The 54,834-nt window shown below is 40.5% G+C and overlaps 2 protein-coding genes across 3 annotated transcripts; one reads left to right on the top strand and one right to left on the bottom strand.

Moving 5' to 3' along the window:
- Window positions 1-1,919: 1,919 nt before the first annotated feature.
- Window positions 1,920-4,094, top strand: LOC5564281 (AP-2 complex subunit sigma). Its single transcript, XM_001648577.2, has 3 exons — window positions 1,920-2,156; window positions 2,217-2,829; window positions 3,225-4,094. Exons 1-2 carry the CDS (start codon window positions 2,154-2,156, stop codon window positions 2,640-2,642), a joined length of 429 nt encoding a protein of 142 aa, XP_001648627.1. The 5' UTR covers window positions 1,920-2,153; the 3' UTR covers window positions 2,643-2,829; window positions 3,225-4,094.
- A 50-nt stretch (window positions 4,095-4,144) lies between these two features.
- Window positions 4,145-37,164, bottom strand: LOC5564282. Of its 2 annotated transcripts, none has more exons than XM_021852701.1 (4): window positions 36,735-37,164; window positions 25,405-25,866; window positions 16,569-18,116; window positions 4,145-5,204 (listed from the first exon to the last, which is right to left on the bottom strand). In XM_021852701.1, exons 2-4 carry the CDS (start codon window positions 25,821-25,823, stop codon window positions 4,454-4,456), a joined length of 2,718 nt encoding a protein of 905 aa, XP_021708393.1. In that variant the 5' UTR covers window positions 25,824-25,866; window positions 36,735-37,164; the 3' UTR covers window positions 4,145-4,453. The 2 variants fall into 2 exon arrangements, with proteins under 2 accessions (XP_021708393.1, XP_021708392.1); XM_021852700.1 differs by having other exon boundaries at window positions 36,739-37,164.
- Between the last annotated feature and the right edge of the window lie 17,670 nt (window positions 37,165-54,834).

Raw genomic sequence — 54,834 nt, 5'->3', positions numbered from 1 at the left:
TTCGCGTTACCTTTTAGCGATTTTTCGTGCATAGACACTAGCGCTTGTGCGTTACGGCTGCAGCAAACTGGACTATCGAAATTCATACATTTTGCCTTATGAAAAATGGAACGATTATTGCAATACGATCGCTTTATGTATCGCTTTAGCATCACTCCATATCAAGGAGTCGATCGACGCGTGGTGTGCACTCCGGTTTATCGACCGCTAGGTTGCATGCCCTGATTCGCTACTCGCCACATAGTAATGCACATGCGCTAGTGTCTATGCATGAAGAATCGCTAAAAGGTAACGCAAAAAATGTTTGTATGGTAAAATGCATCTAACGAATTATTTCTCGAAATTGGGTCCTAAAATTTTTAATGAAATCTTGTTTTTATTCAATAACATGAAAGAGCATCTTATCTTACTGCAACTACTTTAGCAATTTTTCCCGCTCAAATAATGGCTATATCATGTTTAAACGTTAATTTAAAAATTGGGTCCATAAATGAACCTTGACACTTAAGATCATGTTTGACGTTCGCTTAGTCGACAAAAACAGTTTTAGTTTTAACACTGGGGTTGTTTCTATCTGACATTACGGAAGGGACACGGAAAACAAAATACACCCAAACTTTGAGTTTAAAGGCTGGTTTGCTACTGACAAGAAAAGGAATCGCCTATCTCGATGCGTGGAAAATTTCTTCCAAGAAGTGGTCAAGAAAATCACATTTTTCTGATCGCAGTACGCAGTCGAGAAGAAATGTCACTTCAAAGGGGGCTCTCTGTAGGAAATTTCTTGACCCATTCAGTCAAGGAATTTCTTTACTTTTCTTGAGCGAAACAGCATACTTAGCTTAAGCCAAAAGGTGTGACAAAATCTAAAAAAATGTTTTTTGGACTCAAACCAACGGAAAACATTACAAAATTGAGTAAACATGTGTTACTGGCCTAAACTTTAGCGTTTGGCACTTAAATTGGGACAGGGCTTTAGGACCCTATTGGGAACTTTTTTCGAAAAAATATTTGGTACCAGTTGCACGTAATGATAATGATTATCATGCCCACCAAATATTTTTTCGATCAATGCTTTCATTTACGAGAAATTTGAAGTTAAATGCTTTCCCCATACAACATAAAACGAAAAAACTTCTGCTGATCAACTGTGAACAATAGTAATCCTTTATAAGAGAGATTCGCGGATGTTGACATTTCTGTCAAAGTGTGAGCCAATCGAGCAGCGAGAACTGTCAAAGTGTGAGCCAAACGAACATGCGTTATGTTTGTTTTGAACTTTTCTTGAGGAGTAATATAATCCGCTTGAAATTATTTCGGTAAAAGTAATTTTGCATAAAGCGAAAAAAAGAAATAATTTTCTTTTTAATTTTTTGTGAATGCGATTTTTAGTCGTTGATTTTTTCGACTGTTTATAAGTTTGGATATGTAGCTCAAAGATCTGTAACGAAACAAAATACACTTTTTAACAATGAGGAAGTCATGTCCGTGTTACAATGTTATTCGCGACGCCGAGCAGAATCAGCACTGCTGTTATGTTGCCAAATCATTCCATTTTACTTCCGCTTATCTCTCTATAAAGGATCACTAGTGAACAAGAGCAAAGCAGGTAATCCATTCCAGGTTGCCGCGAAAACATATATTGTTGTTAAATTGTGAAAGTGAAGGCGCTTTTATGATTATTAACCCGATTTCTTGTGGCGAATTTTCATAAGGGGTTGTTATGTATTTCGATAGTCCTTTTCCCTCAGTGTGGTATAGCAAATCTTTATTTTTTTTGGGTTGAAAGAATAATGTTTATAATATAATTTTGGGTATAATTAACTTAAATTTAGGTTAAAAAGATTCTTCGTGTAAGAAACGCCTACCCTCATTTTTTGTCTTATTTTATTTTCCGCAATGTTGGCAGTGGAAAGTGGGCGTAAAAATTATCGGTTCTGTCACTTTTTATCTTTTCGATCCAATCTCTGAGGTGGAAGCAAAAAGTGAAAAAAAGTCATCCAGTTGCGAAGAAATTTCCCTTTCGGCTGATAATCAATTTTTGAGGTCCTTGAAAAGCTAAAAGTTTAGCGTTAGAATCCGCTTGAAGTGCCCGGGTTGTGCCGTAATCGAGAAGCCTTTGGGAACCGTTCCACCGTTGGCAGAAGACATCGAAAATGGTGAGTTTGTTTTGATCGGGAGGAAATTTGTTGATGTCATCTCGCAATTTTATTTTGCAGATTCGCTTCATCCTGATTCAGAACCGTGCCGGGAAGACTCGGTTGGCCAAGTGGTACATGAACTTCGATGACGACGAGAAGCAGAAACTGATCGAAGAGGTGCACGCCGTCGTGACGGTTCGCGACGCCAAGCACACAAACTTTGTCGAGTTCCGGAACTTCAAGATCGTCTACCGGAGGTACGCCGGGTTGTATTTCTGCATTTGCGTGGACGTGAACGACAATAACCTGTGCTACCTGGAGGCGATACACAACTTTGTCGAGGTGCTGAACGAGTACTTCCACAACGTGTGCGAGCTCGATTTGGTGTTCAACTTCTACAAGGTCTACACGGTGGTGGACGAAATGTTCCTGGCCGGGGAAATCCGGGAGACGTCCCAGACCAAGGTGCTGAAACAGCTGCTGACGCTCAACTCGCTCGAATAGGATGGGTACTCTCTCGGAGAAGCGGTGGACGGATTTTCATTTACTTTTCTGTTGGCTGGAAAGCAGATTAGTGCTTTTTTATATATATTTTATCGAAACTCCTAGTAAGCCTCTATCTATGCAATATTACGTTTCGGGGTCACCCGATTGGAACTGGATATCGGGAGTATCCACCTATTACTAAGAGGTAAGTTGAAGGTGAAGCTGTGATTCATGGGATGGTGCCGTGCTAGACCATTATTGTAAAATGAGAAAGTCCATCAAAGCATAGTAAAGAAGAGTCGTGCAAGGCTGGACAGTCTCTGCCCAAATACTAGATATTTTTCAAAAATCAAGAGTATTTTTAAAACTTTAACAACATAATACAATACCTATTGGTGAGTGCGCTTTGCATAGTCCAAAAAGTGAGTTGCTTCGTTGCGTCGAAGGAGTGAATTCTTTTAAAAATGGGTCCAGAGGTGCAGAATTACCTCAGAAATCGAGCCCTGTATACTTAGTTTTGATGGACAATTTTGTTTTATGATAACGGTCTAGTATAGCACAGTACTTGGGGATTTATTAAAGAGTCAATTCTACTTTCAGAAAACCTTGACATTTGCTCCTAGCAAGTGAATCTCATCACAATCGTGTTTTGCCACATCAGTAGCAGGATTCAAGAGCTTCGAAACTGCCGTTACGTTACAAGCAAAATTCTGACAAAAGTGTAACTCATACTCTTAGATTCGGTGCACTGAGGCCCTCGCGGTGCACTCGGTACGTACACGTAGATCCATGGGTCCAAAGAAGATGGTTAAGTTAATTTTTGTTTTCCTCCCTTATTTTCTGCGCAACTCACTGCATTCCTTGTTACACGAAAGATGGAAAAATAATTATGTATATTCAAGTTCGTTAGTAATTGACTCGACATAGTGCTGATAGTTTTTCCGAATGTTTAATTTGCCATAAGGTCGCGTTCGTTTCAAAAGTTCCAATAATGGAGGGAAGGCAAAGATATTGTTGGTATTATTCATAGAAGTAATCGACTATTAAGACATAAAAAACACACAAAAGGATACACACAAACACGTTGTATAGTCACGGCTACGATGACACGGTAACAGGAAAGCTTTCGCCCGATGTGTGTCATACAAACATAGTAAGTGGTCTATTAGTCCTCAAAGAACTTTACAAATCAGCGTTCTTGAAGAACCAAGTCATTTGAATTAATCAAGTGTACCAAACGTGTCAGAGCATTGAGGACTAATAGCCCCCAAAATAATCTCTAATGTTAATATTGTATTCGAAAAGCAAAATTAGACAGTAAAATGCGATTGTGAAGAACGCGGGAACGACGCAACGCGGAGAACTTAAAAACAAAATCAACATCTTGATCGTAAACGTTATTACAGTACTCGTAATCGTGTATCTTATTACTGTGTAAAGATTTATTAGCGAATAATAAAACATATGCAATAAGAAATTAGGAGTTTTCTTTCCCATTAAAACAGCAACGAAGCATCTACTAGTAGTTTGAAAGCGATTGTATTTCGTTATGCGTTTAGCGTCGGTTTTAAAGTAGAATGACCTGTTCATAATTTAATGTCACATTGTAAAGCTACCGTTTGGCTAACGCTTGTTCGCTACTAAAGGTAAATATTCTACGTTATATTTGGTTGCAAAATAGTTTTGTATATCACTATTAATATAACACTCCTTATCCATTTTCGAACTCGCCTCCTTCTGTTTAAAACATCGGTTGTTGCCATTTCTTGTAGTGGCAAATCTAAACTAAAATTTCGTAAATCTCAATCACACATAAAATTTCTAGACGCCTATCGCCGTCGCCTTTCCTTGCTTTCCTTCGACTGATGGTGATGTTCTCGATCACGATCGTGCCATTTTTTATCCTCGTGCTTGTTCCAGTGATCACCCTTCTTGTGCTTGTGTCGCTTATCGTGCCATTCCTTCTTTTCGTGCTTACGATAATCATCTCCGTTACGGTAATGCTTATCATGATGACGACGCTTATAATGATCATCATCATCATCGTCGTCGTCATCATCATCATCATCGTCTTCGCCACTACGATCGTGATAGGGTTTCTTCTCATCGTACTTCCTATCGTGATGGTATTCTTCTTTGGATGATTTGTATGGCTTCTTGTGCTCATCCTGATGATGCAATTTCGGATGGGAGCCCTCTCCGGAACCACCGCGTTCGTCACTATCGCGGCGTTTTGGGTACCGATCTCCATTCTTTTTGTGGTCCTTCCACTCGTCACTGTCTTTGCGATACTTACTGTGGTCACCGTTTTTGCGATAGTCGTGTTTGTTCTTGTAACGAGGATCGCGATCACCGGAAGATACTTCTCTGCTTTCACCGCTGTCGTGTCCACTACCGTTAGCCTTGTACTGCTGCTTCTGACCCGATCCTTCCCGGGAAGTTGAAGGTGTTTCGAAGTCTGGTTGTCGTTGATCATCGCGACGTTGCTTTTCTTGGAACTCGCGACTCTTGTCGCCATTGCGCCACTCTTTGTCCTTCCATTCCTTGTGGTGCTTATGGTGGTCCTTGTGCTCGTGTGATCTGTTGAAAAGGCAATTATCATTGAAATTTAATTAGTTTAAGTAAGCAGTAATGAGTTTTACTAAATTTAATCGCAGTACCTACTGTTATAAAGCTACGAATAACTTGGGCTAACCCGATCAAGAAAGTCAAGATTTTTGTATCTTATTTGAGTTAATTTTGGCCAAACACCTTCTATCCTCCAGTTTCAGACAGCTTGATTTGTTATATAATATATTTTTTTTTATAATTTATAATTTTTCCACGAGTGTTTCATTTCATTTTCATTTTGCAGCGTTTGGTGGGGCATTAAGAGCGCAAGTCAATCCAAAGCCGATGATAGGAGGGGTAATGGCTGAATAGTCTATGCTGACCACGCAAACGCCATGGGAGAAGGAAAATAGGATTGGCTTGGGTGTTAGGTAAATAGGATAGACTTGACACAATAATGCTAATAATGCTGCAAAATGTAATGAATCCGTAGGTCAAACAATTCTATTGATTATTTTAGAGCCTACGAGCAAATTTGAAAAAAATATATAAAAACTACTGATCAAATCTAATAATTAAACAAAAAATCTTAGAATAGCAACATGAGAGATGCTAAATTAAAAGCATCAACTTATGTAGTGAAAGAAGTAGTAAAGCAATCAATCAATCATTGCGTAACTATTCATCGAAACTAAGTGTATTGAAGATTTGTTGAATGTCTTTGTTGTACTCTGTCATGCCATTTGTATAATAATCCCAAATTATTTTTTGTCAGATTATGTATATCTTAATTATTGTTTGTCGTTACAGGAATTAAATCCTCAATGTCTTCCAAATGCCTAAAAAATCAAACTACCTGTATAACTATTGTTGAACCCCAGAAATGATTTGTGTCTCCCAAGGTCTTTGAAGTCAATTTAAGGTGAAGATAAATCGAGGTCAAATCTCAATCCCACAAGAGCACAAACCTAAAGAACCAGACAACCACTCACGTTGAATCCCTGATTGACTGCTCACCAGCGAGAGACCAACCGACCAAGCCTACAGTCTGAGTGGCTGTTCGACTCTCCAGATCTGTGCCCACAGAACTGAAGCCCGGCCTCGGTTCATCTTGACCTTAATGTCCCCATTGTCAAACGCGAACAATGAATGTAACGCAGAGCCTAACCACTCCCACTCTTGCGTTACGTTTGTTACATGACGGTACTAATGAATATATTCTAAGGAATGGTTTTATAGCATAGCTCAGCCTTCCGGTTAATAAGACCGATGTATAGAAATGATTTGTTTCGAAATTGTCCGCGTGGTTTTGTAATACCCCCGTTAGATAAGAATCAACTATACCAAACGCTCGCCATGACCCTATGCCTATCATTTGTATATGTATGGACTTAGCTGATGTGGCCTATTTAATAAGTAGCTCTTTCACTCATTGATTTTCTTCAAAATCTTGTCAAATTTAGATAATTGATAAATCAGATACACTACAGTGAAAGTGCTATGTGTTTATTAAGCATGATTTTTTCATTATTTTGAAATTGAAATGTTAATATCAAGGCCAGAATTCTCAGAGAGTGAAACACTTTATAGTACTACAACACCATAGGAGATCACATAATATCACCTAATCAAAGAAGGGCATCTTGTCTTATTCTTTGAGTGGATGCTACTGATCGCCCTTTGCTTCTATCCGCAACCCGGTGCACGCGCCCTGTTGGGTCTCGAAACCTCGTAGAAGATTACAAACCGTCAATGGAATTTCCCATATACACACCCACATTGCACATTCAAGGGTCTGATTGTGCTCCTAACCCACCCTCAGTTTGTAATTTTCTCGCCAGCTTGAAATTATATGTTCCTGGAGCAAGGATGGAAATCTAGTGATCATGACAAAATCCATGGTGCCTCGCGTTGTTCTTTATCCTGTGATCATAGCAACAACGATTGACTTTTTGTCGTCAAGTTATCACAACAAATTACGCTCCGCGAATAATGCATCGTGTTGCACGTGCGCAAGCGATTAACTGTTCGCGAGCAAAAGTTTAATGATTTAGAGGATTTTTCCACTTTTACCTAATGATCTACCTCCATATATGCTGTTTGTGATTCTGAAATCATTCGGACATTGGTTGAGCGATCAATAATAGCGCGAATGCGGCATGATTCAAGTTGATCGCTACTTGTAACAATATCCGATAAACCCTTTGTCCCATGATAAACAGTACATCGAATGCTCCATATATCTGCTCTATGCGCGCGTAATGAGGTGTTGAAATCATGCTGCTGCGAGAGTAACGGCCCTCTTAGATTATTCCAATACTGTGTTGTTGATCGCTAGAAACGATTTTTTTTCCATCCTTGTCCTGGAGTATAAATGATTTCAATGAATGATAACCGTATTCTGCAGAAGTTTGAATAGGATCACTAAATCAGACTACAAAAAAATCTGATTATAATAAAAACTTTGCCAATGTTTTTGAGTTCATGCAACCTCTAATCAACACTACAAAATGCAGCAATCAAATATCTAAAATCATCGCTCTCTGAAAAATATAATTCCAACCCAGGGAATTTTTCCACCAGTGTCTTAAAATACATTTTATTTTCATGGATGCCGTCGATCATGGTATCAAACATGCAATAAAAATAAGAAGAATGGACATTCAGAACAACATCGTTAAATGTGTTATTTTTCATCATAAATGTTACTAATTCATTAAATTGACTATGAAACACTTTTCCTGGAGTAAAAAACATCGATGATGTACAAATTTATAAAAATAGCATCATTTATAGATTTTGTCCGGTACTGGGAGCCACCTTTTATGGCCAATTTGATACTAGAACACATAAATCAATTTTTTTTATTATGAATTTGATTGCTCAAGTGTCAGGTACTGGGGGATCTCCCCCTAAATGACCTTTATTCAAGAATCGGACATTCCCTCAATCATGTTTTGTATGGCTCCTTTGAAATATGTGTAGCAATTGCTGTACACAATAATTGTAGTATTTTTCATAACAGAGTATTGACTAAGCGTTTTATACGATTTTTCATAGAACAGTTTTTTGTGTCAACGAAAGTGGGTGATGATATGAAGAAATCGGTTTTGATCAATCATCTGAGCCCGAAAACCTACAAACTTCTGAGGGACCTGTGCACACCGGATCAGCCAAAAGATAAAAGTTATGGCGACTTGTGCGAGATATTGACGACGCATTTTACGCCCCCCGTCGTGGTTCACAAGGAGCGTAGAATGTTTTTCCGAGCAAGGCGACACGAAAATGGACATGAGACAGTTAATCAGTGGATAGTGCGAATTAAGAATCTGGCGACAAATTGTAAGTTCGGGGATGCGCTTGTACATAACCTCGTAAATAAATTTGTGGACGGACTGGACGGCAAGGCGTACGATCGAGTTTGCGAGGAGGACGAGAAGTTGACGTTGGAAAAGGCACAGGAGTTAGCGCTGAAGTATGAATCGGACGATACAGCGGTTCAACTGATGTTCGTCAAAAACAAAACGCAGGGAAACACGAAGGCTAGTGGCGAGAGAGCAGAACGACGGATGGATTCTTTGAGAGGAAAATGTTTGGCGTGCTACAAGACGGGGCATTATCGACGAGACTGCAGATTCAAAGAGTACGTATGTAAGAAGTGCAACAAGAAAGGGCATCTTCAAGCGGCATGTGAGTATCAACGAAACTTCTATCTGGCGGCAGAGCAATCGACGACTTCACAAGATGGTGGTAATCGGCAAGTGGATTTCCAACAAAATTACATAAGTAAGTGCAATACTTTTAGTTTGTACAGATTATCAGATCACGATAGGGCAAAAGATTGGTTCAAAATTGATGTTATGATAGGCGAGGACACTTTCACAATGGAACTTGATTCGGGAGCAGGGCTTTGTGTGGTATCTGAAGAGTTCTACAGGAAGAGGTTGGCTAGGTGGCCTTTGGAGAAGTCGGATTTGCAACTGCAGTTGTATTCGGGGGAGAAAATGGGAGCTGTTGGGATTGTGGTTCTTCCATTAGTGTACAGTGGAAAGAAGAGACAAATTTTGTTCGCCGTAGTGAATGAACGTGGACCACCATTACTTGGCAAGAATTTTATGAAAGCGTTTAATATGCAATTGACCGTCGTGCATAATGTTGCGCTGGGACATGAAGCTGAATTGACGAAAATCCTAAGTGAACACGAAAAATTATTCTCAAATGGGTTGGGCCATTATGCTTATGGAAAAATTAGTTTGGAACTAACGCCGGATGCTACACCAACGTTCAAAAAGCCGAGGCAGGTACCCTTCAAATTTCGAGAGCAAGTAGCGATCGAGCTTGACAAAATGGAAAAAGACGGAATAATTAGTAAGTGTGACAGTAGTGACTGGGGTACACCGTTGGTACCGGTAGTAAAACCGGATTCGAGTATCAGGTTGTGTGGGGACTATAAAGTGACATTGAACAGTTATTTGAAGGACGTTAAGCATCCGTTACCCACGGCTGAAGATATTTTCGTAAGGTTGAACGGTGGCCGCAAATTTTCTAAGTTAGACTTGTCTAAAGCGTACAACCAGTTCGAGTTAGATGATCGCTCTAAAGAAATGTGTGCAATTTCTACCACCCAAGGTGTGTATCGTATGAATCGGTTACCATTTGGTGTGAAGCCAGCATCGGGAATTGTGCAGCGCGAAATAGAGAAACTGTTATGTGGGGTAGAGGGGGTGTCTAATTTTTTAGACGACGTACTTATTACGGGAGCAACATACGAAGAACATTTGAAACGTCTGGAGCAAGTATTCAACATTCTTGAGAAAGCGGGGCTGAAATTAAACAAGGAAAAGTGTCAGTTTTTCAAGGATAAGGTGACGTTCGTTGGATACGTGATCACGGAAGACGGTTTGCAAAAAACAGACGAGAGGATTTCAGCAATACGTGATGCACCCGAGCCACAAAATGTGACGGAAGTAAGAGCTTTTGCTGGGCTCGTAAATTATTATGCGAAGTTCATAAATGGTCTGGCGGATATTATGAGCCCGCTGTATAGTCTGCTACGCAAAGGAGCGAAATTTGAATGGACAGAGGAATGCAAACAAGCTTTTCATAAAATTAAGCATGAAATCTGTAAAGACGTCACTTTAGCACATTTCAATCCAGCAGCGGACCTTTTTTTAACGTGTGACTCTTCTAACAAAGGAATTTCTGCAGTATTGAGCCAGATGGAAGGAAATGTGGAGAGACCGGTAGCATTTGCTTCTCGGATCTTACACTCGTCAGAAGTAAATTATAGCGTTATTGATCGAGAGGCTCTGGCAATAGTGTATGGCGTAAATAAATTTTATCAGTATCTGGCCGGTAATCATTTTTGCATACGAACGGATCATAAACCGTTATTGAGCATTTTCAGTCCGAAGAAAGGAATCCCAGCGATAGCTGCCAGTAGAATGCAAAGATGGGCCCACTTTCTGTCAGGATTTAGCTACGACATTGGGCATGTCAGATCTCAGTCAAATATCGCTGATTTTCCATCGCGGTTCCCGGTCGAATCTTGGAAAATCTGGAAAGAAGAGGATTCTTATTTGAATTTTATCAACACCGATCAATGTGGATTAGTTGATGTTTCGATTTTGGCCGAGGAATCCATTAAAGATGAGCAACTGAGTCCAGTGATACAATTGTTGAGAGGAACGAACAGTGATCAGTCGTTACAAGGAAGTCCTTATATGAAATTCATCAATGAACTCTCGTTGGAAAAGGGTGTTGTTATGCGCGGATGCAGGGTCGTAGTGCCAGTCAAGTTGAGGAACCAAGTCTTGATGAAGATTCACCAATCGCATCTTGGAATAGTGAAAACTAAAAGCGTGGCACGTTCCTGCGTATGGTGGCCGGGGATTGACAACGATATTGAAAAATTTTCCCAAAATTGTTCGGCATGTCTTATGCAAAGTCCTTCACCGCCAAAATCAGAGTTGATTCCATGGCGACCTCCTGACAAAGTCTGGAGTAGGGTTCATGTTGATTTTGCAGGTCCTGTTAAGGGTTTATATTATTTGATTGTCATTGATGCTCTTTCAAAATGGGTAGAGGTTTATGTTACAAAATCTTGTACAGCCCAGTTCGTCCTCGAAAAGCTGACAGAGTGCATATCAAGGTTTGGTATTTTCGATGAGTTGGTTAGCGACAATGGTTCTCAGTTTGTTTCGGGAGATGTGCAAAAGTTTCTGGCTGCTAACGGAATTCAACATAAGTTGACAAGTCCAGGACATCCTGCAACTAATGGAGAAGCTGAAAATATGGTAAAAACTTTAAAATCGTCTCTCATGAAATGCTTATATGATCAAAACAAAAGCGTTCATAGCATTATAGCAAATTTACTGTTGGGATATAGGAAGGCTATACATTGCTCTACGGGATTATCGCCGGCGCACATGATGTTGGGAAGAGATATTCGAAGTTCCTTGGACATTATGAATCCATGTAAGAAACCAGAAACACAAGAAGAAAAATCTGCGAAAGAGAATCTGTTTCAAAAGCAAAAAATGCAGATGAAGCATCATCATGGTACGAGGAAACTCACCTTTAAAGTTGGAGACAAAGTTGTGGTGAAGGATTACACTAATCCTAATAAGGAAGCGTGGACACCAGCAGTTGTTGATGAGATACTCGGAGACCGCAGCTACCGTGTACGTTTAAAAATCTCTGGAAGAATGATCAAGCGACACTTGGACCAAATTCGAAAGGACTCACGCGAAAATGATGTTGAAAATGACATAGCACGGTTGGTTCCCAGCCTACCACGATGTGATAGCAGATTGATACCAGTGAAGAGAACTTTTAATAAGGACATGGTTGAAGAAACACAACAAGAGGAGAATGTGGGAGATACTTCTGTCGAAATTTTTTCACCAACATCTTATTCTTCTCCCGTAAAAGCAGCAGAAGCTGATAAGGTGAGGCAAGTTGAGGGAAAAAGTGGGGAAGTAAGTTCAAGTAGTGGTTCAGAAAGTCAGTCGGCCGGAGAAACTGATTTGTTTGTTAGTGTGTCTGAAACGATGGTTAATGCCAACAATACTACCACGGGGGAAGAAAATATCCGCAAAGCCCTGGACGAATCAGTCATTCAGTCGGAAGATATTATTTCGGACGATAGTATGGAGGGTTTGGAGGTGGCAGGATTCGAGAGAGGAAACTGGAGATTGAGGGATGAAGCGGGAAAAATTTTTAAAAAGTAATAACATACATCTATTTGAATGATTTCAGATGCAATTTACTAGATTCATTATCTAACAAGAAGCTTAGTGTGAGGGTGTGATATTTGTATCAGTGTAAGAACAGGGCTGCCAACGAGCAGCGTACAAGTACCTTGAAATGAAGAAGAAGAGAGGAGAGAAAAATAGCGCGTCATTGTTATAACGTCCGCGTTCTTGGCTAGTTGTGCAATCAGAGAATAAACTTGTAATCATCAGAATTTGTGCGTTAAATATATGTTTATTTCGTGAAACATCACAATATGGTTCTGAAATTCATAGGTAAATGATTTGAAAATAGTATAGAATAGTGGTGCTCATCATACGACTTGCGGAATGAAGTCCTCATGATCCATAAATGCGACCCGTGATTTCGTAGAATAGATAAATAAGCTTCTTATCATTTTAATTTTGAATGAGTTTTATATGTGTTTTGAAAGATGAGCTATGTGTCATAAACCTATTATATGAAATCAATCGAAATTGACAGGATTTCGCTATGGAATCCGAAGAGCTCGATATGAATCTTCAGGTGCTCGTAAGAAATCCACAGGATCCTAGGACTCTGAAGCATCTCGCTAGGAATCCACAGGATCCCGCCTACAATTATTAGAAACTTGCTTAGGATTCCGATAGGAATTGACATATGCCCAAGAGCTCACTTGGAATTCTAAGGCTGTCGCTTAGATGCTTAAGGTGAAACAGTTTGGAATCTAACTTCTAAGATTGCGCTAAAACTTCGAAGGCACTAATCTCGCGAAGGAAGCATCTAACAACAGTGCACTTTTTATTTTGGCTTTGTGCACTAGCAGAAAGCTTAAAATAAGAAGATCATGAACGTATGCCTACTATTTTTCCAGTTTAGTGCCATTGAAAACGCGAGTAGGGTCACAAGCCGGCCATCTTTGGATTCCGAGATGTTTAACCATAAGATTTCTCTCCGATAGAAATTTTTAGATGTCTTCTATTTCCAGGCTTGCAATCTCCAAATTCCGCAAGAAACCTATTCAAAATCCTTAAGATTTTGCCAGAAATACTCGACATATAACTAGAAATACACAGTATCCCACTAGGAATTAAAAGAACGCCTTATAAACCTCAGGTTTAACTTGGTATCACTAGGTTTCACGCAGTATCCCCAATAACCAATTATACATTCTAAGGATCCCGCAAGAAACCCATGAAGTCCGCTAAGAATCCCCAGATTCCACTTATTATCCTTAAGAATCCGCTGAAAAGTCCCAGAAGCCCACTTGAAAAGCCCATGATTTCAAAAGGCTTCTCCAGGAAGCAGTTAGGAAACTTCTAGATCCAGCTAAGGATCCCCAGGATCTCGTGAGAAAGATTTTGATTGTTTTGTGTAGATCGAATCCTTGAATTAAATTCTTGATAACGTACGCAGTGTACTCCTGCCAGAGCACCACAAGTATAGAATGTTAGGAAATCCAACGTGATACAGAATTTTGAACAAAAATTAAACGTTGATCTGAATAATCTAAGCCGATAGATCAATATAACAATCATAACAAAGACAAGCAGTTAATCTCAGTGAGGTAACGGATACATTTTAATTTAATGGCTTCTGTTTTGGCCCATCGCATTATTACGCTTATTTCAAAATATTCATTGATTTTGTACATGTTTTTGAAGAATTTGAAGTGAAAAAATAAGCGACATAACATGTAGGTCCAGAAAAGAAACCAGTGGGTCTTCATTTTTTTTTAGGTTCTTTCAAAGTTATAGATTAAATGTTGATACTTCTGAAATTTGGTGGATGAAGAAACTTCTAAAATAATGTTGAAGGCTCGATTTTACAAAACTGAAAACCGATCAAAATGTCCTTAAACCTCTTTGCTTGTGGACGCTTAAAAACATCTGGAAGCAGAAGTGTCAACCTCTATCACATAGAAGAGGAAATATTAATTTACAGTCAACTTTCCATAACTCGATATTAAAGGGACCGTCGTGTTACAGAACACAAAACCAGCGGAATTCTAGGGACCATCGAGTTAGCTATGGAAACTAGCTGGTTCTCTATCTTGACATCAAAATAGGCCTTTTCATGTGACAGGTCCGTTTATGCATTTGTTTACATCGGTGGAGGACCGGTGCTAACACGAGGCTATCATTTCCATTCAAGAACTGTCAAAGAGCTTCCCGATCAGCTGATTGGAAACGTCTTGTGAATAGGCCTATACGGAATATCGAGTAAAGGCCCAAACGCAATGATAGCGGAACGGCAACGGAATGCGGAACCGGTTCGCCAGTATGAATCACACCATCTCGACTGAGCTGACAACGGATGAAATTGAACCAACACTGAATCGACAAGCTTGTTGTAGTTCACGCTGGCGAACCGGTTCCGCATTCCGTTGCCGTTCCGCTACCATTGCGTTTGGGCCTTAAGGGAGAGTTGACTGAATTATTATTCCACATTTTATTATTCCAAATTTTATGGTTCTTTTAGGTAGACTGAGCGAGCAACTATAAAAAAGCTATCGCTATCGAAAATCACTTACTGGTTGACTGTGTAAGTTCAAGCTCAAACACATCCAATTTCAATTGCAAGCAAAAACACTCATCATAAAAAAACTTGTTTTTTCATCAACCGGTGAAAAAAAAACTAAGGTGTTCTCAATACCGTGACATGCTCTATTACCGTGAGGTTAAAAAAAACTCAAGTTTCAATCGATCAGATAAAAATAACGTATGATTATTTTCAAGTCGTTCATGCTTTATATAGTAGACCGTTTTATATACTTTGCATAAAAAATTTAATTTGAACCATTTTCAAAATTCAACCATAGTTACAGTTGATGTTGTTAAACATATCAATGTTCCAAATACCGTGCATTTGACCCCGAATGCCAGGTCACACTTTGAAACATCTCTCAATTGAATGAACGAAGTGCATCAAAAATAAAACTTTCGTACTAAACAACGTATTGAGGTTTGCATGATTGATTCGGGAAATAAAAATATATATATATTTCACTTCGCCATTTTGAAATTATAACTAAAACACGGTAGTTGGAACACATAAGCAACCGTGCCTTAATACCGTGTGTTGGCACCAGGCGATTACATTCTAACATCATTTTTGTTTGTTTGTGTGTGCAACTTTAGTTCAAGTTTGTCTTGGCTTTCTAAATACTACTTAATGTGCTAACGTTTGTGACAATCATTTAGAAAAATAAATACAGCTTATGCTCGATAACTGGGCTGAGAGAACCTTCCAGTTAGCGAGCAGTGCTCGATAACTGGACTGCCATTCCAACGCACATACACATTCAAATAAAAATCGAGGGGGACTTAGATGCAAAGTTTTGGTTGGCGTCATTCGGTTTTGGAATCGCGTCGTGTTCGTGTCATTCCGTCATTGAATTCGCGTTTTAATCGTACCGTCTTGTAAATTTTGAGGTGAATTAAACAGTTTTCGTTCCTGAAATGGACATCCCACCGGGCACCAACCGCAAACGGAAACAAAAAACCCTTACGTTGGTGGAAAAAGTTAAAATTATCGACGATTTCGAGAGAGGAGGTGGATCGCACGAGTCGCTCGCCAGAAAATATGGCGTAGGATCTTCCTCGGTGACTCGCTTCCTAAAACACCGAAAAGAATTACGACAAAAACTGTATCAAAAAAATAATGCCGAAACCTTATTTTGCATTTGCACGCCCCTCGTCAGTTACGGAATAGGCCTTTTCATGTGACAGATCCGTCTATGCATTTGTTTACATCGGTGGAGGACCGGTGCTAACACGGGCCTGTCATTTTCATAGAAGAACTGTCAAAGTGCTTCCCGATCAGCTGATTTGAGACGTCATGTGAATAGGCCTATGGTGGAAGTTTTTGACGTTTAACTGTTTTTTAACTGGGCTACAGCCCAGTTAGCGAGCACCCAGTTAAAAAGCAGCCCAGTTAAATAGCACCCAGTTATCGAGCATTAGCTGTAATATAATATGCTAAAAATCCACATAATTCCCAAATACACGGAATTAGAGCAGGTCACGGTAACACAGTTCAAGAAAATGTTTTATATAGGGCGTGGACTTTTTCGTAGCTCCTACCACCTTCTAAATTATACACATGGCACCACATGGTATATGCAAGGCCCCTGATTTCCATTAATGACTAGGTACTCACCGATCATCACCGTTCCGCGGACGATACTCCTTCCGTTCATCGTATTTCCCTTCTTTAGCCCTCCGTTCGTCATATTTGTCGTACTGCTTGTACGACTGCTGCTGCTCGCCTCCCCTCTCGTCCGACTGACGACGACCGCCACGCTCCTTTTCGTACTGCTCCCTCCGCTGTCGCAGTTCATCCTCGGTTTTCCGATCTACCTCCTCCAGCGTACTCAATCCAACCTCGTCCAAGAACTGATTCTTCTTCCGTTCCCATTCCCACAGCAGTGGAGCTTTGTTCTGCAGCTTCCGGTACATTTCCGGTTGGTTTTCGTACTTTTCTCGAACCCACGGCGGATAGTCGCCCCAGTTGATCGGAGCGGAACTGGTGGAAGGTTGTTCGATGCTTTGCGATGGCGCGCTTCCAACGCTGCTGGCACTGGTGCTGCTGCTAGCTTCATCGTCCGCAAGGTATCCCGCGCTTGGGACGGGTGGTAGCAATTCTGGTTCCGGGTCAAGATCGAGGATGGCTGTCAGGCTTTGAAGGATAACTGATCCTTCCTCTTTTATCGTTTCGAATGCGCTAAGGTAGTCGAAGTCGAATGGGGACAGAGATGGGACTTTCGGTGGAGGAGCTGTGGCCTGCTTTTGATGTTCAGCAACTTCTTCTGGGGTTGGGTGGATGTACTGTTTGTAATCTCTGGGATGCTTGTGCTTGTTATGCTTGCCGGCATAGTACTCGGCTTTCTTAAGTTTTGCATCAATCTTACGCTGTTTGCTGTCGCAATACTTGGAGCTGTATTCGGAAAACAGTTCGTCTTGAACAGCGTTTTTATTGTAGCAGAATTCGGGTAGCACATAGTCTTTGTCGGCTATCAGCATAGGCTGCCCGTCGTCTCCTGACCACACAACTCTGTGCCTAACGTTGTCGTCCTGGGGAGGAACTCTTCGCATTTGTGGTTGCTCCGGTTCCGGTTGAGCGGATGTCGATGGTTCCGGCTCCGGTTGGGGCTCCGGTTCCGTTGAAGAATGATCATGCATCTCCTGGTCCATCGCTTGCATCCATTCAAATTCAGCCTGCTGAACTTGCTCATCCAGTTCCGATCGAGTGTACAAATGCTTCAACTTGTTCATCTCATTCTTCAAGATGGTATTCTCCAGTTCCAGTTCAGAGAGACGTTTCTCATGATCGAAAGTGTTAATAGTGACGCGGTTCTCGTACATCCTCGAGTTACCAACCAAGATAGCGGCTATCCCCGTAAGGACAATGCTAAATATAACGAACGAAGTTCGATTGACATGCCTCCATGGAACGATCGCGTCGTCTGGAACCAGTGCATTGTCAACGTCGTCCTGACTTTTCTTACGCTTGAGTTGCCTATTTCGTTTAGATCGTCCTTCTGTGCGATCATCATCCGTTTCCGGCGAAAGAGGGGGCGTGAGCTGTACGCTGGATTGTTGCAGCTGATCGAGTTTGAATTGTTTGTTGAAATGTAGTCGCGCGTGATCGCTGCCGTCGCTTTCGCTTATCACGCTAATACCGTCCGAAGAGCATTCGTCATGAGAGCTGTGCGGAGAAAGACAAAATCAAATAAGCGTGTTTAGTGGTTACACAGATTCATTCATAAGTCGGTGAGATAAGGAAACCGCAGCAAGAATAAACTCAACACGTTGTGTAAGAACCGTTGTACCCTTCGTGCGACAGATTGTCTAGGTCAACAATTTGGAATACGGAACACGCGTGGATGTCGGGTGACCGCTGATAAGCATTTAATTTATTGTCTTTGATGAGATTTGGTGGAGTTATATAAAGAATAAGATGATGGATTCTTTTAAATGCAAAGTCCGAAACGAGTAATAGAAGCCTGGTAGCTACTGAGTGTTTTAAAGATACGAACTTTAGAGACCATGCCTTAAAAAAGAGACCAAACAGAGAACCAAACAGGAATCAGAAGATAGGAGGTGTATGTATTTTTTTCATGATTGATCCAGCAAATTCATTAGAGATGAATTCAGGTGCAGCAGTTACTCCATCGATTCTATCAAGATTTGTTTTTAGGAATTCCTCCAAAACTTCTTTCAAGAATTTCTTAAGAAAGTCCTAAGCTTTCTAGGAATTCATTCCGTGATTTTTCCATCGGTTTCCCTAATATTTCGACAAAGATTTCCGTGCAGGACGTTTTTAAAATTCATCGAGTAATTTCTCAGAGATGTTTTCACTGATTTCTTCCAAAAATGTTTGCTATAGAGATTCTTTTCAGAATTCATCCACACATTTTTTGATAAATTTTACAAGGAAGTCCTCAAAGAATTCTTCCAGAGAAATTTCAAAGAAATTGTCAGAATAGTTTTTCTGAAAAGGATGGAGTAATTTCTGAAAAAAAAACTAGGGTACTTCTAAAACAAATTCTGAAGTAATCTGATGAAACTTTCATCCAAATATTTCCAATTCCAAATAAACTGATGCAAGGATCTCTGGAAGAACTTCTTGACTCTCGAAGTAGTTTTGAAGGATTTCGAAGATAAATTTTAGGATTATTATTTAAAAAATATTTAATCGAGTATCTACATAATATTGTGCAGGATTTTCTGAAACAATTCCATGAGAAAAATTGGACGAAATTCATAAAAGAATGTGTGGGAATGGCTGGAATAATAGCTAAATGTAGGGTAAAACTTTAAATGGAATTTTGAACATTTATGGAGATTTTATTTAAAAAGTTATCCCTGGATGAAAAGCTGGATAAGTTCTTAGAGTAATTTATGGAGAAAATTCATGAGGAATACCTGGTCGAATTTAATTCCAAAAAAGAGTTCCTGAATCCTAATAGATTTTCTGGAATATTCCCTGTAGGATTTTTTAAGAAACTCCTTGCAGAAACCATGGATGGCCTCATGAAAAAAAAAAAAAAACTATGGAGGAGAATATGGGGTCGTGACGGACTTTGGTTTCAGGTTGGCCGATTGCGCTGCAGAATCGTTACCCGTTCTGTGACGTAGTTGGTTAATACGTATAGAGAGTTATGGGATCGAAGCCCACCAGAACGATTCCATTATTTTCACAATTTTATTTCTCCAAATTGCCTTTTGTGTCTACGAACTTCAGGTTTTTTTTTCACAACGCCATCGGCTGGTTTGTGCCGTAATAGACATGACAACCCTAGTTGCGTAAAACATTGTAGATTTTCTTGAAAGAACTCCTGCAGATATTTATGGATGATATCCTAAAGTAACAACTGGATTAATCGATGAATGAACTAATAGAACAACATCTGGAGGAAATACTTGAATAATCTCTGGGAAAATCCCCGTGAGAATTTCTGAAAGTAGTAGAATTAGTATGTATTATGCATACACACATATTTTTCGTTGAATTTAGTTAAATTTTGCTATATTTTTTACTGAATAGATTTATTCAACAATTCAAACAGCGGAGTATTAATAGAAAGCTGCTGATCATTGAATACCAGCAATTCGGTTTACTGATTAGCAAACTTCTCTGAGCATCCCATGAAATCGCTGGAGAGATTTCTGTATGAATTACTTGAAGAACAAGAGGAATGTCCAGATAATTTTTAAGAGATTTCTGGAGCAGTCCCTGAAACTATTCAAGTAGACATTTCTGGATAGATCAATAGAGAAGAACTTCCAAAGCTTTATCTCGAAAAATCAGAGAAGAAATTTTTGTAGATCCTGTTTGATAGTTGTGTAAGACTTTTTGAAGGTTTCTCTGAATCCTTTACAATTTTTCACTAGAATTGACTGTGAAAAAAGTCAGAGACTTGCAAATAAAATAGTGACCATGTATCTAAAAAAAGACCTGCTACCAACCCTGCACAACTAGAAAGAGATCCAAAAAGGCCAAACAGGAGTACCCCATAGGATTAGAAACTCAGAAAACAATTAGAATTCATATAGAAACGAGATTTTTAGCCCTGGACTAGTTTATCTCGGGACCATCGGCTTCCCTTCCGAAGGAAGTCATCACCTTTTTGTCACAAGTGACTATCTTGGGGATGGGATTCGATCCCAGGTCCTCGGCGTAAGTTCTAACTACTACACCAGGCCCGATCCCTAGAAATAAGAATATTCGTAAGGATTTTTTATATGATTCGCATGTCATTTCTTTGAGAATATTTCTAGAATTTCATTTTGGGGCAAGTATTACTGTTGGTTTCAATGTAGCATTTTATCATGATTTATTTCATTGATTTCATCTGAAAATAATTCATATATTTGACTGAAGTTCCCATAACAAGGGGTCTACTAATTTACATAAATAAAATTCCCTGATATTTCCAGTTTTTTTTCCAGGATTTAAAAAACTTAATTCCAGGTTGAAGAAATTCTTCAAAATACATAAATGGAAGAATAATTAATTTTAGATGACTTAAAATTTATTTTCAAATATAAAAAATAATATTTGTTTTGTTTTAAACGTGTGTAGTTTACACAAGAAAAAATATCCAAAAAATATATGATTTTTTTATAAACTTCCACGAAAAACAAAAATGTTCTGAAATGATCTGGCAGTGCCTTTAACCGTCAAAATCAGATATGAAAAAAACAGTCTATTCGATCTTAAGGAAAAAATGGCCTTTCCCTGAAAATGGAATTCAGATTTATGAACATCAGTGATGCATACATAACATTTCAATAGAGAGCGTTCTGTATTTTTTCCTACATGATATCTTGGAAAAATCAGGGCTGAAAGCGACTGATCGTCTTGAAAATAAGAACTTTAGAAACCTCTTGCTTGAAAAAAAAAAACAAACAAACATGAACCAAAACGAAATGAATATCAGAAAACCTAACAGGAACCGCGACATGAGAGTTCGATTCCGAAGTTGAACAGACATTTTTTCTAGAAGTATTTCTAAGACCTTTTTTGAATTTCTCGCGACATTCCTGCTCCTTTTACTGTAGATTTCTTTCACATGAAATTGTATACGAACTTTCTAAGTAATCCATGTTTTAAATGCCTTAAAAGAATTTTCCCAGTGATTCATCCAGGGATGTCTGCGAAATGTCAAGGAAATTTTTCAGATTGTTTTGGAGAAAAATTTTAAAATCCGCGAGGTATTTTGTAAGAAAATAGTAACCTTCGATGAAAGTTGTGTGAGTTCTAGGTATGCCTTGATGAATTTCTACAAGGATCTTCGAAAGAACTTCTATATGTTTGATGAAATTCTTGAAAACTTGAAATAAGATAACGAAAAAAACAACATTAGAATCTTTGAATAATGTCTTACGAGACGTTTTAAAAGAAATTCGAACAGAATCCCTAAAAAAGATATCTATGAATGATCGGAGCAATAAGTATAATTGTAATAAATAGTATTTACTGATGGTGAACCTTGAATAGAGTTTTCAAAAAAAAATATTAGAGAAATGCTTGAACCGCAGCTACAATATTTCGATGAAATGCCGTGAGAAATGTATGGAGGAACTCTCCCAGGTCAAAGCAATCGAGGAATTCTTGGAAAAGTTTATAACAGATTTCATCGAACAATGGTTGAAGGATTTTGGAACAATTCTTGAGAGTAATCGTGGATCAATAAATGAAAAAATCGGCGTAGACATTATAGTAGGCTTTCTTGTAAAAATGTCGAAACGTTTTTATTTTCATAAGAAGGAATCAGTGGAAAATTGGAAAAGGAAATCAGTGGAAAGGATTTGTTTTCAGAGTACATAATCTCTGTGTAAATCCCCGCAGTTTTTTTTTCAAAAACTGGAATAAATTTTTAGAAGCGTTGGTTAATGGACAAAATTCTGAAGAAAATCTTCTAAGCATCCCTTGAATTGATGGTAGTATTGCTAGAGGTAAGATGAAGAACTTGTATCACGTCCGTCGCGTAGTAGTCTCTGAAGGTTTCTCTAGAGTCTCTAGAATTTTGCTCCAAGATTCATGACAAGCAGATTGAAAAGTGACTTTAGCGACCATTTTGATTAAAATAGCGACTTTAAAGACCTTAATAAAAAAGGGACCTGCATTGAAATAGTGACCAAGAATTTAAAAATATCTGCTCAACTTAGAAACGTACTAATTTTTGTACCTATCGTAAACTATGCTCTTTTCCTACAAAGTTTATTATTTTTGTCAAACAGGCGGAAAAAAAAATTGCATAAAAATTGGAATGTTTTCAACTATGTTGCAAATGCTTATGAACGAACCCAACTGGAACTGTATTTGCCTTTACCTACTTGGCAATCTTAAGTTCTACTTCCTTGTCTAAACTAGCGTTGGGCAAATTTGTCCAGAACATCGATGTTACTGAATCGATTCACATTTGAACTGCCGAATCGATTCACCGATTTAATCGAATCCTTTGAATCGATGTTTTCGAATCGATTCGAATCGGATGAAAATTAAAATTTATAAAGCTTGAAATGAAACCAAATGCATCTAATTCGATTTCAACATCTTTCAATCAAATAAGTTTCGAAAATCAATCGAACAGACTTACTACTTCAAGATAAATTCAAAATATGGTTTCTTTTCCACAAACTCATAAATAAATATTTCACGAATTCAACAAAATGAATCGAATCAAAGAATCGAATGAAGAGAATCGATTCATCTGATTTTGAATGCTCCAAACATCGATTCAAAAAATCGATTAATCGGAAAGCAAACATCGATTTTCGGAACATCGATTCAAAATCGCCCAACGCTAGTCTAAACATGTTTTATGCTGAATAAATAAAAATCATTAAAAACTATTAAATCATCATTATCAACTAACAGTTTGATAGAAATTTTTAGTTAGAAAAGATTTTGAGTCACGAACACGACATATTGTACCATATTCTACCATGTATTACTGTTTCAAAACAACTTCCTTGAGTGTAGCCTAAATTCCCTGGGAGTTCCAGTTTTTTTTTCTCCAGGTTGAATAATATTCCCTGATTATTCCAGGTTTTCCATTTGTTCAGGTAGTAGGGTGTCTACTTATTTATTAAGGCATTATTTCGGAAATTTCAAGAGAATTTCATTTGGTGATCCTTTTAAAAAATTCCTTTTTGATTCCTCCAAGAATTTAGCTTAGCTATTTCTCCAAAAAATCAATCTGAAGTATTTCTAAGGATAACCCTAGAATTTACTTCAAAGATTCCACAGTAAATATATTCAGGAATCCCTCCGGATTTCTTCGAAAACTGTGTAAAAACTCCTTTCAGAGTCTTTGCAAGATCCGCTAGAGTAAATATTGGAGAAATCGGTTAAAAAAAGTGTAAAAAATCTCTGGAGGTAGTATTTAGGAAAATTTTCAGAGTTGTCCTAGTGGAAATTACTGGAGGTAGTTGCGTCCCTAAAAACAATATCTGTGGAGGAACTTCTTAACAATTTTCAGAGAATAAATGGAGAAAATCTAGAGGAATGCCAGGAGAAGTCCCCATAAGTATTGCAAAAGAAATCTTGGAATTAGAACAATTCAAGATTTTCTTCGTGGAATCTGGGAAGGAGTTCCTGATCCTTCCTGAAGCAATCATATACCATCAGCTTGGCCTGTGTCTCTTCTTATTGCTCTATATCGAGAAATGAGATAGCTGACTCGCTCGCCAAGGTATAGCGCCTACATTTATGACAGACAAATCGGCTTCGACGATTATTTTTTACAATTGCTCGTCAGCACGCTTTGATCAGCTGGCAACAAAAATGGGATGCGAGAGACATGGGCAGGTGGTTACATTCCATTCTCCCGCTGATATCGAAGAAACCGTGGTTTAGGGGTTTGGACACAAGTCGAGAATTTATCAAGGTAATGTGTCGCCTTATGTCCAATCACTAGTCTCTAGGCTCACATTTTTAACGAATAGGACTCACAGAGAGCAATCGCTGCAGCTGTAGTGCAGGCTATCAAGACGCCAACCATGTGGTATGGGATTGCCCCGAACACGGTTTTGCCAGATCCGATTGATGTGAATCTCTCAGGGTCCAAGCGAAACTAGACAAGGAAGACATTAGAGATGTTCTGGGTATGCATAATCTTGGTTCGTTTTTGATTTTTTGAAGCAAGCTGGAATATCTGTTATACTCCATCATTCTTTGATTTGTTTATCATTTTTACTTTTCTTTTGTACATCTCGTCCGCATCAAAAATGTTTTTGTATTGTTGAAGCAACAGTAATATTTGTTATTTACATTGTCCATTAGTCCTCCCTACTTGTTCGAGTATCCACCTCGTTTCCCCCCTGAAAACTAGTTTCGTTGTATCGTTACAGTTGATCATCATGTCCACCATTAGTTGCTGAGCAGCTAGAACTACATCAGCACAATGCTGCTGAATGTCTAAACGCCAACGTAAAATACCTCAAATCCAGTCCCATCCACTGTTTTTTTTATGTAACACTTAACGTCGGCCAAACCGCGAGTACTTCGGTTCCCCAAACTAACATAGACTACTAAGTTAAAAAGATAATATTGTGAACAATCATGAAATGAATTCGGCTCCGTAATGCCTAATGGCACATGAGCCTGTAAGTGTATCTAAATATGTCTTTGGAACTTTTAAAACTTTGCACCAGGGTTCACTGCTAGCGGAAAGGTTAAAAAAGTGACTTGAGAAATAATTTTGGATATAAAAGGTCGCGTAAAATTATTTCGTTTAGAGCCTTGTATAAAATAGTGACCAAACCTCTAAAAACAGTCCTGTTACCAGCCCTGGAAAAGGTGCTGCGAATGCACCTTCAATATTCGCAATCTAATGTCGCAAATTGCCTCATAACTCTTGACTTTGCTCTTTGTTCCAATTTTCCAAAAATAACTCGCGCACAAAGAGCACGGAAATGGCAGTATGGCTTAGCGCAAGCGAATGATCCAAGCCAGGGACTGCGATAGGTGGGAATGTACTTACTGTAGACTAATGTTGCTGCCGGCATGTTTCTTCTTGCTGTTAACCCCAGCGTCATCGCGGACTTCATCACGTGCTTCGGTAACATCACCCAATTCGCGTTTAGTTTGTTTGGGTTTATTTTTCACTGGTTCCACGCCACTTGGTTTGCCACTCTTGTCCTCTTCGTCGTCGTCATCCTCTTCGACTTCCCCTTCCGATGAACCACTTTCCTCATCTTCCTCGTCACTTGCCTCTTCATCTTCTTCGTCTTCCACTTCCTCCTTGTCGATGGGATCCTTTTCCGGTTCTCCGGGTTTCATTTTCAGATGACCGGCCTTTGGCGAACGGTCTACAAGCGTCCAACTCTCAAACTCTTCTGCACTCAGAGACGCGGCGGAAGAACTTTCTTCGCCGGCGTTGTCACCTTGTTTTGTGTCCATCGCATTGGACAGTTCGAACACGCCAGAAACGGCTCAATTTGAGCTGAAACGAGAGAGTGAAGAACGGAATAACCAAAATTAGGAGGCATTAATTTTGGGTGTGAGAGATACGACGACATTCGTGATGAAATTCAAAAGAAGATTTTTCGCGAAATATGGGTAGGCTGTCAATAATTGACTTGAAAGAATATCATGAAATACAAATTGGTCCAGGAATTCATGAAAGTAAATCTTCAGGTATTCTTTCCTGGACGAATATCTGGGAAAAACACTGGAGTTCTTGATGGAAATCCCATATGATTTTTTTTTTGCAAAAAAACATGTACCTAGAAGCTAGAAGAACTCATACAGAGGTTCGTCATATTCCATATTTCATATGGAATTTCAACAAGTATGTCTCGAGATATTACTCAAAACTTCCTTCTAGGAATTTCTACAGAGTGCTAGTGTAACTTCAAGGATCACGTCAAGAATTCATTAAAGTCAGTAAGATTTTCACAAAAAAAATTACTATGAAGAATTCATCAAAAATCCTAAGTGAATTCATAAGGACTTTGTCACAGATCAAGGATTAGTCAAGCTAATAATTACCTGTCCAACATAGAACACTTCACTGTAAGTTTTTCATCAAAACACATCCTCAACAACATATAAATCATTTTTCAACCTTTTCATATGGGTTAGCTCTTACAGAAGACCACAGTAAGAGAATTAAAAAAAAATCGTGCTCAAAATTCTCTCTCTATGAAAAAAACTCTGAGCAAGACTTTTAAAAATAAACGCAATGCAAAAAACTCACTTTGTTGGTGGCGTCGTTCTCGTCTAGCGGTCGGCGTCACCGGCCTTATCCTAAACAGATCCTCGATATCTCGCAGATCACGCACGATATGCACTACTCGATCGCAACAAGGGATGCGTTCAACTCGAAGACGCAAGCTATACTAGTGTGCCGCGTGCTTTCACATTGCAGTGATCTGTTTCTAACGTTATTTGCATTTCTCTGTTCGGGTTTTCCTGAACGATTGGTTGAATGGACCCTTCCGAAGCAAGTCAACGGACAGATTCCAGACTGGACGGTTTCTTTGTTCACCAGCTGTCTCCTGGTGCAGCTTGGGGGTGTGTAACCGGTGAAATAGAGGCGTAGCTGTGGGCAATCGAAATGCTTTCGACCGTTGTTTTACTACCTCCGCTGATGGACTAACATGCTTAGCTGATGTAATATGGAGCGAGTCTAAGTTTGACATTGGTAAGGATCGACACAGGTGTACTCCACTTTCGAAATGATGTCCAGGTGCAATAAAAGGACAATAATTCGATACAACTAGCGCTAGAAACCGTTTCACTTGAGGTGGAAAACGGAGTTTACCTGGCACATACAGTATTGGACAGAAGAAAGTACGCAGTGGTTTGATTGTTCTGAAATTATTACTACAGCTCAGAAATAACATGAATTTCACTGAATTGAAAAATGACAACATTTGAATCCAAGCTTTTGAATTATTGAAAAGTACTCATTTTGCGAGAAAATTCATATCATTATTCTGGAAACATTCGAATTGCAAATTTGTGCAGATGGCATATTGCTCTAACTATATTCATTTAAAAGTTACTTTGTTTCTAAATTTTGTCTATTTTCGACTTAAGCGGTAACTCAAAACGTTGTTTATGAAATGCTCTGAATTCGGCTTTGCGTTCCAGCTTAGCAAATTTGAAGTTACAGTCAATTGTCCCTTATTCGATATTCGTTATCTCGATATCGAGTTGGAGAGCCATAGTAAAAGTTGGTTTTCATGGCTACCTTGATGCTCCCTTGGATCGCATTTGCACTGGTTTCGTGTTCTATAACTTGATACCTCCCTAAATCGATGGTTCCTTCAATATCGAGTTATAGGGAGTAGACTGTACTTTCAAAAAACGGTGAGAAGTTTTGGTCATTTTGTGAAGAAAAACGGCTAATGCGTTTTTTATTCTGTCACGTACTGCAAAGTATGTGTGATCATCATAATTCCATTGAAATAAGAAATTCATATAGAACGGAACAGAATAAAATACGCATTGATTGTCTTTCAAATAAAACCTCTATGAGTCGATATTGAAATGACCATCCACTCTTGGAAATATCAAGCAATGGTATAGAGGCGCCTTTGTATTCAAACTTTTCAAATACTGCACCAACTCCATATTTTTCCACAACATGTTCAAACATAGTGTGTTAATTTTTAAGTGCGTAGTAAACTGCCCATAACTGCAAAACTGTCACATTCGACATTTTTTGACAAATTGGAGTTAATACCATAAAGAGTCATCAAATGATAAATACTTTCGATCAGCTTACTGAAATCTGTGACTCTGTGAGATTGTTCTAGACAATTCGAAAAAATACCAAGTTGTTTTGTCACATCTATATAAATAAAAATGGAGTGGTGTTTGTATGTCACGAAATGGCTTGAGAACGGCTCGACGGATTAGAATGATTCTTCCATAGTTACGTCCCTGAAGTGTTCCGACGTGTTTGTGTATATAAAAAGCAAGGGATATTTAACGGGAAAGTTGAAAAAACAGGAGTGAACGGAACTTCCATTTTACACGGAGCGTTCCATGGCGTTTTTCAACAGCCTACTTGATGGCAAGACGAAGTTTGCCGGGACCACTAGTTGGTAATAATAATCGCAAAACAGTCACATTGAGATTATAAATGTGCCGCGCAAAGTAATGGCAATGAAATTTCTATCAGAATAATTTTCTGACATTTCACCTAGTATGCGATATGAGTTGTACAAAATATTAGCCTCAAATAAGCATCCTCCCATACTGCCATAAATTGCATACTTGGTATTCCATTTACTCAATGCCTACTTTTGTCATATTTGTAACTATGCAGTTATGGGCAGTAAAGTACAGTGCTGTTCTGAATAATAGCAGCGCATGTCTATTTTCATACAAAATGCTCAACTTTGGCATGCTGTAGTTTTGTTCCCTTTCAAGCAATAGAGTTGAAATTGAGCCCCTGCTGGAAAGTGAGATACTAGGTGTAATTGTTAAAAAAATAAGAGTTTTAAAAATTTGAATTTCTGCTTGACATTAAAATTTAAAATTTTTTATCACTTACCATTTGAACAATCTCCGCCTACTTATCAGACGTACACCTAAACCGACAATTTTTCAAATATTTGTAGAAAAAAAATTTCAAAATGAAAAACTGCTATTTTTTCGAAAAAATTTAACTAGTGTCTCACTTTCCGGTAGGGACTTAGAAAAAATTGAAATTTTGTAGTTACAAAATTGATACTACTATACTATAGCACAGAGAAACTATAGCATGCCAAAGTTGAGCATTTTGTATGAAAATCGACATGCGCTGCTATTATTCAGAACAGCACTGTATATATTCAAAGGTGCATTATGGATCCGACAGAAATAAGGACAACCATTTTTTTAAATAGATTTTTTCTTAATCTCCAAGTGTCGCGTCTAATTTTTGAATAGTGCACTGTGTTTATAAACATCGTAAGAATGCAGCGCCACACATGCCATTATGACAGTTATGTCGGGAACGAGTCACACGTCGCGTGTTGCAGACGCGCGTTCCGATTTGGTGGGCGCGCGACAATATGTTGCGTTGAAAAAGGTGTTGGTTAGAAAATCCATATGGGACAGTTATGCTTTTATGGGTAATGCAGATTCTTTATACACTACCCGTCATAAATACGGACACACTAAAATAAGTATTGCAACACTCAGCTGAATATTGAATCACCCTGAAAAGTTTAGCATCACCTCAAAACAGGTAAATTCATATTGTTATATCTCGAGATCCTTACGACTTGCAAAGAAACGATCTTCAGCAAAGTTGTTCAGAAGGAACGCAGTTGCATTGCTTTTGTGTTCTGTAACTCGATATCTCCCTAACTCGATGGTCCCTTCAATATCGAGTAAGGGAGCGATGACTGTATCTCTTATGGATCACAAGCTAGAACTAGTTTAAAATGCTCAATTTCACAGGCTCACTAGCGCCAACTAGCGGCAAAATTGCGAACCAAACTATTTGTCTTCCGGATGTCCTTGACTTTCTGAACAACTTTGCCGAAGATCCGAACTTTCTACCTCTTATGGATCACAAGCTAGAACTAGTTTCAAATGCTCAATTCCAACTCAACTCAATCGAACTTTCTATCTCTTATGGATCACAAGCTAGAACTAGTTTGAAATGCTCAATTTTACATGCTCACTAGCGCCTCCTAGCGGCAAAATCGCGAACCAAACTATTTGCTTTCCGGATGTCCTTGATCCCCTAAACAACTTTGCTGAAGATAGCTTCTTTGCAAGTCGTAAGGATCTCGAGATATAGCAATGTCAATTTACCTGTTTTGAGGTGATGCTAAACGGCTAGTAGGCGAATTCCGGCACGTAGAAACGAAAATTTTCTTGTCGGTGTGGTATGGAAGAAAATGTCTTCTCTTCGAAGAAAATGTACACCGGAATTCACCTACAGGAATCATGTCTAAAGAAATAAATGTTACCTATCGACCAAAAACGTATAGTAATACAATTTTGGGTTCTTCTGAAATCTAAATCCTTTCGTTTCAAAAACAGATCAAAATGTAAAAAAAGCATTTTTTTACAAAATGGGACTGTTCCGGCCAGGACGACTTTCCCTACGTTGTGTTTAACGGTTTAACGGTGTGGATGACGATTCAAATGAACTACGAATAACTTTCACTCCACTACTGATTTATTACTACCGAGAGGCAGCGTGCCTACTTGGTGGGGAAACGAGAGAAACTACAAATCTTACATTCTAATTGGTGCGCCTTATATAGGCGCACAGTACGGACATACAATAATTAAATTATTGATTCTTTTACCGCGCACGCTGCTCTAAATAGTTTGGCGCCAACTAGAGACATACGCTGCACGTTGGATGAGAGCGGAGTACTCCAATGCGTCTGATCAATGGTACAATATACAGCAATCTCCATGCACACGCTTCTTCCGTACAGCAACCAGCGATGATGCTTCTGATGAGCGCGAACATACTCCCGCCCGAAAACGAATATTTGGAATTTCGGTTGAGAGCAGCTTACTGTTGGCTGGACAGGAGAGAACGATGATGATGGTAGTCGACGATCAGCGCAGATTCACTATACACGGAGAAAATGAAGTACTCAAAAGTGAGTTCATTCCACTCAATTCGGGGGGTTCATGCGTTAACCTAATTTTGAGTTTTGTTGAGTTGTTTTCATTTGCAGCCATGCGAAAAAATACCTAGGGTAACGGTCGTTTTGTCCTAATTAATTAAATGCACAGTGTGACCAAGTCAAAGAACATGCCAAAATGTAGAGAAAAACTTTCTCTACGAGATAAAAATGCCCATATAGTCATGTAGGATCCATAAAACGTCGAAAATAATTGAATTGTGAAGCACTGTTTTTCATTATTTTGGACACACCAATACATTTTGGACCCTCAAAGTATATATTTTGGACCCCCGACATTTTTTATCGTTTGGCGACAAAGCCCACGACACTGGTTGTATAATATGCTCGCCCATAGTCTAATCAATCGATTAACAATGGAAAACTGTAGACATTCTACGGTTTTAATTAAGAAAATTGAAAAAAGTTTTTGTTTACATTTGAAAAATTTCTGACGGCTTCAATTTATGTGTGTAAAGTGTTGTAACGATTGCATGGATGAACCAATGGATCATTGAAATAAACTAAACGGCCGCTATGGAAAGCATAGATAGCGCCACCGTAGCCTTGTGTGTTTGGCACAACAAAAATACTGTCACAATGTTAAATCCCATATACAGTGGCGCCTTTGTTTTGATGTGGTGAGCACTTGCAAAAACTACCTTCAATGATCCATTAAATTAAATTAAATTAATTTCAGATAAAATAAACACAGTTTCTATGTACAAACGGTTGATGCAAGTGCGGAATAAATAGTCCTATTTTTCCAAACGGCATGCGATTTGAATTGGTCTTTCGATGAAAACTGGGAATTATGCAGGAAAATGGCCCAGGGGGTCCAAAATATATAGAGGTCCAAAATATATTGGTTACCCTACTGGTTAAGTTATTTTCACCCAACCGGCAGATCAAATAAGGGCCCATTCACAAATTTCATAACGCTGAAGGGGGTGGGTGGGTGTCCTTAAAATGTTACAGCTCATACAAAATTCGAAAAATATTCATACAAAATGCGTTACGAGGGGGTGGGTGGGTATCAAAAATGGCCATTTTCGGCGTTATGAAATTTGTGAACAAACCCTAACTCGACTACCAGTACTATGCCACTTACTCAAATTTGAGGTAACGCACAAAGCTTCGGTTTTTGGGTTGTTTTGCTCTTCGCTCTCTGACAATAATAGAAGGAGCGAATGAAATAGGGAGAGAAAAACAACTCAGAAGTAAGTTAAAAAATACTCAAATATGGGTTTTCCGTTTTCTCCGTGTAGGTAGCCAACGGGGTGCTTCGGTGGATGACTTTGTTGAATGGATGGTTGGCTTGCTGTGGTTGTTCGTTGTCGTCCGGTTGAAGCCAAGATCATCGGCTTGCTTGGTTGGCTTTACGATTGGACGATGTGATTTTGAGATTCGAGGATGCCTTTCTTCGAAGGGTGCGGACGGTGGACGCTGGGAGTCCGACGGATGGACGCTTTAGTTTGGATGGACGCAGGGGTTCAGCAGGTGGACGCTAAGGTACGGATAGACACAATGGTCTTACAGGGGGACGCAGGGGTCCTGTTGAACGGCAGTGGTCCGGGACTTGGACGGCAATGGTCCGACGGGTGGACGGCGGGGTCTGGAAACGATATTGGCATCCTTAATCCTCTTCTGATTCGGTGATCCTGGTCACGGCACCAATGTTTCGACCAGGACGTCTTCTCTACGTTTACTTTAACGGACGACAAATGAAACGAGCGACTTTTACTGCTAACGGTTTATTGCCACCGAGAGGCAGCGTGCCTACTCGGTGGGGGAAACGAAGCAAACTACAAAATCTTACAGGCTAATGGGTGTGCCTTATATAGGCGCACAGTACGGATGGATACAATGTTCTATTCAAATATCACGCTGGCCCTCTCAATAGTTTGGCGCGCAGTTAGATTGGCGTCAACTAGAGAAGCAAGTGGGTGATCAAAATGCTGTGAATTTTTCACAGCACAAATTTCAAGTTATTTCCAAGATGCGGTAAAAATTTCAAGCTCAATTGTAACTCTAGGATCCAAGATCCAAGTCACCAAACTTGGTCATTTTGCATGGAAAACGTCACTGCATTTGTCGATCACTTTATGTATGTATTCAAAATAAACTGTGATTGAAAACCTCAGTCAGCAGAGCTGTTTTTTCCAAAGTTGCTGATAAATCTCAACATTAGATTAGTTATTTCTAATGTCTGCTACGTTTGCTGTCATGAAATTTCACTCAAGAGGCTATTTATAATTCATGATGCTAACGCAATCATTTTTTGCTGAAAGGTTCATATGAAGGTTTGAACGGCTTGCGCATGATTGGTATACACACAAAGTGGAATAAGAAAAAAATCAGCAATCACAGAAATAGAAGACCGTCTTCGTGACTTTCTCTCGTGGTGAGTAGCGAATCAGGCCAGGCATGTGACTCATTTCCAATATATTTGAAACGAATATTCCATACAAACTTCGAATTGAATGCGCCAGCTGGGGGAGCAACCAAATGAGTTGAAATTTTGAGAGAGCTTTTTTCTTACCGTAAGACATATATCTAGGGGGTGCCCGTTAAGTTTTACAACTTTTTTGTTTAAGGGCCAGTCTACTGCCCATAACTGTATGTTTGTCACATTCGACATGTTCGACAATTTCGAGTTAATACCATAGGGAGTCATCAAATGATAATTTTTTTCGATCAACTAACTGAAATCTGCGAGATTGTTGTCACATTAGTAATTGTAACCGCATAACAGTCACATTGAGATTATACATGAGTCTCGGAATCTAGTAAAAAAAACTTTCAATCAGAATTTGCTAAACTAACTCATGAAATAATTCCTCGTGCTTCTAAAAGCAAAACATAGATGACAGCAGGGAATGTCTGAAAACTCAGTGCAGTGCCAAAAACATGCGTGCCACTCAGAAATTGATTGTGCGTCTCTCATTCTTTGCGAGTAAACTCAAAGCAAGGCGCAGGAGACAATTTGTTTTTGTGCGAGACAAAGCAAAGCACAATTTCTACTCTTTCAGTCTTTTTCGTGAAAGCACAAAATCCACTCTAGAATATTTTCAACAAAGTATGCTTTGAAAGCGGACATGCTTAATATGTGCTTTGCAAACATTTATCGTTGTGGATCTTGACATATTTGGTAAAATCAGAAACATAAGGTGGTGACGAATTATGTTCAACGTGTTTAAGAGTTTCGACAGGCACATATTAATGAAATGAATTCAAGTGAATTTGTTTACGCGTGTACGGAGCACAAAGAGTGAAAATGAGACAACTCGATACCATGCATCCCAAAACACATTGCGAGCCAGCACTGCCAGGGTGCAGTCCAGAAAAAAATACTCCTGCACGTATCTTTCGAATTTTGGGTGCTATCTCGCACGCGTGTAACACCGAAAGAGATTTGAGTCGCACCCCATCCCTGGATGACAGAAGAGTCTAAAGTTCCTGGAGGAATATTTGATAGAATTCTCGGAGAAATCTCTACAGATACAATCGTTTGAAGAAATCTTTGCAGGATTCCTGCAGAAATTTTGAATATAATTTGAAATTCTGGAGAAGTGTTTCTAGTGGATTTTTTTCAATTTACAAACCGGACCCTTTTTTAGCCGAGAAATTGAATTTAAATCTGATTTTTGACTCCACTTTTACCCACTGTAATGATGAGGATACAGTGACCGGCGAAAAAAAAGATCATTTTGCCATTTTTCATATAAAATGATCAAATTTGGCGACTTGGATCTTGACTCCTAGAGCTCCGATTGATCTGAAATTTCTACCGGCACTAGAAAATAACTTGAAATTTGTGCAATAAAAAAAATCACACCATCACACACTTTGAAATTATCGTCATATTCCCATATTGAAAGAAATGTCAAAACTTTGGTTTTGATATATTTTAAATAGTACATATGAATTTTACAAAAAAAATTGTTCTACATACTTTTTGCCAAAGGGTACACACTTAAATTATTTCACCGACCTCAGTAGAACGTTTCGCCAAAAACCCAACAGCTGAGAATTCGGTAATCTTCAATGCCGAATCTCGGTACTTATTTTATCGAGATTTTGGGAATCAATTTTTTTTTTGCCAAAGTTCTCGGCGAACTGTTGGGTTCTCGGCGATTCCTTTTAAATGTGTATATTGCTCTAAATCCTTTCGTTTCAAAAATACAGTGATACCTCCATGAGTCGATGTTCCATGACTCGATATCGACTCATGGAACCATAGTAGAAACAAAATTTCATGGTTACTATTGTGCATTCAGATTAACTTTAGACCGAAGCTCATAAGAGAAATGAAATATCACCGAAAGTTCACCGAAGTTCGGCGTCGGCATTCTACCGAAGTGCTACGCCGACAAAGGCAATCCTTATGCGTCGGCGAAGCACCAAATTAGAATGCCGACGCCGAACTTCGCCGAAGTTTTGACTGCCGAACTTCTAATTGTCACTCGAATTGTCAATATGATGGTCCCTTGAAACAGCTTTCCAAAGGATTGCGGTTCCATGACTCGATATTTCCATGAGTCGATGATCCCTTCAATATCGACTCATGGAGGTTTCACTGTAGTTCAAAATGAAAAATTAGCATTTTTTACAAAATGGGGCATTTGCGGTAAAATGATCTTTTTTTCGTCGATCAGTGTGTCTTTTATGTTAAATTGTTACGATTCATGTAAAAGTATAAAATGGCCACACAAAAAAGATGTACCGTTCTGTCTCAAATTCCGAACATGGTTCATATTCCGGACAGTGACGATTTTGAAGGTTAAAAGTAATATTTTCAATACTTTTGAATATCGAAGACTTGTACTGTAAAAGCACAGATAAGCAAACGTAATAGCTAAAACAATTATCAATTTAAAACATAGTCAAGTGAACATTTACGCCAAATGCTAAAAATAATACTTCATTTGGCCAACCGTGAACTAGATTACGGTAGTGAGCAAACGTCAAACTCGAACAAAATGAGCGCCGCGAGTGGCCCGTCGTCCAACTACTAGATATTCGAATTGGGCGCTATTCTGCTGTCCGATGAAAATAATCAGAGTGTTACGTCTGTTTGCCTGTGGTAAAAAAATTGATCATTTGGGGGAAATTTTTGAGATTCAATTAAAAATCACTGTTTGAAGTCGAGTGTTCGAAATTTGAGACAAAACGGTATGCGGAAAGTTTCAAAAATTGTAAATCCTGGATACGCCTATGTACCTTTGAGTTTTCCACAGGATATTCAAAATGCAAAAATTCTCGCATAACCTGTGATCTCGCCCTAAAAGCCATTGGTAACCGAGTGTGTAGCTCCTTCTTTCTATACAAATGAATGAACCAGGATGAAAACTATCACCTTTGGGAGATAGAGGAGTATCTCCTCTTCATCGTAGCATTGTTGAATAACGTGTAAATCCTTTCGTTTGCTCGCTAACAACAAGCTACACACTCGGTTACCAATGGCTTTTAGGGCGAGATCACAAATTATGCGAGAATTGTCATTGGTTAAGCAGGCTTTAAATTGCTAACTGTGGAAATGCTCATGGAGCAGATTAGATGCAGGCTCTTTCTCAGTAGGGTCGTACTGTCACAACACCGAAATAGATGTACGATAAACACCACGACCGGAACGATAGAGTTATCATTGTGTACATTTGCGTCATTCTTTAGATACTGACTTAATTAGCACTCATTACAATCGTCATTCACGTACCAACCTTATCAAAGTTGCACCACGATGAAACAAATTACACCACTGCGACGATTTGAACTTGAAATTTTCGATCCCTTTTTGTTTGCTCACGAGAATTTTGCCCAGCTCAGCTGGCTCAAGCCAAACGAAAATAAAAACACCACTTTTCCCCGATTTTCAGTCCAACACTGCGTCGTTCTTTTTATACACTTTTGTCATTATCCATGGCTGGAAAACTCATCAGCTACTACGATTTTGATAACACAACGGCGCACCTAATCCACTCATTGATTTTGGTTGCTTCGTAAAAATTGCACATCAAAATCTTACAAAACTGAAACATTCAATGCTCTTCGCTAAATTCGAATTCGTACGACGTCAAAGCCGCAATGAAACTTATTCCACATCCAAACCAAGCGACGACAGACAGCTTACCAACATTGATGACAACAGCGTCGTCGACGTCGTCGCCGTCATTGAGAGCGCGTGTAGCGACGCGACGAGTGGGTGGTGCAGAATTTTGTTTTGTGTTTACGTCGGTGCGACTCGATTGCACTCACACAGCGACATTCGTGTGTAGAAAGATCTAAAGAAACTATTCGTTATCAAACGTCAACATCCCACCGCAAAATCGCTAGTGTTTGGAGGTGATTTTAACCTCCAACTTGACAAATAACCTCCAAATCATCACCTCTAAGTTAGTTCTAATACCCTCCGTTATATGAAATATGGTGGCGCGTCGATCATCGCAAGTTTATCGTTAAACAGTCAATAAGCAATTTAATTTAGACTCTTTAGAAAGATCCGGATTGGGAAGGGAGTAGCTAGAAAATACTCCACATTTTCGTCATGCATTTACATGTCTAGCTAGTTATAGCTTATGAATGAAGAAAATGTGAGTTATTCATTGCAATTAAATTAAACTGTACTCTGAAAGTTTCACATAAAAATATTTTATTTTCAATCTGTGAGACTTTCAGGAGAAATTTACTAGAGTATATGAATTGTCCTCCAGTGACGGGTATTATATCGGTACAGTAGGGTAGAGTAGTATGAGTACTCTGGTGGCCAGTGGATGAAACTGCTGCAGTATTTCTTACAGTCTCTCGTAGGTAGCGTAATTGTATAGTCGATGAAAGTCGATCATTAGACCTGTTCGTTTGCGATCATAATTGTATAAAATCTGCACAAATTTGGGTTAAAAAAAGTTACTTTGTCTTGTTGAAATAAACTAACGACAACCAAAAGGCTATTCCTTCATACCGCAGGCTACTGACTGATATCGCTACCACGTCAGCACCTCTCTTTCATTCACTGTCTGGCAGTGTTGCCACATTTTTTCCGAATCTCATCTGTGTTTTCGGCTGAAAAAATCTTTTTTATCTTAAGTCAACCTCCAAAAATCTTGGTAAAATCTGTGTCGCAAAAAAATCCAAAATTTTAATATTTTAGATCAAAAAGAACCTTTGCAAACGTATTAGGGAGCCGGATCAATTTTGATTCACTTCGGCAGTGGAGTTTTTTGAAAACTACTGATCCCATATTTTGCCATAATATGAGTCGTATTGAAGTGCTCCTTGTTGACAATTCAGCCAAGAAAAAACCCCCATGCCTAAGAGAATCCTGGAAGTGTCTCTGCACCCTATGGCTGTTTTGGCATGTCAAAGATTTTTAATTTTAACTTTTTGTAAGTTAAAGATGCATAATTGTTTCTAAAAAAAATCGAAATATTCAAGTTTTTGAGAAAACTAAACAGAGTAATGGCATTTCTGATTTGTATACTACTTCACGACTAAAAATGGGTGAACCAACGTGCGAGGTTCGATTTTTGACCAACTTCGCCGTGTCGCGAGTCTAGTACACGAAATATACAGTGATACCTCCATGAGTCGATGTTCCATGACTCGATATCGAATCATGGAACCATACTAAAAACACAATTTCATGGTTACTATGATGGTCCCTAGAAGCTGCTTTCCAAAGGATTGCTGTTCCATAGCTCGATATTTCCATGAGTCGATGGTCCCTTCAATATCGACTCATGGAGGTTTCACTGTAGTACTAAATTCGTTTTTTTTATCTACTTATAGGTATTCTACTAAACAGCTCGAAGATTTATTATCTTCAGATCTTGTTGTACCTGATCAAGCAACCTCGTTTGCTTCCCCGCCTTCTTGTACCAACCGGATTCGACGCGAACATCATCTTTGAAGGGTTGTTGTCCGGTAGTCTTGCAACATGCCCTGCCCAACAAACTCTTCCGGCTTTCGCCACCTTCTGGATACTGAGTTCGCCGTAGAGCCTAGCGAGCGCGTGTTCATTCTTCGCCGACACACACCGTTCTCCTGCAGGTCCTCTTCCAGCATGGTCCATGCTTCATGGACCACCGATCTTATTAGCGTTTTGTACATGGTACATTTGCAGTTCCACGTACCGAGTTTCCAATCGCAAGTCCATTTCTGTCGCTGTGGTCTTTGCCGATTGTTCCGGTCCGTATTCTCTCGTTGACGTTCCTGTGCTGGGGTATTTTTACGGCTGGCTTGCAGGGCCTGACACCAACCCCCTAGATTTCCGGAGGACCATTCCCCCTATATGTTCGGAGGACCATAGTGCTCAGTTTAGCTTAGAGTCCTTCTCTGGCACTCGGACGATGATCAGCCGCCCCTGACATGGGGAACAGACGCTGTTGTGAGCCGCTCCTAACATGGAGTACAGTCGCTCAAGGTTTGCAGAAGCAAACCCCCCCTTCCCTGTCAGCATACGACCAAAGTTCCCACCGGGGGTTGGTTACCCGATCTTCCCCAAGGTTACTCGTACCCCGGCCAGTACCACGAGGAGGTAGGGATAGGAGTTGCTGGGCAAGAGGCTAAGGACCACACAATGGGGTCTATTTTATTCCTGTAGGTACGCGAGGTACCAATGGTACGCCATGCCCAGCCATTTACCGTGCCATGGTACATGCACAGAAAAAAATATTTAATTTTCAATGTGATGTAAATTGAAGTCTACTGTAAAAATAAACCAAATTCGTGTGTTGTTACAGCATCATGTAAATTTAAATGCATATAAATTTAATTTTCAACTAAAAATGGTTGAATATTACATGATCGTGTAAATTTAAAGTGAATTCAATTGAAAAATAATGGATTGGTCGTTGAAATTTAGGTTTATTTTGATGCTCCAAATATGTGCATGAAAATAAACGTAAATTTACAACATATTTTTAGCTGTGTGGTACATTTGGTGCGGGGTTGAATCTTTCTCGATCCCAGCTTCTTCTGGAGCCCATAGTAGGCGAGACTTCCACTGATGATGCGCCTCCGTATTTCACGACTAACGTTGTAATCAGCTGTTAACAAGGATCCGAAGTAGATGAACTCATCAACCAGCTCAATAGTATCCCCGTCTATCGTAACACTGCATCCTAGGCGGACTCTGTCGCGCTCGGTTCCGCCTATCAGCATGTTTTTTCGTTTTTGACGCATTCACCACTGTAGGGAATAAGATTAATAATGAAAATAATGTTTTAAGTTAAATAGGATCAATCACAGTAATCGAGAAAATAACAGATCGCAGGAGTCGAGCATATAATGACAAGTTTAATAGAGCAGTCTTAAAAGAGATCTTGGAGAGGAAAGACCTGAAATTAAATTATTATTGAAATACAAAAATGTTCTGTCCATTGAAGTCCCTGACTGGTAATTGTTCGTGCACTAAAAATCGGAAAATCTCACTGAAGCTACAGTTGTCCAGTCAGCCGTCTATCCTGATGCGCGTCTCGCTGTCCGTTCGTATTTCAAGCCTATAGAGGTCCCTGTTCCGTATGTTATCTGTTGGGCTTCAGTCAGTTGAACCATGGAAGGTCACTACAACCACCAGGCCGACTTTTGTCGCTTCACGTTTCAGGCGGTTGTACTGGTCTTCCACCGTTCCAAATGTTCTGCCGAAAATATCCATATCATCCGCGAAGCAAACAAATTGGCTGGATGCTGTGAAAATCGTACCTCGGTTTTGAACCCGGCTTCCCGCATGACACCTTCTAGCGCGATGTTGAACAGCGGGCACGAAAATCCATTACCCTGTCGAAGTCCCAGGTGTGGTTCGAATGAACTGGAATGTTCGCCCGAGATCTTCACGCTATTCTGCACACCGTCCATCGTTGCTCTTAGGCAGCACCCATTTATTACGTAATGCTAAAATTGGGAATTTTTGAACCCCTCCTCTCCCTCCGTAACGGTTTTCGCGTGGATTTTTTAAAAAATTTATATGCGCCCTAACACTCGAGCCTACCCCCCCAGCCGTACCTAATTTGTGGACGCCGCCTCATTAGTTTGTGAGCTCCCTGGGAAAGCGGTACTCGTCCATGATTTTCCATAGATCCTTGCGGTCGATGCTATCATAATCCGCTTTAAAATCCCTGAACAGGTGTTGCGTTGGGACTTGGTATTCACGGCATTTTTTGGAGGATTTACCGTACAGTGAAGATTTGGCCCGTCATCGAGCGGCCGTTAATGAAACCAGCTCGATAACTTCCCACGAACTCGTTTACTACAGATGACATAAGACGGAAGATGATCTGGGATAACACCTTGTAGGCCGCATTTAGAATGGTTATCGCTCGAAAGTTCTCACAATCTAACTTGTCGCCTTTCGCAGGCCATATTACCCATTCCTTCCTCCCGGTAGCAGTTCTGTTCCCAGATTGTGTCCATTAGCCGGTGCAGACAAATGGCCAGCCTCTCCGGGCCCATCTTTATGAGTTCAGCTCCGATATCATCCTCACCAGCAGCTTTATTGTTCTTGAGCAATGTCATCCTTAACCTCCCTCAAAGTGGAGGCTGGTTGGTTTTCAGCGCCTTTCATTGCCTATGCTCTCAATGCAATTCGGGTGTTCGTCGAAGTGCTGCTTCCACCTTTCGATCACCTCACTCTCGTCTGTAAAAATACTCCTATCTTTATCCCTGCACATCTCGGTTCGCGGCACGAAGCCGTTGCGGGATGCGTTGAGCTTCTGATAGAGCTTACGTGTTTCTTGAGACCGGCACAGCTGTTCCATCTCCTTGCACTCCGTCTCCTCCAGGCGGCGTTTTTTCTCCCGAAAGAGGCGGGTCTGCTGTTGCCGTTTCCGTCTATATCGTTCCATGTTCTGCCGGGTCCCTTGCTGCAGCATGACCACCCGCGCTGCATTCTCCTCCCCCAGTATCTGATTACATTCCTCGTCGAACCAATCGTTCCGTCGACTCCGTCCCACGTATCCGACGTTGCTCTCAGCTGCATTGGTGATGGCTGCTTTCACTGTTCTCCAGCAGTCCTCAAGGGGCTTCATCCAGCTCACCCTCTTTTGGTAATGCAGCCTCAAAGTGCTGCGCGTATGCAGTTGCGACATCCGGTTGCTTAAGCCACTCCAGGTCATACCGAGGCGGCCAACGGTATCGTACGTTGTTGACGACGGAGAGTTTTGGACGCATTTTAACAATTATTTAGGCTGTGCTGGAAGTAGGAGCTACGAATGGCCATATTCTTGGAGGCGGCGAAATCGATTAGTCATAAGACGTTTTCGGTCGTCAGCCGGTGGGCGCTGAACTTTCCAATAGTCGGTCGTAACTCCTCCTCCTGACCAACCTGAGCGTTTAGATCTTCAATGATGATTTTAAAGTCGTAGCTTGAGCAGCTGTCGTACTCGCGTTCGAGCTGCGCGTAAAAAGCGTGTTTGTCATCATCAGTGCTTCCTGAGTAAGGGCTGTGCCCGTTTATTATGCTGAAGTTTAAGAACCGGCCTTTGAGCCTCTACTTCCACATTCTCTCACTGATCGGCCACCACCCGATCACGCGCCTCTGCATATCACCCATCACTATAAAAGTTGTTCCCAGCTCGTGTGTGTTGCCGCAGCTCTGGTAGATGATATGATTACCTCTAAACGTCCGCACCATCGAACCTGTCCAGCACACATCCTGCAGCGCTACGATGCCAAAGCTGCGGATCTTCAGTACATCGGAGAGTATGCGAGTACTTCCAATGAAGTGAAGAGAGAGATTTGCAGTTCCACGTACCGAGTTTCCAATCGCTTGTCCATTTTCGTCGCTATGGTCTTTGCCGATACTTCCAGTCCGTATTCTCTCGTTGACGTTCATGTGCTGATGTGTTTTAACAATTGGCTTGCAGGGCCTGACACCAACCCCCTAGATTTCCGGAGGGCCATTCCCCCTAAATGTTCGGAGGGCCATAGTGCGCAGTTTAGCTTAGAGTCCTTCTCCGGCACTCGGACAATGATCAGCCGCCCTTGACATGGGGAACAAACGCTGTTGTGAGCTCAGTCGCTCCTAACATGGAGTACAGACGCTCCAGGTTTGTTGCAGGTGGCAGTAATAATTAAAAACCGACTGGTTTGGATGACTAATGCACGAGATCCAGGGGCGCCTTTGAACGGGATTTCGATTCCTTGGGAAAAGGCGTACGGGTGCTTTTACCCTTACAGCAGCACTCGCAGATTTCGTTTGCTTCACATTTGCGAATACGCAAACCGTCGACCAGGTGCTTCTTCTCCATTTGAACGATGGTATTGGGGTCACGATGCCCAAACTTCCTATGCCATTCGTGTATGCAGCCCTTCGGATGATTCCCGTCCGCCAGGAGGATGACTTCGCTTGGTTGCTTCATGTAGTACAAACCTTGCTTGAGCGTTGCTATGGCAGCGGTTCGGTTGCCATGCATCCCCCGGCAACCGTTGACGTCGAAAATAACAGGTTTGTTGCAGGTGGCAGTAATAATTAAAAACCGACTGGTTTGGATGACTAATGAACAGAGACTGAAGAAAATTTTATTTGGATAGTTTAACATGATTGCTTTGATTAATTTGAATTTATTCTAGGTTGCTTCGTTGCACGTGATTTGGATCAACGTACAACAAGGTTTGCAGAAGCAAAAGCAAAGTTCCCACCGGGGGTTGGTTACCCGATCTTCCCTAAGGTTACTCGTACCCCGGCCAGTACCGTGAGGAGGTAGGGCTAGGAGTTGCTGGGCAGGAGACTAAGGACCATACAAAGGGGTCTATTTAATTCCTGCAGGTACGCGAGGTACCAATGGTACGCCATGCCCAGCCATTTACCGTGCCTGGACAGTTTGGCATAATTTTGACAAAATTCTCAAATGAAAGCATTTCGTGTACGTACAGAATCCTCTGCAAATTTCTCAAAGAATTGTTGTGTCTTCGAAAAATGAAAATTTATTCTTACTTGATACTTAATGGGCTACAATTCGCTACGTTGAATCAGCGCCGAATGGATGAGTCTTCTGCACTCGGTCTTGGGCAAATCGCTTCCAGTCGCCCTGAACTTTAAGTGCCCTTAGCTCCTCCTCAACTGCAAAAGCTCTCGTGTGTGCGGTCTACCACGAAGTCGGCGGCCACGTCCGAGTTCTCTGTTGAATATTATCTTTTCTTGTCGTTCTTCCGTTCTTACGGGCAACGTGACCAGCCCAACACAACCTGTCGTGTTTAATGCGCTTGACAATATCCACCTCTTTATACACTTGGTACATCTCGTGATTCATGCGACGCCGCCAGATGCCATTTTCTAGTTTACCGCCAAGTATTGTTCCCAGCACTTTACGTTCAAACACCCCGAAAGCTCTTCGGTCGACTTCCTTCAATGCCCATGATTAATGGCCATATAGGTGAACCGGAAGGATCAAAGAAAATTTTAGCGTTACGCAATAATTGGACGCTGCCTAACACACCATTTGAAATGGAACATAGTTTCTCAATTTTTCATCGATGTCTGGTATTGGGTGCTGTACGGTACAGAGACTTCGTTCTGTGAGAATGGGTAATTGTTACAGAATTCTAAACTTATCTAAAACAAATGAAGATCATTGCCTGGTTTTATTTGATTTCAGGGAAGTTTTCAAAATTTGTGTGTATTTCTGGACTTTGGTTCATCGTACAATACTGTTTCTGATATTTGCACCGCGGTTAAGAAGGGTTGGACAGGTCTGTCATATACAGAAGCTTGATTGGAACGGGCATGGTAAATGGACAATGCTTGAGGAGGACTTTCAGCACTATGAGTTTTTGAACGCTGTGTGCTTAGGACCATCGCGTCGGTAGCAGTATGAAATCGGTGTATGCAGAAGAAGAATAAATCACGAGTTGGTGCACCACTTTGGCGAACAGTATCCAGAAAGTTGTCATGGATGTCAGGACCTTCCGAGGCCCTAATAACGACTCGGATCATTATCTCGTTGTAGCTTAAATTCGGGTGCGGTTATCTAGCGTCACGAATTCCACAACAAACAGAACGCTGCGCTTCAACATACAACGCTTGTCGACTGATGGGGTAGCTGCGCAATACCGTCAGCAACTAGACGAGCAGTTGGGAAGAATTAACGTTGCTGGAGACGTCCACAGCCTGTGGGACCCTATCCACGAAGCTGTGACAACAACGGCGCGGGAAGTGATCGGAACTGGTCAGCGACGAAGACAAAACGACTGGTTCGATGAAGAGTGCTAGAGAGTGACAGACATGAAGAATGTCGCCAGATGCCGTATGCTTGTGGCCGGTACCCGACAGAACAGAGAGCGGTACAGGGCAGCGAGAGCCGACGAAAAACAAATCCACCGCAGAAAGAAAAGGCAGCACGAAGAAAGTGTGGTAGCAGACGCTCAAGAAAGCATTAACCGGAATGATATGCGGAGATTCTATGCAACGGTCAATGGTGCGCGGCACAATACCATACCAATGCACGCCATATGCAATGATCGAGAAGGGAATTTGCTGACCGATAAAACGGTGGTGGCTGCCAGGTGGTAGGAGCACTTTCAACAATTGTTGAACGGTAGAAATGGAAATGTAGCGAAGAACAGGATGAACATAGATGACGACGATCAAGCTGTGGGCCCACCGACAATAGGAGAGGTTAAAAAGGCTATCAGCGAGCTGAAGAACTGTAAGGCTACTGGGAAGGACGAGATCCCGGTCGAGCTTCTCAAGCACGGAAGCGAGCAGCTTTACCAGTCGATCCACCGAGTACTTCTGAAGGTATGGGAGGACGAAGAATTGCCCGCCGGCTGGTTGGATGGCCTCATCCGCCCTATCTACAAGAAAGGGCACAGACTGGAGTGTGCCAATTACAGAGGAATTACCCTGCTGGATTCGGCGTACAAAATTCTGTCGCGCATCCTGTTTAACAGACTGCGACCGCTCGAGGAGTCCTTCGTCGACGAATACCAAGCTGGTTTTCGTGAGGGCCGTTCGAAAACGGACCAGATGTTTAGCCTGCGAATGATCCTAGACAAATTCCGGGAGTATAACTTGCAGACTCACCATCTGTTTATTGATTTCAAGGCGGCGCACAGTGCGTTGCTCCATAGACAAGAATCAAATTTCAAATTATTTTATTCGGCGATAATAAGTATCCACAAGTGTTTATAGATAACATCGGCTATTGAAACGTGTATTTATAAGATTAATAAAGCACTAAAACGACTACAACAAGCGTCGAAAGTTACAGTTGTCGGAGTAGCAGAAAAACTAAATTTTGTCGAATGTTTCCAACATTACTTTCAACTAGTACGGAGGGTGTTGAAACCAATCCATTCAATCAAAATTTGAAAGAGAACATGTTTGAAGGTTGGTAAAGTATATTTGATGGGATAAGCACACCAATTTCAACTTTGAATATGAGAAATCGATGAGTTGGCTATGAAATCATACTTATGAAATACTAACATGTACATGGTTATCGATTCAAAAAAAGTTCCACCGAGTTCCACCCTAAATCACTCACAGACATGTTTCTCAGAGTGTCCTCTAAGAGGTCTGAAAGATACAGCTGCAACTCCCTGTAACTCTTCGAGATTGTCAACTATTTTTCGGTATACACCTTAATCAGCATAAGTATGAAAATAAGTTGTTTGTGATAAAAAATCCAAAACTCTCGCAACGCTATATGGTCAAAGCTGAACCAGAAATTACACCAGAGCAAGTTTAGGTTCAAAATAATATATTTTAAATGAAGTTTCCAAGATTTTATTCAAATTTTATGTTAAAAACTGGAAAAATTTAAAAATATGCGCTTTTTTGCATATAGGCGTATAAGTCACTTTTGCATCTACTAGTGTGAAAAGACATATTTGCAAATAACTTCTTACATCATTATAGGCAATAATAGTACAAATTACAAGGTTTTTCTTGGAAAATAATGGAATTGACGCTTAGGACAGTTTTGTGATTATGCGTATACTATATGTCATTTATGCAAATTGCAGCTCTTTTGACCAGAAAAAACTTTTCCTTTCACCTTGGCTTAAAAGGCTTGATCTTCCAGTTTTGATTTTTGTCCCGCATCTCCATACATTCAACGCACTGTGCGGCGTACGACTCAGTGAAAAGAAATGAGCTTTGGCAGATAATGTCTAGAAATGGTTTTCCGGCGAAACTAATTAGGCTCTTACGTGCTTCGCTGGATGGTTCGAAATCAAGTGTTCGGATCGCAGACGAGGTGTCAACCTCGTTCGTGACGTTAGACGGATTGAAGCAGGGAGACGCACTTTCGAATTTACTGTTCAACATTGCACTGGAGGGTGCTATTAGGAGATCTGGCGTGTAGAGAAATGGCACTGTTATCACAAGGTCGCACATGCTCCTTGGCTTTGCGGACGATATAGACCTAATTGGAATTGATCGTAGGTCAGTGGAAGAGGCCTTCCTGCCTCTGAAGAGGGAGACAGCGAGGTTAGGCCTGACTATTAATTCTACCAAAACGAAGTACATGGTTGCAGGTAGAGATAGAGTCAGGCATGGTGGTGTAGGTGCTGAGGTAGTGTTTGATGGGGATGTGTTTGAAGTTGTTGACGAATTTGTTTATCTTGGAACACTTGTGACATGTGACAACGACGTTTCCCGCGAAGTGAAAAGACGTGTTGCGGCTGCGAATAGGGCCTTTTACGGACTACGTAACCCGCTTAGGTCCCGCTGCTTACAAACGGAAACAAAATTATCCCTGTATAAAACATTGATTCTTCCGGTGGCTCTCTACGGGCACGAAGCGTGGACGTTGAAAGAGTCAGACCGGAAAGCTCTCGGTGTTTTTGAGCGTAAAGTGCTGCGGACAATACTCGGTGGGAAACTCGAAAATGGTGTGTGGCACAGACGCATGAATCACGAGTTGTATCAATAGAAATATTAGTTGTAGAACGCTAGTGGCGCTGTTTTCTTAAAACTGATTTAACTAATTATTATCTTTGATTATTATTTTTCATTAATTGATCGATCCCACACAATAGAGGATGATTTGTTTAGGCCTTTGACACTTTGAAGCCCGATGCTCACGTTGTCACATCGCAGCAAACTAGATGTTGGTCATACGAACTGCAGCGACATTAGCATTCTTAGGTTAATGCTTCTACTGTTGTATCAAGTGTACAAAGATGCGAATATTATCAATCGTGTAAAATACGGCAGACTTCAGTGGGCTGGTCACTTAGTGCGAATGTCGGAAGAAAGAATTGCGAAAATAATATTCAGCAGGGAACCAGGTAGAGGTCAGCGGCTTCGGGGAAGACCACGAATACGCTGGCTGTACGCAGTGGAAGGACCTGGCGACCCTAAACGTTCGAGGCAACTGGAGAAGTTTCGCCCAACACCGACGAAGATGGAGCTCTACAATACGCCCGGAAATGGCTACGCTGTAGGTATCAAGGTAGGTATCCAGAAAGTTGCTAAGGCTGGAAGGGTACAATGGGTGTGGCATTAGACTGATGCAAATTTTGAAGTTTTTGCTCCACTATGCTTGAACGATGTCAATTATGATGAAAATGATTCTCCCAAAATTTGAAGTGATTCGGAAGAAATTTGGTTGTGCACACGCTATTTGTAGTTTATATGGAAATTACTATGGAAATGACAAACCTTTCGTGTTCAGTCCTCTAACTGCTCGTCATAATAATCTATGGAAAAGTGAACACACTCATCTCATGTGAAAACTTCCCAGCTACATCTTTGCCGAAGACTACATTTCAATAGGACGTAAGGATAATTTGTTAGTTTTGATAACAAAGTCTAAATCATGCTGAGATGATCATTCAAATACTTTCAGAGCAATACTGCCTTTTTGCTGTAGAACATAGTAGCCTGGATTACTTTGATCTATTCTTCCCGCCAGGAGCACCACTGTTGCCTGCCGAACAGTTGGTGAAGCATACTACATTCAAACCAACTTTATGATGATGGATAACAATTTATCCTGAGGTCCAATCAAAAAGTGATCTTCGGCAGCTTCGGTAGCTGGGAGGATTTCACATTAGAAGAATTTGTTCACTTTTCCATAAAATATTATGACGAAGAGATAGAGGACTGAACACAAAAGTTTGGCGTTTTCCATAGTAATCTCCATGTAAACTTCAAATGGCGTGTGCACAGTCAAATTTCTTCCGAATCATTTCAAACTTTGGGAATATGCTATTTACCATAAATAAAACCGTTTGAGCATAGGGGAGCAAAAATTTCAAAATTTGCATCACTCTAGTGAGGCATGTTGTAAGAATGCCGGACAACAATCTCGCAAAAATGGCGTTTGTCTCGAATCCAACGGGTACAAGACGCAGAAAAGCTAAAAGAATCGACCAAGTGAAGCAATATCTAGGAAACGTGGGACTTTCGAGAAACTGGAGTAAATAGGCGTCAATGCAGTAGATGGGAGATACGTTGTTACGCAGAGTCCTGAGGAACATTTGACCAGAAAAATTGAAAAAAAGGTTCAGATTTTACGACAAAAGATAATGAAACTGTAGGAATAATGAATTGATTCTAAAACAGCCCACTGAAATGCTTCATGCCTAATTTTCGGTCTAACTCATCCATATGTCTGCCATGTCCAAATCACAATTTAATTTGAATATTTGCTAACGCTCCAATTACTATGCTTCGCAGAGACGTGCCATTTCTTTCGTATTAACATTTCGTGCAGCATTCGTTTGAATATCGCAGCCGTGCCGCATCTGCTGTGATCATCATTAGAGTCAGCGCACGAAACGAGGACCTCGAATATGGGACGATCTTTTCAAATAACCCAACCTGTCTGAGTCCCGAAAAGGGCGGCTTCCCCACACGCAACCCATCAGAGGCTAGAAAGTCTAAATGATAGGTGGACAGAAGTAAAAAAAAAACAACGACCAATGAGAAATCGCCTTCGTTTAGCCAGACGTACAATTTTCTTGGGAAACAATTAATAGAATTAAACGAAAACGATCAAATGAATGCAACCAGCCAAACCAGTGACCAGAGATTGGCGCTAATCTCTATCTGTCCGACGTTTCTCTGTATCACGGAACGTACCAATTTCCGACAGGGACGTTGTGCGATCACAAAAGATGGGAGACCAAATTAAATTATTATAATCACACACATGGCTTGGACTTTCGGGAGATCACGTCGCCTCTAATAAACTCAATAGGTTCAATACATTGTTGCGGACTTGGGCTTCTGCCTATGAGCTTGATCACCGAAAGAAAGAAGCTCCATCATCCAGTGGTGCCCTGTGGGATGTTTCGATCTTTAATCTCAGAGGTGCTCAGCCGAACTGATCAGACGGGCCACCTCAATACCATCGAAATATCACGCGTGTTGCAAAATATCCATACATGAAGCTTTTATAAAGTCAAGTATAGGTAGTTTTATGAATTTTATCGATTCCTTGAACTTTTGATATTCATATTCTCAACCAAGTCAAACTCAAAAGTGATACATCTTAGAGAAGGTTCTAAGGTCTGTGGACTTTTCTACAAGACTTCGAAGCCACTAATGATTACTGTCTCAATAAAAAATAATTAATAAACTTGACTTTTGAGTAAACGCGAAAATATTTTTTGTCGAACCAGGCAAAAGTTTTGGTTATCTAAGCTTTCTGTTCGATTCAAGACAACTGCTACATTTGATGACTAAGGATCTAAAAACGATTTTGAGATGTTCATCAGCTTATAATAAATTTACTGTAATTTTTGATTAATCGATTTACCAACATGGACAAATGCAGACAAATTGATCAAGATTTTATGATTCGGTTGCAGAAACAAAGGAATGTAAACCCTGTTATCTATAATTTATAACATGCGGTAACATCCACAATCCCTTCGAAAGCCGCATGCAGTTTGGTGACCACTGCCCTATCCCAATGCGACCGATGATACCCTATGGTGGTCATTGTCTCTGGAAACACTCGTCGGTGCTCGAGTTCAAATGTCGCGGAAGGAATGTTGATTAAAGTTTCAATCTGATCCAAATGATGGCTGCCACAGAAGGAGCAACGCAGCGAAACGCAACGCAACGGGTTTTGATCAAATTACTGAGACGCGTTCGTAGTTACTTTACCGCGAGATATGACGACGACGACGACGTCCATCCGGATCGTGGATCCATTTCGCCGAGGCTCCGGCAAGGTGCGCATATGCCATGCTGGTCGCCTGTAATTGAGACTACCGCAAACCGCGAACCACGGACATCACCGTAGCACAGACACGGTGCCCCGTAGAACGTTATTATCAGAAAAGAAATCACTATCATATTGGGTGCTCACCTGTCGTTTTCTTTGGCAAAACTGCAAGATCGAGCTCATGGGTCATGGGTTTGAATCCCGTCTGTTAAGGATCTTATCGTAAAGGAAATTTTCTCGACCTGGGCATAGAGTATCTTCGTATTTGTCACATGACATATACATATTCAAAATTAGTCAATAGGCAAAGAAAGCTTTCAATTAATAACTGTGGAAGTGGTCATAAGAACACCAAGCTGAGAAGCAGGCTTTGTCCAAGTTGGGACGTTCCCCAGAAAGAAGAAGAAGAAAAAAAGTTAAGACCCCCTTTAACATTGTTACACTTGAACATCATGAGCTGATGTAAGAGGGAGGTCATAATGAGGAATTATGGTGTCTAGAGGGGCACGATGGATTTTATGGCGATTTGCAAGGAAACTTGAATATGATAAGGTGAGGGTGTAAAGAGTTTACATAAAAGTGTATAATTCCAACTTCATGTACGCGATTACTGGCATACAGCATGCCCCTACCGAAAACCATTTTAAATTGCTCTCTGGAACGTAATCTTACCCCCTCTAAGGGGGTCATGATGAAGGACAATTGTGTCTAGTGTGGAACGATGGATTTTTAAGCCGTGGAGATGGGCTCGCCTCTATTGGAATTAAGCATGCCTCCTCTGAAAAATAATTGAAAAGTAGCTTTAAACGTAATTTTGCCACAAAAGTTTCCATAAAATTAATTTAGTGCACAAGTGCTGTAGAACATCATGTTGCAAATTTTATATTATTAAAAGTAAACCGATCTAGAAAAAAAAACAGACTTTTCTCAATATGCCACCTTCTATAGAGAAGGGGCCTTCCTTAGCCGAGTGGTTAGAGTCCGCGGCTACAAAGCAAAGCCATGCTGAAGGTGTCTGGGTTCAAATGCCGGTCGGTCCAGGATCTTTTTGTAATGAAAATTTCCTTGACTTTCCTTGTCGATCAGGGTCTTGATAATCCCTCGCATATACCATCTCACCAACCGCAAAATTGTAGTCCTTCTTTCCAATATTGAGTTTCCAAGTTTTCTCGAAATGTTGAACGTTGGTTTGCTTTCTTAGAACGTCAAATCTGGTACAATGCGGTGTAGCCCTATACATTTGTAGACTTACCACGGTTGCCGAAATCTGCTAACATTTTCTTCAAAGCATTTTTGAACGTTTTGACTGCATTCTCCGCAGCACCGTTTGAGCAGGGACTAAAGGGTGCTGATGTTAAATGACGAATACCTCTTTCCTGACAAAATGCTTGAAACTCGTTTGCCGTGAACGATCTTCCGTTGTCGGATAAAAGAACACCGCAGTTTCCAAAACGTGAAAAACAATCCTCTAGCTTTTCGATGGTTTCTTTGGTAGTAAGCGAACGAACCAAGTAGCACTCCACCCATTTTGAATAGCTATCCGTTATTATGAGGAAGTTCTTCTCTTTCAGGAACAAGTGATCTATATGTATCCTCTCAAATGTCCTTGAACTTAATTTCCATGGAGAAATCGGGGTATTACCTGCTTCCGGTCTACGCTGGATACAAATTTCACAACGCTTGCCAATGTCTTCAATATCTTTGTCAATATTGGGCCACCAAAAGTAATTGCAAGCCAGAGACTTCATTTTGACTATTCCAAGATGCGATGAATGTAGTTCTTGCAGCAAAAATGGACGAAGCTTGGCCGGCGCCACAATGCGATAGCCCCACAAAAGCACTCCTTCTTCAACCGTCAGCTCATCTTTCCGAACATAAAACTTCTTAAGTTCCTGGTCATTCATGTTGCTTGGCCATCCGGTCTTCACGAAGTTCACTATTCGGCTAATAACAGGATCGCGTCGAGATTCCATAATGAGCTGCTTTCGTTCCACTAACGATCTTGTCTCGGATTCCAAATATTGTAGAAACATTACTTCTTCGTCATCTCCAACGTCGTCTTCACTACATTGAACTGGTGATCGTGACAAAAAACTGCTACCTTGTTGCTTACTCCTTTGATGTACTTGATTTCATATTTATAATTAGCCAGGAACACAGCCCAACGTTGTAGCTTGCCAAACACCATATCTGGAATTCCTTTTCGTCCAAATATCGACACCAGAGGTTGATGGTCCGTCAAAATTGTGAATGTTCTTCCAAGTAAGTAGCCACTCAATCTTCGTACAGCATAATAAACAGCCAGCGCTTCCATGTCCAAAGGTGAATATTCTTGCTCATGATTCTTTAGCACTCTCGAAATGAATGTTACTGGCCGCTGACTTCCATCTGGAAATACTTGCAAGAGTACAGCTCCGACGCCTTTGCCCGAAGCATCAGTTAATTACGGAGTTAAAACGTTGTCGGAACACAACATCTGCTTGATGGTTTCGAAAGCCGCATCGCATTCAGCTGACCAATTGTATCGTTCGTCTTTCTTCAGCATTCGGTACAACGGACTCAATATTGTTGAAATATTCGGAATGAACTTGGCGTAATACGTTACCATCCCGAGGAACTCTCGTAGCGCTTTCACATTTTGCGGTCTTCGAACATCCATAGTAGCTCGAACCTTCTCTGGATCTTTATGTAGTCCATCACCATCTACGATGTGTCCCAAAAACTGCATTTTGGTCTTCAAAAACTCGCATTTTTCTCTATTCAGGCGAAATCCTGCTTGCAAAAGCTTCTCCAAGACTCTTGATAAGTTACTCATATGCTCACTAACTGTTGCACCGGTTACCAAAACATCATCGAGGAAATTGACGCATCCAGGACAATCTTGTAGTAGCTTCTCTAGGACCTCTTGAAAAATCGCACAGGCCGGTTTTGTTCCAAATGGCAATCGGTTTACATGATGAATACCTTTGTGGGTGCTCCATGTTAACATTTTCCTGGACTCATCGTCCAGCTCAAGTTGATTATATGCTGACTTCAAATCCAACTTCAAAAACAATTTACCTCCTTGCAGCGCGTTAAATAAATCCTCTATAACCGGTATTGGGTACCGCTTGTCTTCAAGAAACGGATTCACGGTTACCCGGTAATCAGCGCATAGACGGATTGACTTATCTTTCTTCAAAACTGGAACCAAAGGTGTTCCCCAGTCAGCGGTTTCTGCCTTCGAAATAATGCCTGTCTTCTCCAGATTTTCCAATTCCCTCACCGCCGGTATAAAACACCAGCTTACCACGGAACGGATGTAACGGAAATTCTCCAAACTGGCTTTGATAAAACGCTTCTGAAGCTATTGTAATCGGTGATCCTGTATCCATTTCAAACTTCGTCATACGTCCATTAACCGCAACGTTCACGAAATAAGGGTCAGAGCAGCCGATGCTGTTCACCTCCAAATGATTGACTTTGTTTTCCTTTCTTCCAGAGTTCTCCTTCGGCTTTTTCGGACAGACCACGGCAATGTGGCCTTTTTCCTTGCAAATCTTGCAGACATAACTCCGGTACTGGCAGCTTCGAAAATCGTGATTGTTCTTACCACACGCATAGCAAACAGCTGAACTTGGTTTCTTCGCAGACTTCGCCCCATAACTTGCCTTCCTTTCGCTAATCTTGTTTACTTCAAGAAATCCTCTGTTTTTC

This window comes from Aedes aegypti, chromosome 3 (assembly GCF_002204515.2).
Source record: "Aedes aegypti strain LVP_AGWG chromosome 3, AaegL5.0 Primary Assembly, whole genome shotgun sequence".
NCBI classification, from domain to species: Eukaryota; Metazoa; Arthropoda; class Insecta; order Diptera; family Culicidae; genus Aedes; species Aedes aegypti.
Note: the sequence above shows the minus strand (reverse complement) of the source record. Positions and strands in the feature narration are given on the sequence as shown.

What these genes read in the sequence shown, in the direction of transcription:
- LOC5564282 (XM_021852701.1), bottom strand. Translation starts at nt 25,823, where the DNA reads ATGGACACAAAACAAGGTGACAACGCCGGCGAAGAAAGTTCTTCCGCC. An exon ending in GGCAGCAACATTAGTCTACA is followed by an intron (nt 18,117 to 25,404) that starts GTAAGTACATTC and finishes TTCTCCGCACAG; the next exon opens with CTCTCATGACGAATGCTCTT. An exon ending in CCGCGGAACGGTGATGATCG is followed by an intron (nt 5,205 to 16,568) that starts GTGAGTACCTAG and finishes CCTTTTCAACAG; the next exon opens with ATCACACGAGCACAAGGACC.